Source organism: Telopea speciosissima, chromosome 7 (genome assembly GCF_018873765.1).
Source record: "Telopea speciosissima isolate NSW1024214 ecotype Mountain lineage chromosome 7, Tspe_v1, whole genome shotgun sequence".
NCBI classification, from domain to species: domain Eukaryota; kingdom Viridiplantae; phylum Streptophyta; class Magnoliopsida; order Proteales; family Proteaceae; genus Telopea; species Telopea speciosissima.
In genome coordinates this window covers 16358978-16431066 of record NC_057922.1, presented here as the reverse complement: position 1 = coordinate 16431066, position 72089 = coordinate 16358978, and the positions used below count along the sequence as shown (strand labels likewise).

Sequence of the window (72089 nt, the reverse complement as noted above, 5' to 3'; positions counted from 1 at the left end):
TAGGCTCTAAACCAAGGGGAAAAACACCTCTCCTTCAAATTTCTTCTTCTTTCTTTCAATTGTTGGATGGAATGCACTGTTTGGAGTTAGATTGAAGTGCCAAAGTGAAGATTCAAGTGCCAATTTGGAGCATCATCACCTATTTGCAAGATTTCAAAGGTGTTTTCTATTTCTTCCCCAAATCTATTTTTTCCAAAAAAAAAATTTGTAATCCTTGTTAGATTCATGTGGTTTTAATATATGTTGAACATCTTTGCCCGATCTATCACTTCATGGAGTCGGATTTTTTTTTCAGTTAATAAATTATTTATTATAATTTCTGGAAAAATAAATGATTTATTTGAAAAAAGAAAATGAAAAAAATAGGATGAATAGTGATTGTTTGAAAATGATTTTGATATATGTTAAACTACTTGGGATGCTCTACAGCCCCATGGATTAATTTTTTATTTTCACCCATTAAAAAAATTATTTTATTTTTCAGATTTAATAAGTATATTATAAAAATTAAAAATATATATATATAATATTAAGGAAAAATACTTATTGCTTATGGAAAATTATGTACAACATATGTACATAATATTCAACTACAAATGGTGTCAAATTCATCATTACATTATATTTTTCTTATACTTTAAGGTATAAATAGTTTTTAAAAAAATTCAAAATATTATTTTTAATTAACAAATAAATACTAGGGTTAGGGGATAAATAAGAGATAGTTATTTCATAGTTCTAGTAGCTTGACATTATGTTTAAGAGTTATGAATAGCATACTTTAAGTCTTGAATACCTTACTTTAAGTGATCCATGGTTATTAATACATGCTTTTTTATGTAACAGTGTAAAACATAAGACATTTTGTATACAATGTCTGATATAGCATGGCAACATGGAGTTCCCATGTCCGCAGACAAAAAGAAGTCCAAATGCAATTATTGTGGGAAGTTGCTATCCGGAGGAGCCACCAGGTTAAAGCAACACTTGTCCGTACAGGCAAGGATGTTTCATCATGCCCAAATGTTCCTATCCAAGTGAAAGTGGCAATGACACAACATTTTAAAGGAGGAAGATTAAAAAAATCTGAGAGGGAAAGAATGCAACAAGAGTTTAATGAGGCAATACTAGAGAGGGCTGGTGTAGAGGTTTGTGGCGAAGATGATACTGACATTGGGCCTCCACCTGGTGAGTTTCAATCAAAGGCTGAATGGAGAATTTACCAGCAGACTTTAGCTGAGAGTAGACAAAGTTTTCATTTTGATAATATAAGAGCATATGAGCAAGCAAGAGGAGCTGGTGGATCTGGCTCAGCTGCACCAGTGCAAGAAGATGAGAGGAGGAGAAGCACTGGGACAAGAAATATACCACGACCCCAAACCCGACCATGAGTACAAGGTCCAAAACCCATTTTTGAGCAAGATCCCAGTGGGTGAGGGATCGTGGTAGACCTGATATGGATCAATCTGGGGGTAGGCCCGACCCCACCATTGCGTCTGTAACCGGCACTGATGTTGATGAATATATGTCGACGCAAGAGGGGCGTGCACATGCAGAATCACCGAAACCTTTTGAGCCTACTGTAGGAAGTCCTGCTGATGATGATGATGGTGGTGGTGATGACACTGGTGATGCTAGTGATGGTGATGGTGATGGTGATGGTGATGGTGGTGAAGCTGCTGCTGCTAGTGGCATGCAGAGTGGCGGTTATTATGATGATCGTCATGAGGGGATGCGTGAGCAGTACGAGCAAGAAGTTGGAACGCAGGAGGACCCTGTGCGTTTCACCGGTGAGTCTCAGTTTACGCATGCCACTCAAGATCAAGACCATGGTGGCTACCCTAAAACATACAACGAGAAAGAAGGGTCGCAAACACTCACATCGCATATGCTCGGGAGGAGGACAACGGAGATGAACACCATGCTTACAAGTTTCGGAAGCATGAGTATAGATACTACTAGTGAGCATCGATCATGGCAATCATCTCAAGATCATCATGGCTATGACTATGGCCAGCAGAGCACCGGTTCGATTATAGTGCCTATGGTCGGTATGGGCAGTCAGCAGCTAAGTATGACAGTCAAAGCTCTAGGTTAGGTGTTGGGTATACATTCCTAGTCCCAAACCAGTCATACATGCCTCAAACTCAATATGACAGTAGCAGTGGATCTTACACCTCATACCAACAGCCTCCCATGTACCCTAAGATAGGGAGATTGGTATATGTTGATCAGAAGACTTATATGGAAGCTGTGTCACACTATTTGCAACACTATAGCAATTCCATGACATGGGAATGCTATGTGGATCGATATAGGGATGAATTTCTTGTTCAATCTCATTTTATGTAACAAATTAAGTGAACATTGATGTAATGTACATTTTATTTGAATGTTTTGATTGATGTGTGCTAATTAGAATGTTTTGATTGCTAATTTGCTATGTTTTACTAAATTATATATAGATTATGTTGTTTTAGTACGACTCGTCGCCTACCAACCTATGGTCCAAAGTGAAACTCATATTTGGACTTGTTTTTTGGCAAATCTGGGTATGCCATTGTGTTTAAATGGCCTAAAATAGGCTGGATACCAAGTTTCAGACCCAAAATATGTGTACAACCCACCGAGTTGGGGGTCCGAGTCCAAAAAAAAAAAAATTCATCAACTCGCCGAGATCTCGGCTCGACTCGGTTTCTGGCCCGGCCGAGATGCCACCGAGACCCGAGTTCTCGAACCTTGGTCTCAGATTCTTGGAGGAGTTACAGTTCCATCTCTTATAGACACTTTCTCTCAGGTTCTTCATGTATCTCGTGATACTACTCGAGTTTCTTTTGGTGATAGTACTGCTCTTGTGAGTAGTGGCCGCAATGGGGGTCGTCAGCCTGCCAAACCCCCCCCCAGTTGCACCTTCTTTTAGTACTCATGACTCATCTGAGAAGTCTGAGAGATCTGGTCCTTCGAGAACTTGTCATCATTGTGGAAAACCTGGCCACATTCAGCGTTTCTGTTGGAAATTGCACGGCAAACCTTTACAGCCCAAGGTTGCCAACACTGCCATTTCTGATCCTACAGTCCCATTTACACCTATGGAGGACCACCGTGTCACTTTAACTATGACAGAGGAGGAATATACTCGCTACAGCCAGACAAAGGCTTCTCAAAACATTTCTTCCACTGCTACTTTTGTTCAGACAGGTAATGCCACTGCGTGTCTCTCCACTTCTAGGCCTTGGATTATCGATTCAGGGGCCTCAGACCATATGCCTGGAATCTCGGGTATCTTTTCCTCCTTACGACCTTCTCATTCTAGTATTACATAAGCTGATGGTTCTTGCGCTACAGTCAGGGGCACAGGTACTATTCAGCCCACTTCTTCCTTGTCCCTATCATCTATATTGTATTTGCCTAAGTTTCCCTTTAATCTCTCGTTTGTTAGCCAACTTACCAATGCCTACAACTGCCAATAACCTTTTTTCCTGATTCTTGTGTATTTCAGGATTTGCAGCTGAAGAGGACGATTGGTAGAGGCAGGGTATATGGGGGACTATATCTTCTTAAGGACTCATCTTTAGTTGCTTGTTCAAGCACAGCTTCCCCACATCAACTTCACTCTCGGCTTAGTCATCCGTCCTCACAAAATTTGGAAAAACTGTTTCCTAATTTGCGTTCTCTTTCAGTTTTAAATTGTGAGTCGTGTCAGTTTGGCAAACTCCACCTTGTGAGTTATCCTCCTCATGTCAACAAACGGGCCTTACATCCCTTTTCTTCGGTTCACTCTGATGTATGGGGTCCCTGTCGTGTGTCTTCAAAGTTGGGTTTTACATATTTTGTTACTTTTATTGATGACTACTCTCGTGTTACTTGGTTGTACTTAATGAAATGTCATTCTGAATTGTTCTCTATCTTTTTTTCATTTGTTGCTGAAATTAAGAATCAATTTGGATCTTACATCAAAGTTTTGCGTAGTGATAATGCACGGGAGTACTTCTCTGCACATTTTTTTAATTTTATGACTACTTGTGGAACCATTAATCAGTCTTCTTGTTCCAACACACCCCCAACAAAATGGTGTGGTAGAACGGAAGAATCGTCACTTGATGGAAGTGAATCAGTCCGTTCTCTTTGAAATGAGAGTAGACAAGTCTTTCTGGGCTGATGCAGTGTTAACTGCCTGTTATCTTATCAATCGGATGCCCTCCTCTGTCCTTGGTGGTGGCATTCCTCATGCTTTACTCTTTCCTTTTGAGCCCTTATTCCCTTTGCCACCGCGTGTCTTTAGGTGTGTCTGTTTTATTCGAGACCATACTCCAGGGTTATCGAAGTTAGACCCCAAAGCCATCAAATGCATTTTTGTGGGATACTCTAGTGTTCAGAAGGGGTATCGATGTTATTCTCCTGTTCTTCGCAAGTATTTCATTACTGTTGACGTTTCATTCTTTAAGTCTTAATCTTATGTGCATGAGTCTGTTGTGGATACTTCCATGGATGAGGATCTTCCTCTTTATATTATTCAGCCTTCTTTGCAAACACCTGTTGCGCCACCTCCTATGAAACCTCCGGTTATTCATGTTTATCACCATCATCCACGGAAAGAAGCTGTTGTCCCCAGTGCTGATCCGCCTGCTGCCACGCCTTTGCCGTCTGCGGATCCTATTCCTGATCCTATAGTTTCTGACTTGGATATGCCTATTGCTCGTCGGAAAGGTACCCGTCAGTGTGTTAAACACCCAATCTCTTTTCATGTTTCTTATTCTGGTTTATCATCTACCTTTCACACTTGCCTTTCCACTGTTGCATCTCATCCTATTCTTAAGACCATTGCAGAGGCACTATCTATTTCTGATTGGAGGACAGCTATGGAAGAAGAATTACAGGCTTTGGAGCATAACCACACTTGGGATCTTGTTCCTCTGCCACCTGGAAAGTCTGCTATTGGTTGTTGTTGGGTTTATGTGGACAAAGTTAATGTTGATGGCTCTCTTGCTTGCCTGAAAGCTCGATTGGTGGCCAAGGGCTATGCCCAGGTGTATGGTGTCGATTACTTGGATACCTTTTCTCCGGTTGCCAAACTCTCTTCTGTTCGTGTCTTGATCTCCCTTGTTGCCTCACATCACTAGCCTATGCATCAGCTCGATGTCAAGAATGTTTTCCTCCATGGAGATCTTCATGAGGAGGTGTATATGGAGCAACCTCCAGGGTTTATTGCTCAGGGGGAGTCTGGTCTGGTTTGTAGATTGAAGAAGTCTTTGTATGGATTGAAACAGTCTCCAAGGGCCTGGTTTGGCTGATTTACAGAGGTGGTTCTTGAGTTTGGCCTGTCATGATGCAATAATGACTCTTCTCTTTTCTATCATCAAACAAGTGCTGGAAGAATCTTTCTGATTGTATATGTTGACGACATTGTGATTACTGGTGATGACTCTACAGACATTGATAGTTTGAAAACTCATCTACAACAGAGAATTCAAACTAAAGATTTGGGAAAGTTGAATTACTTCCTAGGAGTAGAAGTGACTCAATCTCGGAAGGGAATCTCTCTCACAGCAAAAGTATACTCTCGACTTGCTTACGGAGACTGGGTGATGCAGATCCTAGCCTCCTCAAATTGAAGAAGCCACCCTAAGCTTAGGGTTTTTTTTAGTAGGAGCCATAGTTTAGTTTATTTAAGTTCTATACTTAGTTTTATTTTTATATTGTTAATTGAACCGGTTTAAATTGGTTGCATCCAATTGGTTCAATTGGTCTAATTTAAGTGAAGTGCTCCTATTGGCTAATAGGTTCTTAAATCCTATTGGCTAGTAGGGAATCTTCTTTTAAATCAGTCTCTTAAGTTAGATTTCTTTTATTTTAAGTTACTAAGGGTAGATAGGTCTTTTATATCTTTTAATTGTTTTAAGTTACTTAATTGTACCTCTCCACGATTTTGGATGAGAGATTAGGGTTGTAATAGTTTTAGGAATAAGGCCCTTGGCCTATTATTTAATAGAAAATGTGGGAGAGGCTCCCCCACCAGCTTTTTGTTTGAAAATTTCGTTGTTTGCTACCATTGTGTGCTGCTGCTATTCTCTCCTATGAGATCCAGTCTTGTGAGTCATATCAACCCCCCCTTGTATCAAGGATTGAAGGACCGGAATCCCCAGTGACTCCCTGCATCTTGTAGATCGGGAGGTCCTCTCTTAGCTCTTTAATCTGCTACTGTTGGAGATCAGTGTTATTCAAGTAAGTAGTTTATTTAATTCTGCAATTACTTTCTTCTTCTAATCCTCCAACCCTAACCTTCACAATCTGCCCAGCATTCCCTTCATTAGACCACATCCAAACCCCCCTCCATCCATCAAACCCTAGCCTCCATTAAACCTGCAACTTCCCCCATTCAAGCCATAGCTTGAAATTCAAGCAACCACCTTCCAGCCATCAGATCTGTCCCAAGCTTTCAGCAGACATCCCTCCCTCTCCCTCCTACACTCGATCCAACTTTGAACCCAATCTGACCTAAACCCTAATTCCCCTCATCTCCCATAAAACCCAAAAACCCTAAAAATATTCTAAATTCTGTCCAGACCTATTTAACCATCAGAACACCTCTAAATTCTGATCAAACCATTCCCCCACTGCCAGCTACACTCGACCAGAAACCCAGCCCCAAAACCTCACTCCAAACCCTAGTTTACAGCCCAAAACCTAAAACCAAAACCCAAACCCTAACCCTAGATTTGCAGAATTTATAAACCTATCCGAATCCTATTTTCTTTATACCATAATAACCCCTAAACCTAACCCTAGTTTTACCCTAAACAGCCCCAAATCTGCCTCATTAGTAAACAGTTTCAGAACTCTTATCTTACCTGGCTCCTATTAGGCCTTGCCTATATAGGACTACATTACTAGGATGCTAGGGTGTAAACTGCTTGATAACCCAATGGATCCAAATATTAAGCTTGTTGCAGATGAGGGAGATGCCCTTGATGATCCGGAAAGATATAGAAGGTTGGTTGGAAAGCTGAATTACTTGACATTTACTCAACCTGATATTTCATTTCTGGTGAGTGTTGTGAGTCAATTCATGTCATCTCCCAGGACATCTCATTGGGATACTGTCATTCGGATTTTGAGGTATCTCAAGAAGGCTCCTGGACGAGGGTTAGCATACACTGATCATGGTCATACCCGAGTTGAGGGATTTTCTGATGCAAATTGGGCTGGATCACCAATTGATCGAAGGTCAACTACCAGCTACTGTACATTTTTTGGAGGGAATCTTGTCTCATGGAAGAGCAAGAAACAGAGTGTAGTGGCTAGATCAAGTGCAGAATCAGAGTACTGAGCCATTGCACATGCTACTTGTGAGTTGGTTTGATTGAAGATGTTATTGACTGAACTAGGGTTTGAGAGTTCTACACCCATGCAATTGTGGTGTGACAACCAAGCAGCAATTCATATTGCCTCGAACCGCATGTTCCTTGAGAGAACTAAACACATTGAGGTGGATTGTCACTTTGTAAGAGAAAAACTCCAACAAGGTGTAATCTCTACAAAGTATGTCAAGACTGGAGAACAACTTGTTGATATTTTCACTAAGTCTCTAGCTAGTGGGAGGGTCGACTATATTTGTAACAAGCTGGGCATGATTGATATATGCTCCAGCTTGACGGGGAGTGTTAGAAGTACATAAATGAAGGGCATATTGGGAAAGAATCCCTCTCGGGATTAGCATCAGCAATATGGCGCTAAAACCAAGAGGACCTCCCATCCTCTCTTTTGGTTCCCATTTTACCCCTGCAAAAGTTGCTTCTATATATTGAGATTGCTGGCCTCTCCCTCTCAGATTAGAGAACCAGCCTTTCCCTCACTTTCTTCTCCTCTTTTCTTCTTCTTTCCCTTTTCTCTTCTTCTTCACTGCTATTTACATTAATCATTTTTCACAATCACAGCCCACCATTGGAGTTGCCTCAGTAATTAAGAGACAGTTCAGCATTCATTGGTCCAACGATGCTTCGAAATGTGGGATCCTATTCAACCATTCATTACAAATGGCTACATTAATGCTAGAAGGGTTTGGCTATTGTGCACCAAGGCTATCTGTTGGCCATTATGGCATGAAAGGAATGATAAAGATCTTTGAAAACCATCCAAAGGGCATCCATATTGTGGCAACAAAGGAGAAGGATTTGCTCATTTTTTAGCTGCTCAATGTAAAGAGTTCAAAGAAGCATAGTTATCAAGGCGGCAAGGCGTTGGAGAGGGTCCAAAAGCAAGGTAACATCAACAAGGCGGCAAGACGGCCAAGGCATTGGAGAGGGTCCAAAATCAAGGCAACACCAACAAGGAGGCAAGGCACCCGCCTAGGCACCCAAGGAGCCTAGACACCTAGGGGATGCCTTGATAACTATGATTGGTGCAGTACTGGCCCAGGTTAAGAAGATTTTCTGGTAAATCAAGGGATGATTGCCTGGTAGCCATATATATTACAGCAGCTTACAGATGAAATAAGAAAAAAATATAAAGAAGAGACTATAGGAGAGACTAGTTAGGAAGAAGAGTGAATCAATGGAGAGAGAGATGAGGGAGAGGAGAGAGAAACACGACTGTCCACAAGGGAAATAGACAGCCACCACTGTAAGAGAGATTGATCAGACTTGCGGGAAGGGGATAAACGTAGCCTTCACTCAGCCAATCTTCCACTGACACAAAAACTCTTCTTTCGATCCAACTCAATTTTAGGGGCGGGGGTATTACATGTATTTATAAACCTCGAAGATAAATAGAATTTCCTAGAAAGAAATAACAAACTCTAGGAATCTAGAAAAATTAAAACTTCCTAACAAAGAGAATAATAAAATTTCCTAAACTAAATTACTTAGGCTCTGTATGGTAATGCTCTTTTTATGTGTTTTTTCGTTTTTTTGGAACAGAAACACGCTAAAAACTGTATGGCAAGTCTGGTTCGTTTTTTTTTTTTTTTTTTAAACGAACCGGGCACTTGGCACACTTTTAGCACACATTTGCAAAACACCAAATTGGTGTTTCTCACTTGGTAGAAACACTTCTACCAATTTTTGGAGAAACAGCAGTCCAACTTAAGTTAATGAGGGTAATATTGGAATTTGGCAGAAAAAATAACATTTGGTGAAACTAACCCTAAAATCGCAAAACATACTCATTCTCACTTTTAGCACACATTTGCAACACACACACACTCTATCTCTCTCTCGCGCCCTCTCCATCTTCTCTCTCGCTCACAACCCTTGCTGCACTTCGAGCATGACCTCTGCTGCACTTCGAGACTCTGGATCTTCCGTGAAGACTCTGCTCCTCATCCCAAGGTATGAATTAGAAGGGTCAATTTGTGAAGATTTTGAAATAGTAGGGTTGTACTTATTATCACAGCATATGTTGGTTATTAGGATGATACAATTTTGAGCTTTTTGGGAGATTGGAATCTAGTCATTATTAGATTTATGAACATTTTGAAGGACTAGGGAAGTTTTTGGTGTTTGGTAGTGCCTTGCTACCAAGTATCAACAGATTAGAACCAAGGATCAGTATCAGTTTTTGGTGTTTGGGTTCTCTGCGTGAATCATTTATCTACCAGTGGTGTTATTGTCCATGAAATGCTCAAGTCATGGTTAGTCGGCATTGGGTTGGGGCAAAGTTCTCTCTTGTTATTCTTGATTTATCCACCAGTGGTGTGATTGTCCATGAAGTGCTCAAGTCATGGTTAGTAGGCATTGGTTTGGGGAAAAGTTCTCTCTTGTTATTCTTGTACTTTGTAGGACATAGGAATCAATTTAATTGTGTTTCATGACAGAGAATCGATCCGGTTTAGATTTTATTGGACAACAGACTGCCTCTCTCTGTAAGTTTTTTTTGCCTTTGTTGTTTTTGGTGTTTTTCTAATTAAATGCCACAGCGTAGGAATATGGAGTCCAATTATTTATGGACCATTTCAGAGCACCACCTCAAGCAATTTCTAGCAAGTGAAAAAGGGATGGGTGATGTGAACCATTGATCCAACACTGCCACTCTACAGACTGAATAAACAAATTTATGAAACCTAGTTTATTGGGATGGTAAGATTTTCAGTTCACCATGATCCAACACTGCCACACAACAGGTTAAATAGAAAAATGTACATAACCTGATTGTATTTTCATGAATAGATAGTGTATTATAATACAGCTGTTGATAACTGTGTTTAATAATTTGTATAAATCTCATTCTTTTCCTCTAGAAACTTGTCTTGTAAATATTACCAAAACTTGTTTCCTTTCTATCCTAGTGATCTTATAGATTTTCAAATGAGATCTTAAGCATCAGTTACAGGATGGTTAATAATGTGAGTTCTAGTCAGACCTTATGTTTGTTTTATTTGAGGTAAAAAAATTAGGATTTTCTACTCTAATTCAGGAGATTGGACCAGCTTGTCATTTTTCACATCCTTCTAACTTAGAGTGGAACTTTCATTCCAAGGTGAGTGAGTTTATGTATGACTGTACATGAAATGAAATTTGCACTGTAAACTGATTTCAGAATAGATGGCTTGAATTCTTATTAACAGTAGCAGATCAGTTTTTTTTTTTTTTTAATTATTCAGAACTATATTTTCTCTAAGAAGTATAGTTTAGTAGAGGTCACTGTAATTTTCTTGTTTGCCAATGGTGTGAAACCAAAGACATTTTTGTAACTTCTGGTTTAGAATGTTCAATCAATAAATCCATATCCTCGTCAATGGTCCAAGTTTGTCAAATAGAATTTGATTTCCAACAAGTTCTCAAAGCATTATATTGATTGGTAGCAATTTAAGTCGAATTAGACTCAAAATTAACCTATAGCTCCATTATGATGTGGACATGTCCACTTAGTTTGAGTGCTACCCAAAATAACATGTGCCGGATAATAGCTGATGTGCTGGAATAGCTTCCAACAAGATTGGTACATGTGAGTTATGAAGCATAAGTTATCTGAGCAAGTAATTTTTTCTAACATGATTGCATTTTCATGAAACAGGTAAGCTATTGGACCAACTGTCAACTGAACAATAACCCTGTTTTTGCAGCCATATTAGACCATGAATGGGAGGGTATAAAACAGAAACGATTCTGTTAAATGTGACCCATACAGATTTCTGTTTCTTTTAAATTTCTGAAACGTTTTTTTTTTTCAGGGTTACCATACAGCATTTCAGGACCCAGAAACTGCTCAAAAAACACAGAAACACATAAAAGTGTGCCGGACCCAAAAACACTGAAAAAAAAACAGAAGCGTTACCATACAGAACCTTAGCCTCCATGACTACCAAAGGATGTATCTAGAAGAGCATCCCGCACACCATAGTTGTCACGTCATCACGGCGATCCAAGTCGGTGGAGGGGTGTCATTTCGATATATCGACATGTCGCCCGCCATGGCGATCATATCGACCATGTTTTATTTTTTATTTTCTCTATTTTTAATGTCATTTAGTATGCTATAATATATACCCTATAACATCAAAAATTAACATGAAAGCGTACTACTAGTCTACTATGGTTTAATTCATGAAAGTGTTATATCCATTAGTGTATATGAAATCATGGATTATCAAATAATTGATAACAATAGTCTGCTGATAATAAAGTTGAAAAATCATGAGAGTTGAGATATGATTCATATGAAAGTGACTACAAAAGTAACAAAACAAAAAAAACAATTACAAGAACGTAATTTATATTGAGTGAATAAAGCTAATAAACAACCCATCTAAATAAATAAAAAATTGCTGATGTGAATATGTGATTGTGTATTATTAGTCAATAGTGTATTACTGATTTCTGTTTGATGTTTTTTTAATTTTTTTTATGTTAAGGAAAAAGCATTAACATAAAAAATGGTTAAAAAAATTATTGTTAAAAAATTAAGTTTTATAATTTAAAACAACCATGTCGCCCGATATGGCCATATGTCGTGGTATGGCGTCCGTGGCGGCGCCATGGCGACGACATGGAGGCCATATCGGTCGATATTCTTACATCATCCATATCGGTAGTCGATATGCCCACTTCTCCAGCGATATGACGCCATGGCGACGCCATGACAACTATGCCGCACACTAAAATACTAATTTTCGTGTATTCCTTGGACCCTAGTTTTGGGATTTATAATTCAGCCTGTAATGCTTAAAATCATAAAGACAGAGGCCCAAATCCTGCTAAAAAATAGCCATTGTTTTTTTACTTGTGTTTACATTAACGATCCCCTACCATTGATTCTGATAGCATCATATCGGAATATTCCCTTTTTAACTTTTATCTATATTAACGATATCCCACCATTGATTTTGATAGCATCTTATCTGAATAGCCATTACTTTTTATTTGTGGGCCTGGGACATCTTCGGATTGTGCTCAAAGTGCTAGTGCAAGCTTGGGTAACGAGACCCAGTGCTATGAACTGATTTATAGAGTCTGGCTCAATGTAAACTTCTCAGATCCATTGCTTTACACCAAGGATATCTGGTACCGACTGTGGCAGTCCACTTGAATACGTCACATTGATGTTTGACTATTTTAGATATATCCTTCCGGTCTTAAGTGGGGCCACTTTGATCCTACTGGGGTTTGATATACCCCTACATTTCTTAAACATGGCTAAATAAAATCAATAAATTGCAAATTGAAAGGCTTGTTGGGGAAGGCGTATATAATGTAAGATTAGAACCTGAATAGGTCTAATCTTAGGCAGGATCAAATACAAAACCCTCCAATAAATAAGAAGTCATATGTAACACCCCGCAAGCAGGTCATGAATGTATTGCAATTTAATACACTCAGGTATATTTATATCTACTATGGTTTTTTTTTTTTAATGGAAAGTATATGTACTATGGTAGGTACTATATGATTGTAAGATGTATTAACATGATAGTTTGGCTTGATATTTTAGGACTTGAGACACTTAGATGCTAAGATAAACAGATTGAATCTGCGAATCATTGTAACAAGCAGGGTGAGGGATCATATACTAGTATTGCTATATGTTGAGTATTTGAAATGTATGAACATGATTGTGTCTTAAGTTGTGTATTGTAGTGTATGAGCATGATATAGATTACTGAATGGATGATTGTATGCATGATTAACGAATGTGCGAGAATTGTATATGTATTGCTAAATGAGGTGTAATGAACTATTTGACACAACGCATTTTGAATGATCTGATTATGGGATGAATGAAATGATGCAAAGTATATGTTGAGATGTTATATAACAAGTTGTTTGAGTATATGTTTGTGTACAAGAAGTGTGAGTATGTGAATGAGAAATATGACTACATGTACGAGATATGTGAACAAGAGTATGAGTTATGAGAACAAGTGAACGAGATATGTGAACAAGTGTATGAATCTGGTAGTAGTAACATTATGAGAACATAACCACGTGAATGCCGTCCCTTTCCAGTAGGGGGTTAGGTATTGGATGAGGTTTCTTACGAGCTATCCTTCAGGACTACAAGCTATCTTTCGGGACTACGAGCTATCCTATTGGAACTACGAGCTATCCTTCCAGACTACGAGCTATCCTTCTGGACTACGAGAACATGAGTATGACTATGAGCCATGTCACTCTTCTCCCACGCTGTAGTACTGGGATAAAGAGTTGAATAGATGATATGAAGCCAAGCTAACCTCAACTATTATGTGCATAATCAGTATTTCACAAATATTGACTGAGACCCCTAACAGTAAAATGGTGTGTATATCTATATACTGTTAATGAAGCACACGAGCAGTTGATTATATTGTAATATGTTTTCTCACTGAGTTGTTGGCTCATCCCTGTTATAAATATTCTTTTCAAATGATGAGTTCAGAGGAGAGGTGTGTGTAGCTCCAGACTCTATAGGCTGTGAGTGCACGTGGTGCACTAACCTTAGAGACAGGTCATAAGAACTTATGATGTTTGGATAAACAAGGTGATAATACAAACTTTTGATGTAATATAACTTTTGATAACTATGTTGAACTTTAGTATTTGCCACCAGTATATGTATATACAATGTTTAAACCTTAAATCTAACTCCAACTATTCTTAAATCTTCCGTTGTGTGTATATGTGATATACGGGAGTTGGGTTATTATACAAATATGAATGGTGGTTCCTGGCCAATGCCTGTGAGGGCAGTACCTTATACTCTGTCCTAGTTTGGGGTCGTTACATCATACGAGGGAACCAAGAGAACAATGAGAACTAAAATCATACGAGGGAACCAAGAGAACAATGGGAACTAAAATCATATGAGGGAACCAAGAGAACATAGGAACTCAAATGAGGGAACAATTTTCTTGGTTGAAGCAACAAATAAAACCCACAAATTTGTAACCTGTTGAACCAGCAATGATCTTGATGTAATAATCTTAAAGAAATCGTAACAATCTATTGAAAAGAAATCCCAAAAGCTTGCAGCACTCTTGAACTCGATTTGACTGAAACTAGGGTTTAGAATCAAGAACCAATGGAAGGGGATGGGGGAAGGTGGGGTTAGCTATCTCAGCCTGGGCATCTCACCCATCCTATCTCAAGATTTTCACAAAAGTTAAAGCCAATATTTCATTAATCAAATTCGTGTATAATGCTGGCCTCCCCTACAAACTTATATAGAAGACTCAAAAATAGGCTTAGACACTAAAAAGGAAAGGCCTAACCCCATCCTTAACTAATAAGGTAACCTAAATTGACTAGGAAAGTGAAATAATAAAGAAAACAGACTCCAAATAGGACTCTATCTAAACTAATGAAGCAAATCTCGTGTTTCTACTATCTACCCATATTTTAGGCTCATTAAATTGGCCAATTACAAGGTAAACCCATGAGATCAAAGTCCCAATACATATATGCCCAACCCAAAGCTTGTTTTTTCAATAAAATAAACCTTTTAGGTGACTTATCTACATCAGTATAAATATGGGTTTTTGTAGTGATTCTATCACCTTAGGGTATGGTTCCATTTCCAACACTTTGTATTTCGTGGCAGGGAAAGGATGGCTGTCAACAGCTGGGATTGGTGAATTGCAGATGTTTGTTACTTGTAGCAATGTGGATGGTGAAAAGCCTCTGTTGGAAGAGGCATAATTGTAATAGGATTAAGCTCCTAATCCAAGTAGACCTCTTGGTAGTAATCCTAATCGCGTTAGGAATCTAATAAAGGTCTCCTGATCATACTAGGGGAGCCACCAATCAAAACCTCGAATCCAATGCTTTGGTCGCTGCATCAATCATCCACATATGTCAGATACTGAGTGAGATATTTCACTACAATGGGCGGGTAAGACCATCTTTCCATTAAAAGTTCTCCCCCTTCCCCTCAAAATCCATAACACACCAGTGGAAACACCCCCACTGGCAGCTGGTGGTGGTGATTCAGTTGTGGGACAATGTCATCTCCCAACTCCCCTTAGTCCTTGCACCAAAAGAAAAGGAAAAATTGGCATTCTCATAGGGCAGCTAATTTCAGAAACTTTAAGTTTCAAAGTATTTGACACGAATTTGTATTCATCACAACCTAATCATCAATTTTACAGTGTAAATGTTACATCTCAAACATTGCTTATAATTTCTCTAAAATCCACAAATGTTATGCCAGACATGCACTCATGTACACCTTCAAATATCACATGGTCATTATGTGGCTTATCTAAACCTAATATGATTCTTTAACATGTTCCAACTTCAAAGATTCTTTCTGACGCTTATATTTTACTTTTAGAATATTTATTTCCTTTGGACTTACTGATGCAGGACAATTGCTGAACCGGGTTGACCCTTCTGGCAATCTCAACCGAGGCGAACCGGGTTCAATCGGATTGCTTTGGATTCAATAGGAAATTTAAAATTTAAGCATTTTAGAAGGTTTTTTTTTTTATTCGGAAAGGTATTATGTAATCTTTTATTTTAAGGTAATTATTAGACACGTATGGAAATTTCCAATTTGAGTTTTATTGGGTTTCTATTTTAGTTAGCCTGGTTTTAGTAAGTAATTAGGAGTCTCTTTTTCTTTTTTTGTGGGTTTTATAAATAGATGTGTAACCAACGTATTGAGATTATGCAAGAATGAATTGAAAAACAAGTGAGTTTGTGCATGTGCACACACAACCCCCCTTTCTTCTTCTTCTCACGGCTTCTTCTTCCCCCCCCCCCCCTCTGATTTCTTCTCAGATTTCCCCTCTCCTATTCTGTCCCCCATTATCTGGTATCAGAGCCCAAACGTGGGTGAATCTCTTCCCCTCTCTCTCTCTGATTCTTCATCCTCTCAGTCTCTCTTCCCTGCTATGTCCTCAGTCTCACTTTTCCCCATTCTATTCTTCGTCCTTCCCTTTTCTATTTCCTCTTCGATGCCGTTGTGACCGAACTTCAACAGCAACCATACCACCAAGTCCAACCCCAATCTCATCCCTTCCCCACAACAACTTCCGCTGAATCCCCAACCCATCCTTTCGTTTCCCATCTATGACCGACAAAAAAACAAAAAAAAAGGGAGTCGTCTTTGTGGAAACAGAGGTCAAATCGAAAACCCAGACCCCAATCCCATCCCTTTCAATTCCCTGAGCATAATCCCCAACCCACCATCACCCACCTTCTTGATTCCACCAAAACCAGAGAAAAAACAAAGAAGCAAGCAAGAAGAGAAGAAGAAACAGAAAAAAAAAGAATAGAGAAGAGAAGCAGAGAATCGAAGCAAAAAAAAAAAGGGCATATACCCGGTTCGAAGTCCTCCTTCCACAATTCAACTCCCCGCAGTCGATCAGCTCCCTCGCACTGACGTCATCCATCGAAGTCATGAAGCCTCTCCTTCCTCGCAGCGCCTTCCTCCATTCTTCTTCTCTGGTTCGACAGATCAGACTCCAAGTAGGAGACGTTAACCCCACCCACGATCCCCATTTTTTTCTCTATTTATTTTTTTAGTTCCTAAACTGCCCCTCGGTCTTTTATTAATTCTGTTTTATCCTTTTATTCACCCACTTCCCAGTTTGCCCTTCACCTTATACGTGAGATTCCATTCCCTTTTGTGTTAGTTGTTGCACTTGCCATAATTACAATTCTGCCACCGTCCTTATAAACTTCATTGTATTTACAATTGCGCTATCAATGTTCTCCAAACCACAACCCAACCAAATTCTTTTGGTTACAATCCACCAGCTGCTCTGTCCTATAACTGTGAAAGTGTTGCATCAAGTGTTTTCTCCTCATGGATTTGTTGAAAAGATCAAGATATTTCATTAGTCTGCTATTGTTTGTCAAGCTTTTGTCCAGTATCAGTCACTCCTGAGTGCCGTTTCAGCAAGGAATATTCGTCAAGGCTGTAATATTTATGATCAATGTTGTACACTGAACATCCAATTTTCATGCCTAAGTGAGGTACAATTGAACTACAAATGGTCAACGGGTTTCACGAACACATCTGTGCCTTCAGAACAGAAAAACATGAAAACTATGATTGAAGCATCACCAACTAAATCACTTCCAGGAGATTCTATTGCGCTGACAGACAACTCTACTAAAGATGTCTCTGATAAAGAGATTCAAGTCGACAAAGTTGAAGCGCCAAAAGACGAGTCGAATGGATTAACACAAGCGGAAGAACAAATTGAAACTTGACGTAATGATCGGGATGAACTGAACGGTCCGATCAAGGTTGCAACCAAAGAGCCGATCAATGGTCCGATTGCAGTGGTAAAACCCTGCAATCGGATTCCAATCAAAATCATATCGTTTGTTGACGACCATCAAGGGATCGTAATGGCTGATCGGGAGATGTGTAGGATCATCGTCCCAACTAAGCTTTTGATCGTGGATGTTGATTGAGTGGTGTTGATCTTTTCCTTCTTTAAAACTAGTGGACGAGTTTTTCTCAACATCGGGCGAGTTGATGCAGGACAATTTCTGAACCGGGTTGACCCTTCTGGCCATGGTTTAAAGTATCGACCGATACGATACGATACGGACCGATACGATACATACTGATGTCTCCTTTTTTTTTAAATGAACTGTCTCAAATTGTATTGAAATGTATCGACCGATACGGGCCGATACGATACGTATCGATACCATCGATACGTCCAGTAAAGGGTTCAGTGGGTGGTATAATACGTATCGATACGTATCAGCCGATACGTACCGATACATACCGATACGCACTGATACATACCAATACATACCGATACCATTGATACATTCCATATAAAAAATCCATTTTCACTCACAGACTCGATACAATTCCTAATTTAACGAAAAAATGAAGGAAAACTCTCAACCAAGAGTCTAAAATCTTGCATTTAATCTTGGTTTTTCACACTTCTAAACTAAAAAACGAATCAAGGAGTGCTACAATATCATCCTTTGTATTATCGAATACTCTTCATGGCTATAGACGATTCCAACATGTGAAAAACTTCATCCTTTATAACAATTTCAATTTAATGCACTTGTTTGGTTATACATTATTCACCATTTTAGGTTTTATGCATGATACTTATTATATATTGCTTATTTATATTGTTTTTTGTTCCAAAAGTGTATTTCCATATGTATCTTGACCATTTCTATACGTATTTGTATTGTTCGATACGTATCTCCGAAACGATACAATACAATACGATACGTCTCTTGAAATCACCCGACCGATACGATACCTGATACCGATACTTTAAACCTTGCTTCTGGAAATCTCGACCGAGGCGAAACGGGTTCAATCGAATTGCTTTGGATTCAATAAAAAATTTAGAAGTTAAGCATTTTAGGAATTTTTATTTTATTTTATTTGGGAAGGTATTATGTAATCTTTTATTTTAAGGTAATTATTAGACATGTAGGAAAATTTCCAATTTGAGTTTTATTAGGTTTCAATTTTAGTTAGCCTGGCTTAGTAAGCAATTAGGAGTCTTTATTTTTATTTTTTTTTAGGGTTTTATAAAAAGATGTGAAACCAACGCATTGAGATTTTGCAAGAATGAAATGAAAAAAAGTGAGCTTGTGCGTGTGCACACACAACCCTCCCTTTCTGCTTCTTCTCACGGCTTCTTCTTCCCCCCCCCCCCTCTCTGATTTCTTCTCAGATTTCCCCTCTCCTATTCTGTCAGTTGAGTTTTAGATTAGGTAAACAAGTAATAGAAGAGGAAGAAGATGAAGGAAGAAGAAGAGAGAAGGAGAAGTTTGGAGACAAGAGGAAGAGAAGGAGAATGATCCGGTTGTAATGTGTTGTGTGTGAGAGAGATCTCTCCACACCTATATTGCTTCACTAATAGAAATAATAGAATTACATACACCTCCCTAAGGAGGTAAAGAGTAAAAAGGTAAAAAGACAAAAATTACTTATTAGGGCAACAAGTCAACAGGCTAGTTCCTAAACTACCCTTAGAACATAACTTCTAGTAACTCTAACACTCCCCCTCAAGCTGGAGAATATATATCATGCATTCCCAACTTGCTTAAGAGAGTATTAAACTGAGGAAAAGCAAGAGCCTTGGTGAAGATGTCTGCCAGCTGATCACCAGTCTGCACAAAAGGAGTACAAATATAGCCAGAGTCTATCTTCTCCTTTATGAAGTGCCTATCAATCTCAATGTGCTTAGTTCGGTCATGTTGGACTGGATTGTGGGCAATACTGATGGCAGCCTTGTTGTCATAGTAGAGTCTCATAGGGCCTTCAGTATCAAATCCCAGTTCCTGAACAAGTCTTTTCAACCATATGAGTTCACAAACACCATGAGCCATAGCTCGAAATTCTGCCTCTGCACTGGATCTGGCTACAACATGTTGTTTTTTGCTTCTCCATGTAACCAAATTACCTCCCACAAAGGTACAATAGTCGAAGGTAGATCTCTTATCTGTAATGGAGCCAGCCCAATCAGCATCAGTGAAGCCTTCCACTCTCAAGTGATTGTGTCTGGCATACAATAGTCCTTTCCCTAGAGAACACTTCAAATACCTAAGAATGCAATACACAGCATCCAAGTGGCCACTCTTGGGAGCATGCATGAATTGGCTCACCACTCCCACTGCATAGGAGATATCTGGGCGTGTCATAGCAAGATAGATAAGCTTCCCCACTAGCCTTTGGTACTTTCCTGCATCAACCAAAGGAGAACCACAATCTTCTCCCAGTTTATGATTCTGCTCAATGGAAGAATTTGTTGGTTTGCAGCCTAACATCCCTGTCTCTGTCAACAAATCAAGCACAAACTTCCGTTGACATATGTTGATTCCTTTCTTGGTCCTTGATACTTCAATTCCTAAGAAGTACCTCAAGGGGCCCAGATCTTTGATCTCAAACTGCTGTTCCAAGTAGCTTTTCAGTTTACCTATCTCAGTTATATCATCCCCTGCGACCATAATATCATCAACATAGACAATGAGGGCTGTGATGGTACCATTGCCCCGCTTGGTAAAGAGAGTGTGATCAGCTTGACTCTGGGAATACCCATTCTTCAGAATAGCCTGTCGATAGCGCTCAAACCATGCCTTTGGTAACTGTTTGAGACCATATAGTGCCTTCTTGAGGAGGCACACTTTCCCTTCAGCTGAAGGCATTTTGAAGCCTAGAGGGGTTTGCATGTACACTTCTTCTTCCAAGTCACCATAAAGAAAATCATTCTTCACATCTAACTGATATAATGGCCAATCATTATTGGCAGCCAAAGATAAGAGGACTCTTATAGAATTGTGCTTACCACAGGAGCAAATGTCTCTTGATAGTCAATCCCATAGACTTGACTATACCCCTTGGCAACCAACCTTGCTTTGTATCTTTCAACACTGCTATCAGATTTATACTTGATTGTATAGACCCATCTGCATCCAACTGGGGCACGTCCCTTGGGACGGTCCACCAATTGCCAAGTACCATTCCTCTCAAGGGCCATCATTTCCTCAGACATAGCTTGTCTCCACTTTGGATCAGACATAGCATCAGTAACAATCCTAGGAATAGAAGCTGTAGAGAGAGCAGTAATATTACCATGATATGGATAAGAAGAACGGCAATGTTTGGCAAACATACACGGTTCACATTGAAAAACATGAGAAGAAGCAACAGAAGAAAATAAGTGAGGTAATTGTTTCCTCATTACAACAAAAGATGGATGGCCAAGACGACGATGCCATAACATAACAGACTCCACAAAACTACTATCAGTACTTCCATACACATAAGACAGCTGTGGGCAAATAAGGGTCAAAAAGATAAAGGCCTCGCTCTTCACGTCCACTACCAATAATCTTCTTCGTCACCAAATCCTGAAAAAGACGGTGAGAAGGGAAAAATGTGACACAGCAGTTCAGAGATTTAGTCAGGTGACTCACAGATAAAAGATTAACTGCAAGATTAGGGACATGAAGAACTGAAGTAAGAAAAATAGAAGACGTAACAGGAATGCTACCCTTACCAGATATGGAGGATAGGGAGCCATCAGCTATCCTAACCTTATCCTTACCAGAGCAAATGGTATAGGTATCATAATTATGGGACGTACCAGTCATGTGGTCAGTGGCACCAGAGTCAATGACCCAAGACTGGGCTATAGTAAGGGCTGAGGATGATGAGGAGCTGGCTGCAGTGGGGTGTAGGAGATGTGTTAGGCTGTGACATGACCTGCGGACCACTGTATCCATAAAGGTGGAGTCATCTGTGTAGTATCTGCCTCGGTCAACACGAATGAGCTCGAGCTCCCCCTCTACGGCCACCACGACCACGTGTGCCAGGAGGACGGCCATGAAGAGACCAACACCTATCCTTCGTATGTCCAGTTCTCCCACAATGATCACATTTAAACCTGTCCCTACCAACTCCACTGGCACCAACTGTCTCCACTGTGTTGGCTGCCTCACGGTTAGGCCATGGGCCTCTACCACCTACATGGGTGTCTCTGGAAGAACTAGAGTTGAGAGCTGACCTCTCAAGAGAGGATACTAGAGCTGGTTCCATAGCAACACGCCGAGTCTCCTCACTCTGTAAGTAACTACACACTTCACTAAGAGATGGAAAGGGAGACCGGCCTAAGATCTGAAGCCTGATGGGCTCATAGTCAGAGTTCAGACCACCAAGCAGAGTGAACACACGCTCCTTTTCAAGAGTCTAGTATACCATAGCTTCATCCTCTAAATCCTTAAAGTGGAGATCCCTGTACTGGTCATATTCTTCCAATAGGGTAAGAAAGGAATTGTAGTACTCAGAACTGGTCCTGTCACCCTGTCTCATGGAGTTAATCTTCTGGTGAAGCTGATAGACCTTGGCAGAGTCACCCACTCTATCAAAAGTCTGGGAGACACTGTCCCAAATTGCCTTGGCAGTTTCCTTTCTGACAAACCTTCGTCCAATCTCAGGAGTCATTGAGAAGATTAACCATGTCATGACTGTAGAATTGTCTGTCTCCCATTGATCATAAGTAGGTGAACCAGGCTCTAGAGCTATAATGGTGCCTGTAATGTATCCCAGTTTTCTTTTACTCTTGAGTGACAGCCTCACAGAGTGTGACCAGTCCAAGTAATTGGTACCATCAAGCTTCACAAAGAAGATCTGTGTAGGTATGCTCTCATAAACAACTAGAGCAGCTGTGGGAAGGGGCTGTGAACCAGCCAAACCAAGCTCAGATGTGGCTGTATCAACCATATTATATGGGAAAGAGCACTTGACCATAAAACAGATAACAAACAGCAGTTGGGGAGTACACACTCAACCCAAATAGAAGAGTCCAATACCAAACAGAAATTCCAGCAAGGAAGAACACAGATATAGGCAAGTCCTTAACACTTTCCAATAGGTAATACAAACTTTAAAAAGCTCCAAGATCTCAAACAAGATGGCCATTATCATTCTTGAACCAACAAAGATTCCATAAAAAACTGAAAAAGTTCCAATAGATCCTTCAAGCTGCAAGAAGGGACTTAAGGGGGTTGATAAGCACCCTTGGGCGATTCCAAAGAGCCATTCCAAGGCTGAAACCCATCTGAAATGAGAGAGAAACAAGGACTGCAACTTCTGGCTGGCGGAAATTTCTGTAGTGGCTGTAAGACCTACAAAACCATAAGGGAGCTGCAACAGAGTTCAAACAGCAGCTTCAACCACACAAATAGGTCAAATTGAACCTATTCCATGCTCTTTCAGCAGTCTTTTTACATAGGGATCTTCTCCTTGAACCCCTTTGTATCCTAGGGTTTCAAAGAGAAGAAAAAGAATAGGAGAAAGGGGCTAAAACACGACTCTCAAACCTGCTCTGATACCAAGTTGAGTTTTAGATTAGGTAAACAAGTAATAGAAGAGGAAGAAGATGGAGAAGGAAGAAGAAGAGAGAAGGAGAAGTTTGGAGACAAGAGGAAGAGAAGGAGAATGATTTGGTTGTAATGTGTTGTGTGAGAGAGATCTCTCCACACCTATATTGCTTCACTAATAGAAATAATAGAATTACATACACCTCCCTAAGGAGGTAAAGAGTAAAAAGGTAAAAAGATAGAAATTACATATTAAGGCAACTAGTCAACAAGCTAGTTCCCAAATTACCCTTAGAACATAACTTCTAGTAACTCTAACACTGTCCCCCATTACTTACTTTACAAGCATACACCTAATTAAATGTATGTATGAGCTGCCTCAGTTTGACTTACCATTCACATCCTATTAGCCTAGACTAATAATATAAGAAGGAAAGAAGACAGAACAGTTTTCCATAATCAAAGCATCAGACATCCCAAAATTCATACTCATGACTCCTTTCAGTTTTGAATATGAACCTTAGTCAAGCCCCAACCAATCCTAGAACCAGTTTGGGGGGTGAGTTGTGGGTAACCAGTTCAACAGATATATTTAAATGGGGAGACTACCATGACACCATATATGAGTCTCAGAAAAACCTGTAATAGCTTTGGCCAATTCAAAAAATAAGATCAAGTGGTCAGACAAAACCATGCATCAGAAACAAGTATTTTGGCTCATTTTTACAAATATCGGTTCCAAATGATCCAATAACCCAATCTGTTAGAGAGGCCAGTTAACCAGTAGAGCTGGGTCCGCTAAGTCAGCCCACTAAACACTTCAAAGAAAACTACTAAAATCATTTAAATTGAACCACTAGTTGAACCGGATCAATTTATAAACAAAACACCAAAATAAAACTAAGTATGGAACTCAAACAACTAATCCCTATGCAACCCAATTACCCATATTTTTGGCCCATAAAAGTGGCCTATTACCCAAGCCTTCCTCATTCATCGCAATATCCTCCCCCCTCTTGTAACCTTTGTTGGATCGGCCGTGAAGATATTCATCACCTGCCCCTTCACCTCCACCATTTGGAAAAAGGCCCTATCCTTGATCTGGCCGCGCAGCAGAAGGATCCTGATATTTGACCGTGAATGCCTCTGGCTGCTCAAGACTTTTCCTGGAAACTCCATTTGTGACACTATTGGGAAGCTTGTTTTTGGCGCTGCTATACACCATATCTGGATGGAAAGGAACCTCAGGAGATGGACTTCCAACTCTAGATCTTTCGATGTGATTTGGAAAGCCATCTCTTTCGATGTGTTCACCAAGCTCAGCTGCATCCGTCAGAGACACTCTTTGGACACCCCTAGGAACAGGTATATTTTGATTTCTTGGGGCCTTAATGTTACCCTTTTGCGGGCTTCCTCCTCTGCGTAGGCTCGGTTGGTCGCCTCCCCCCCCTCCTCCTCCCCCTTTCTTTTCTTCTTTTCTCTTCCTTCTTGTATATTGGCTCCCTTTTCCCTGCCCCCCCTGGGGTTCGGTAATATACTTATTTACCCAAAAAAAAGTGGCCTATGACATAGAAAACCCATGAGAACAAAGGCCCAACATGTATATAACCCAACTCAAGGCTTATTTCCAATAAAATAAACCATCTAGATAACTTATCTGCATCAATTCTCCCCTGCATTGGAAAAAAAAAAAAAAAAACTAGTCCACAAGTTTGGTAGAGATGTCGAAACAGAATTGCACAATCATCATTCAATGGAAAGTAGAATTCAGCAACCTTTGACTCCATCTCTCGTCCCTCCATAGCTCTGATACCTCTTAATGTAGTTCTAGATTGGTAGGAGACCAACTAGAAGCTAGAAAACCAAGATCTATTATGAACACTAAATCGGCTAGGCTAAAATAGGTGTTTTGGGTGAAATTAGGTTTAGGGTTTGGTTAGGGTTTGGGTTTGATATGTGGGTTATGTCAAGTTGAGGTAGGGGAGTCTATCAGTGAAGGTCCTGAGATGTTTTGATGGAGGGAAGTATGTAAACTTGAATGGGCAGAAGGTAAGGGTTAGGGTTTTGGGTTTTTGAAAAGAGGAAAAGATGGATTTTTAGAGTTTATGATGGTCAGATGAGGGAGCAACTTGGATCGAGTTTTCCCTAGTATGAGAGGAGAATTCGATCAAAGTTTGGTGTGATTTGGCTGGCTGGTTTGGTCTGGGCAGAATTTAGGTATTGGGAAAATTGAAAACAAAAGAGGGAATCTTAGGGTTTCGACTGTGAGAGGATTAAAAGAAGAATTGTATGGGATGGGGATGATTCAAACTCACTTTTAATTGTATGGGATGGGGATGATTCAAACTCACTGTTGTTGTAGAATTTCCTTGGCAGCAGCTTGTTTGATTGTAGATCTTGAATAAAAATCAAAACTTGAATTAAACTTGAAAGTAGGACTGCAAAAGAACAAAGAGAGCTTGAACAAACCACCCGGGATTCATACCGCAAGGTGTCGATTGGATCAAACACCAATCCCATCAGCCCTGATCAATGGAGAAGAAGAGCAGCAAAAAGCTTTCATTAATATCAACATTCGTGCTTCATACTTGCCCCCTTAAAACCTTATATAAAATACTCAAAAACAAACTCCTACAATAAAAAAGAGAGGCCTAACCCAATCCTTAACCTATTAGGTAACTTAAACTGACTAGAAAACTGAAAATAGACTCAGACCATAGTCCTAATCCAGTCCCACTAAACACTTAAAAGAAAACTACTAAAATCACTTAAATTGAACCATTGGTTGAACCGGTTCAATTTATAAACAAAGCATCAAAATAAACTAAGTATGGAACTAAAACAACTATTCCCATATGCAACCTAATGACCCATATTTTAGGCCCATAAAAGTGGCCTATTAAATAGAAAACCCATGGGATCAAAGCCCAACATTATCTAACCCAACTCAAGGCTTATTTCCAATCAAATAAACCCTCTAGGTAACTTATCTGCATCATCAAGACTATGACTAGTACTCAAATGTTCTACTTTGGAGCCATTTACAAATATAGCCATCTCACAGTTTCCAGATTTGATGTGTTGCTCTATCCAGGACCACTGTCCACCGATCATAGATATAAAGAATTGATGAATGTTGATGATTTTCTCCAAGGCACCGATTGCCTCCCTAGAGTCTATCTTGCTTTATCTCCAGCACTTCAAAGAGCTCTCGGGTCTCCGTATCAACCCCTCCAAGTCCCTCATCTTCTTTGCTGGAGTTTCAGAGATTGACAAAGCAGCCTTCCTAGCCATATCGGGGTTTCTTGAAGGTCAGTTGCTAGTCAAATACTTGGGGCTCCCCTTGATCCCGGCTAGACTTTCAGCCCACCATTGCACTCCCATGTTGGATCTGATCCGGAAGAGACTTCAGCTTTGGAAAAGCAAGCTTCTATCTTATGCAGGCGGGCTGGTCCTTATTAAATCAGTCCTGGAAGGTTCCTATATCTACTGGTCGGGTACTTATGGGCTTCCTCAAGCTACTATTAAGTCCATCGAAGCTCTTATGGCTTCTTTTCTTTGGAAGGGTTCTGACTCCTTGAGGTTCCTTCATCCCTTGAGTTGGGTTGCAGTGTGTCTTCCCAAGAAGGAAGGAGGGTTAGGCATTAGAAGAATCAAAGAGGTGAACACAGCTGGTATCATCAAGCTTCTTTGGAAAATTGCCTCGAAAAAAAAGAGCATTCGGGTTGATTGGATTTATTCGGGTCCCCTGCGCCATGACTCCATTTGGACTGCCTCCTCTTCTTCCGATATCTCTTGGGTCTGGAGGAAGATCCTAGGTAGCCGTCACTTGGTCCTTCAGGTCATTCGCTCCAGCATTGGTGATGGTCGTTCTACATACCTCTGGCTGGACAACTGGCACCCTATGGGAATTCTCCTGCATCAGATTACCCCTAGAACCATTTACTCCTCTGGCTTTCATAGGCTTTCCTTGGTTGCTGATGTTCTAGATCACAATGGTTGGGCTCCTCCCCCCCTCAGGCCCTACTCTCACTCCTATCTGGAATGAGCTCCACTCTGCCACTAGAAGGCCTGCTTCAAGAGGTGGTTGTGTTACTTGGTCATCAAACAGCTCTTGCTCCTTCTCTTCCAAGGCTGCTTGGAATTTTGTCCATCTGAAAGGCCCTTTGATTCCTTGGCGAAGATTTCTTTGGTTCAAGCATCACATTCCAAGGCACTACTTCACAGCCTGGAGGGTCTTCAACAACTGTCTCCCAACTCAAGCTTTTCTGCGCAGCCCCCAGATCTCAGTCTCCCGTGCTAGCTGCCTCTGCTGGAACAATGATGAAGATTTGAACCATCTTTTCTTTGAGTGACCTACTGCAGCTGCAATCTGGTCGGGTGTTCTCCTCAAATGCTGGCCTGCTCGCAAAAGAATCCTTCCCTTCTCCAGAGAATGGATTTGGATTGACATGACTTTTGGTGGCTCCTCTACTTGTGACGCGGTTGGGAAGTTGGCATCTGTGCTACTCTCAACCATATTTGGATGGAGCGCAATTTGAGAAAATGGACCTCCAACTCTCGGACTTACCAGAAGATTTGGGATTCCATTTCCTTTGAAATTAAAGCAAAGTTATCGTTAGCTCCCCCCTCTTCTTATATTGACACCCCCAGGAACAGAACCATTGTTCAATCCTGGGGTCTCTCTAATATTTATTTGCTAGCTCCGGCCTCATCTTCTAATGTTTAGGCTGGCTGGTTTGGTTCTTTCTCCTCTCTTTTGGTAATGAAATTCTTATTCACCCAAAAAAAAAAAAAAACAACAAAAGAATTGATGAATGTCAAAGAAACTGAATATCAAATGTACATTGTTGAAAATAAGTCCGACAGAATCATGGGAAGAAAGAGCAAAGCGCCAGAGATGAGCATAGTTATATGTACCTTGAATGATAAAATAATCCCAGGTTCCAGAACAGCCCCTGACTTAATTACCACCCCATCACAAACAATTGCATGCCTTAGTTTACAATCATCCTCAATCGTGACATTGTTCCAAATATAGGAACCTTCAATTGAAACATTTGATCCAATAGTGCAACCTTCCCCAATTACTGAATTGGAGAGTCTAGAGTTGTCCCCGATTTTAGTGCCCTTTCCAACCAATGTAAAAGGACCAATTTGTGCAGAACGTGATTGTGATATCTCTGAGGAATATCAGTTTATCAAAGCCCAGTTAACATGAAACGCTAAAAAAGAAATGAATTCAACAACGTAATGACAAACTAGTATAGAAATTTTATTTAAAAGCATGCTTGTAATCATGAAAATAGATGATAATGAAACATATAACCTAACATGAAATGTTCTTCAGACAACAAAATTAAATAAAAGACAGTCCCAACCTTACCAATGCATCAATAGCAATAACTACCTGGCCTATGTTGAATTTCAATCCTAAACTCTTGTTTTGTGGAGTTGATTCCTGATGGCATCTCGTAGGCTGACAGGAAGGAAATGAAAAGACGTGTTTTTTATGTCAATGTTTGTAATTGGACTCATATGATATCTGTAATGAGAAGACTTGTCATTAAGTAACCTGAAGCTATAAAGGAATTTTATGATGTGGAAGGTTCTACAGAGGGCTTTCAATGTCTACAAATCATTCTAGCAAGATCTTCGGGAGAAATAAGTCCTTTTTTTGTGGATATGTATGGCAGACAACCCGATCTTGAACTTAAGACTATGCATGCTCAATCTAGCAATCTTGGACAATTGTTTTGAATATTTTGATGAGCTGTCACGCAGTGCTTTCCATGAAAATATACCGCTGTAACTGTACAGTTCTCCTCTCTTTATTAAATAAAATTTCCTTTCCCTGTAAAAGGGGAAAAAAGAAAAAAGTCTCAATCCATCAATTGATGGAGATCTAATCCATATCAACATTCAACCAATATAAATTACTAGAGCTGGATTTGGAATATATTCTTATTGAGTAAGACCCTGGAAAATTGGGCAGTTCCATGTTGAATGAAAAAACTCAACTCTTGCTCTGCCGTGATGCAAGTTAAAAAAAGATTAAGGCTCTAACTGCATTACAAAATTACACTGGTTAAATTAACATGCTTATTATCATACATTGCATGTAGGGGCATAATAAAATATAAGTAACCATATCTTCCCTTACTACCTTGACCCACATTCTTCTCGGCCTCCACCTTGTCCTTGAATCGCAAATCCGAGACACAAAACATAGGGTTTAAACTAGGCTGAAATTATTCAACTGGTATCAACCCAGATCTTGACACGATAGGATTAGCCAACCAAATTCCTGCGCAAAGGAACGGGTCGGCATGTTGGGTAAAGAATAGTCACCCTTAGGTGTAAGAACTTTCTAAATTCGGATAAAGAAGTTTCTCACAAAACCACATAGTGGGCAAAAGAAAATTTTATCTCAAAGAGCCTCAAATCTCTTTGGCATTTGGACATAAAATCCAAATATGGACAAGATAATAATGCATGGGGACACTTTGATTGCTAATGGCCACACTTAGGAGTCCTCAAAAAAAATATATTATTTGAATAACCAATCTTTTTCATAGATGGGTGGGATATTGTTAGAAGAATATTGTAAGGGTAGAATAGTCAATGTAATGGGAATAAGCACATATATGCATGTTATGTTGTATAAAGGCATTGATTTAATTTCTCCATTTAAGTCAATGTTAGTGAATATAGGGGAGGGAGAGGGATCGATAGTCCTCTCCCAACACTTACCGCAACTCTTCTCTTCTTCCTCTTTTTCTTCTTCTTCATCCTTTCCCTCTTCTCTCCTTACCTTCCATTGTTATTGCACTACTTACAGGTATCGGACTGATATGACCTAGGCAAGAAAGAGAGGAGGCAAAATCTAGGAGGATACATGGTGGCAGAGAATGCCTTCTATGAACTTGTTCCCTAGACTATTCGTTATCCACGCCCATAGTCAGTCTTGTGGTTTCTTGTACTAAGTTTCAGGGTGACATTAGCTGGGATCTCTCTTTTAGGAGGGGTTTTAAAGGGGGGTTGAATTGGGAATGGCCTAAAATTTAACTGAATTGCTTCAAAAAAGGTGTTACGAATCTTTATTTATTAACTGTGGAATATTCCCTATCCTGATGACTTGGAAAATCCAAGATATCCTTTCCTAATTAGGTACTTTGGAAATCCAAAGTACCTCCACAATGCAGAACTTCAGCCAGGAAATAGGTCATAAATGAGTGCTAACTGGTGATTTGCATCAAAAGAAATGATCAAGATGACTTCTTTCATCTAATGTCTATTTGATGGGCAAAGAGGATGGTGAATCAGGTGACCATTTGTTTCTTGTTTTGTCCCTTTGCAAAAGAGTTTAATGCCATTTATTGATTATCTTCCAGATGACTCGAGCATTCTCTAAGAATGTTATGGAACTCGGTTGGTTTTTGCATGCAGCTCCAATTATCCAGGGGGGAACAATTGAAAACAGTTTTTTGTGTTCTATTATGATTCTTATAAGAGGAAAGAAATGCAAGATTGTATGACAATCAATCAAGTGAAGATTAAGTGCTAACTACTAAAATCATATCTAAGATGACCCACTGGTACAAACTTATTAAGAGGCATGTCGGAGTGTTTATGTATAGAGTTCAGATCTCTTTGATTTCTTCTACAGCAGCGAGAATGGACGTAGTTCTTTTCTGGCAACCTTCACTAAGGATGTTCATTGGGAAATCCAGGTCCATTGGGGCATTAGCGGAATATTTAAAGTTCAGGGTGAGAAATTGTTGGTGCTTACTCACTGGAGTAAAAGTGTTCTCTCTTCTAGTAGGGCAACTTTCCTTGGAGAGGGGCTACGATCACGTATTCTGGAAGGGATTTCAGCCAATGCTATTAATTGGATGAGGTGTGAGGGCCAAGGAGATTTCACATGAGATTGAATTCATTTGAATTCTTCTTGTAACCCAGCAAAATTGCTCAGTGACTCAGTCACTTGGATGCCAAGATTAGTGGTTCAAGAAACTGATGATTCGGTTACATAATGGGTGGTTAGAAGGTTACACCTATATCGTGTTTTCAGAATAGCCACCTGCTGTAGGTTGTAACATTATCAGCATTAATGTTTGATAGTCACCATTCCCCTATTCTTTGGGTATATCACTACTTCTTTTCATATCAATAAAAAAATTGGCACTCAATTAAAAATAAATGTAATATAATTTATGATAAACAGAGCATCAATTTGGTTTAAGTTAATTACATCAAGGGGAAATTCGATTAAGAATACAAAAAGAATAATGATATCTGCTCATGTTTCATGGATAAAATTTTATGCTTCACCAATGAACACTAATCTACAATTTCCTGGTTAGAAAAGTCAGCTGGAAAAGCATTTTGAGTAAATTTGGTCAGCGTGGCAGAATTTACCAAAATTAACATTCAAAAGTATAAGTATAAATATGGAATGAAAGAAACAGAAGGTTAGTTGAAGAGTAATCAAGATCTTCTCCATGAATTTGGGCTAACATTGGAACGTATTTGGTGGACTGGGCTTTAGCTGAAAAGGAATTTAGAGGTGTTAGCAGATCATCACTTGACTGCGGCTGGTTTTCTTTACTTTAGAAATAATGAGTCTTTTCATTTTATAGCTTTTTACCATAAAAGTGCAAATGAAACATCCAGGTACAGCCACATTGTCTCATTTCAATTTGAATGTACTTGTCAAACATATACTTTTGGAAATGAAAGGAAATTTTTGTTGCCAAGGCTTTGTTTGCTTCCAAGTAAACTGTGCAAAAAGAAAACTTTCAAGTAAAAATCCTAAATTTCTGTACTGACTTTAAAAGCAAATTTTCCTTTTACACGACTTGAATGTAAGCTAATCAAAAAATAAATGAATTGTTTTAATATGGGCTATAAGGGTAGAATTGTCCTAGGTGTTTTATGTTGTATTGCCCTAGGGGTATTTCTGTCCTTGCATTCTCACTATTTCTCAGTACATTTATTATAAATAGACGTGATTGTGTCTAATTGACACAAGTCACAATTCCAAAAGATATCACGGTATCAAAGCGGGAATCGACCTAGGGTTTCCCATCGCTGCCGCCATCTCTCTTTCTCTCCTCCTTTCTCCTTTTTTCTTTCTCTAACACCACCACCACCTCTCTCTCCTTCTCGCCTCTCATCGCAACCACCTACCGCCGCCGTCATCTCTCTATTTTTGTGGGTTATTCTCCTACCCAAAAGGGCTACTGATGCTACCATCCCCCTTCCCGTAGGATGTTTGTCACCATGGATGTTATTTTTAATGAAGTTGTTCTGTTTTATGATTTGGCATCTCGTCAAGGGGGTGAGCTGGTTAGTGCCGAAATGCCTGATGCCTGAATTATCTCTTCCCATACCTTTGGTTCAGGGGGAGTCTTTGGCTTAGGGGGAGTCTTCCATTCCAAAGGAAACTCCACCTATTGTTATTCCACCACCTGTTATTCAAACTTACACCCGCCAACGCTCTCGTCGTGAGTTGCAACCTGACACCACTCCAGCTGCTCTAGATCCAACGGCTACTCCTGCACCAGATTCATCATCTCCAGGTAATATTTCTGATCCATCACCGCTTCCCATTGTTTCATATCCTTCCTTGGACTTGCCCATTGCACATCGCAAAGGGATTAGAACTTGTACACAACACCCTATTTCTCAGGTTGTATCATATGAGTCTCTTTCCCCTGTGTGTCGTACATTGGTGACTTCCTTATCCTCTGTTTCTATTCCTAAGAACTGGCAGGAGGCTCTTCAAGACCCTAAATGGAAGGCAGCTATGATGGAGGAAATGCATGCCTTCGCAAAAAATGGCACTTGGGATTTAGTACCACTTCCTTCCCAGAAAAAAATAGTCAGTTGCAAGTAGGTGTTCACAGTCAAACACAACTCTGATGGCACAGTGGAAAGATACAAAGCTAGATTGGTTGCTAGGGGGTTTACCCAAACTTATGGTCTAGACTATCAGGAAACCTTTGCCCCAGTTGCCAAGATGAACACCATCCGAGTAATATTGCCATGTGCTGTCAATCTTGGTTAGGAGCTGCAACAGTTGGATGTGAAGAATGCATTTCTTCATGGGGAGTCAGAGGAAGAAGTTTACCTAGATGTTCCTCCAGGATTTGCTATTAGGGAAACTCATGGGAAGGTATGCAAGCTCTCTATGGCTTAAAGCAATCACCTAGAGAGCTTGGTTTGGCAGATTCCACAGTGCTATGGTGAAGTTTGGATATACCCAGAGTAATGTTGATCACACCATCTTCATCAAGAAGTCAGGAACTAAAATTACCATCCTCATTGCGTATGTGGATGATATAATTGTCACAAGCAGCGATTTGAAGGAAATTGAGAGCTAGAAACGACTTCTTGGGAAGGAATTTGAGATAAAGGATTTGGGGCCCCTGCGATATTTTCTGGGCATTGAGGTTGCCCGTTCTACCAAAGGGATATTTCTCTCTCAGAGGAAATACACCCTAGATTTATTATCAGAGACTGGAATGCTAGGGTGCAAGCCAGCCGATACCCCTTTTGAAGCTAATGTTCGTCTCTCCAGTAAAACAGGTGACCCACTAGACAAAGAGAAATATCAGAGATTGGTTGGGAAGCTGATCTATCTTTCCAATACCGGACCGGATATTGCATTTGCAGTTAGCATAGTGAGCCAGTACATGCATGACCCTTATTCTACTCATTGGGACGCAGTACTCTGTATCCTTAGGCAATTAAAAGCTGCCCCAGGAAAGGGTATTTTATTCTCTCCTAATGATCATTTGCGGGTAGAAGCTTATACAGACACTGATTGGGCTAGTTCTCCTGATGACCGCCGGTCCACTTCTGGCTATTGTACTCTCGTTGGAAGTAATTTGGTGACTTGGCGAAGTAAGAGGCAAACTGATGTTGCCCGCTCTAGTGCTGAGGCTGAATTTTGTCCCATGTCCCATGGCATATGTGAGTTAATGTGGCTTCAGGGACTACTAACTGATAGGACTATTCCTACTTCACTGCCCATGATGTTGTATTGTGACAACAAGTCTGCTATTTTTTTTTTGGATGAATAAAAATTTAATTACGAAGAAAAGGGGAAGAGGGATATACAAGCCCGAAGGCCAACAAGCCCAAAACTAGGAAGGACTAGGAAGGGCGCAAAATAGTAGAAGAGAGACCCCAGGAGACAACAATACCTGTTCCTTGGGGAATCTATGACACTAGTAGGGGAGGGAGTTAGCTTTAGATGAGACATCAAAGAAGATGGCCTTCCAAATCACGTCTAAAGAGCGGAGTTGGGCGTCCATCTTCTAAGGTTACGCTCCATCCGGATGTGAGAAATAGTAGCACAAAAGCAAGCTTTCCAACAGTGTCACAGATCGACTTTCCACCAAAAGTCATATGAATCCAAATCCATTCCCGGAGCAGGGAAGAGGCCTTCTACGAGCAGGCCAGCAATGACGAAGAACCCTATTCCGATGGAGGCAAAGAAAGGGGCGGTGAAGAAGAGATGGTCGATGTCTTCGTATCCATTCCAACAGAGGCAGCAAGTAGGGAAGACTTGCATGTGCTGTGGATGAGGAAGGCCTGAGTTGGGAGGCAATTTGCAAGGGCGCGCAAGCGTGAAGCTCGCCTAGGGATGTGGCCTTTGTACCAAACCACTTTGTGCCAGGGACAGAGGGTCCCTCTATGTCGACCGTGTCCCAAGCGAGAGAGGGAGTTGAAAGTGCCAGTGGGGAGGGAAGCCATAAGATGGTGTCCCCTCGCCTCTGTGACCCGGAGGAATAAGGGGGAGGGAACTCCAGAGATCAGCCCAGGGGGAGGGAAGAGGGGGGTCAAGAGCCATCGTGATGATGGATGCTACAGGGACAGCCTGTCCAAGCCGGACTCGTAGATGGTGCGGGGCTGACTAAGGAGGCCAAGACACCCGAAGGGTGTCGTGTCTAGCCAAAGATAGGTCGGCTGCCCGTCATCAATCCTGCAAGATAAACCCTTTGCATGTGTCTCACTTGAAGAATTCTCGCCAAATCCGGGAAGAGTCGTGCTAGGGTGACAGTCCAAATTAGTCTCTACGGAGAGGCCCCGCATACACCCAGGAGGTCCAAATGCTAGATTTGTTGGAGAGGAGTTTCCAAAGCAGCTTGATGGAGCTGCGAGATTAATCTTTGATCCTTCTAAGCCCCGGACCTCCTTGAATTTGGGGAGGCAAATGGTAGACCAGCTCTTGGGGTGAAGGAACACAGCGAGTCCAAACCTTTCCAAAGAAAAGCACACATGATGGATCCGGCAGCCTTGATAGTAGCCTTGGGAAGGCCAAAAACACCGCTCCATAAATGTAGCAGACCGGAGAACCGATCTCGATGAGCTCGAGGCGGCCAGCATAGGATAGAAGTTTGGCTTTCCGAGTGCAGCTCTTGCGGAGAGGTCTAGGATGGAGTTGCGGTGATGGGCTGAAAGTCTGGCTGATATTAGGGGAGGCCAAGGTAGCGGACAGGAAGGGTGGCGATGGGGAAGCTGTGATGTTGGATAGGGTAGTTTTGGTGAGTCAAGAACCCAGAAGGAAGATTTGGGATTTTAGGAGGTTGATGCGAAGTCCGGAGAGGCCCTGAAAAGGTGTAGGGAGGACATAATATGCTCAATGGAGGAGGGAATGGCCTTGGAGAAGATCATAAGATCGTCCGCAAAAGCTAGGTGGGTCAGGTTGGTGGGTTTACACTTGGGGATGGAGGAGATGAGGTGAAGGTCGGTTTTGGGTGAAGGTGCGGGGAGAGAACCTCAAGAGAAAGACAGAAGAGGAAGGGGAGAGGGGACATCCCTGGCGGATGCCAGCAGAGGAAGGGAAGAAACCCGCAGGGCTGCCGTTGAGGAGGACGGAGAAACGAGGGGTAGGGGTAGAGATACGATGGATCCAGTGACAAAGGAGGGGGCGAAAGACATCTTAAGAAGGACTTGGGTGATGAAGTCCCAACGAGCAGTCGAAAGCCTTGTGAATGTCGATCTTGAAGGGTAAGGGGAAGTGGTGTTCCGTGGAAGCCTCGGACAATTTCATGACGAGAGGATGATATTGTCCGAGATACTTCGCCCGAGATGAAGGCGGACTGGTTGGGGCTAACAAGGAGTCAATGACAAGTTGAGGCGATTTGCGAAGGATTTTGGCAATGAACTTATAAAGGAGGTTGCGAGAGGGAGATGGAGTCCGAAATCAGCCATAGAGGAGGCACCGAGGATTTAGGAATGAGGCGAGAAAGGTATGGTTGATGTTCGAATCTGATGGGGGTTGAAGAAGAAGCTCTTAATGGCACCCATAAGCTCGGTTCCGATGATGTCCCGCAGCGGAGAAGAATCCCATCTTGAAACCATCGGGCCGGAGCTTTCGGCCTTATGGGAATGGACAGCGAAATGATTTCGGAGTCGAGAGGGATGGAGCGAGGGGAGTTGAAGAGGTTGGGAGGAACAAATTTGTTGATGAGGCCCTCGGGGATGGTGGGAAGGGGGAGGGAGGGGACAAAGATACCGAGAAGTAGGAAACGGCCTGGATTTGATGGCATCGGCGAGGAAGAGAGAACCGAACCATCGGAGGAGGTTAGAGAGGATGGAGTTAGAGTTGGTTCCGGCTTTCAGGAGCGGTGGAAGAAAGCGAGTTAGAGTCGCCAAGGTCGAGCCATTTGATTCAAGATTTTTACTTGAGGAAGCTCTCCTCCCGAGAGAGAACGGAGGCGAGCTCGAGAGGCGAGAGGACTCCTCCTCGGCGAGAGAGGGGTTAAGGGGATCTACCAAGGCGGAGCTGGATGGAGGAAAGGGTGGCACGACAAGAGGAAACACGGGAAGAGATATTACCGAAGGTGGAGGAGTTCCAGGATTTGAGGGCAGCTTTGACATTTTTAAGCTTCTTAGAAAAGGCAAAGAGAGGGGAGGAGAAGGAGCTGGCTGGAATATCCCAGCGGCCTGAACTAAAGGAAGGAAGTCCATGGGAGGACCACATGTCGAAGTATTTAAAGGGCTTGGGGCGAAAGGAGAGATAAGGAAGGACGAAGAGGGAGGTGGGGGAGTGGTCGGAGAGACCAGGGAGATCAAAACGGCGTAGGAGGAAGGAAGGGAAGAGAGCCAGGAGTCATTAACGAGAACACGGTCAAGCTTACAAGCTACTTTGTCGACGCCAGAGCGCTTATTGTGCCAAGAAAACTCAGCACTCGACCAACGAAGGTCGTTGAGACCAAGGATTTAAGTACCAGTATCGGGAATCGTATCGGTTAGGCGATTTTAAGAGACGTATCATATCGTATCGTATCGTATAGGAGATACGTATCGATCGGTGCAGAAACGCATGAAAATGATCAAAATACACATGAAAATACACTTTTGGACACAAAAAACAATATAAACAAGCAATTTGTGTCATATATAATGCATATATACTAAGAATTGTGAATAATCAATAACCAGACAAGTGCGGCACTTTGAAATTGTTATAAAAGATTAAAAGATGAAATTCCTTACATGTAGAGTCACTCTATTGCCATGAAGAATGTCGGGGTGGATCAAAGTCATGTCTGTAAGGGTCTTGACAATAGGAGCGACTAGGATGATGTTGTGTCTTGTCCGAACATAAGCACAATCATCGAGCCCGGTCAAAATACCGATGGTAGTGAGTCTCCCACTCATAGTAGAATCGTGTTTTGCTCTGGAGTGGCTAATGTCACGACAGCACTACGTTGTGCTTGTGCTTGATTCTCTCCGTATCCATAACTTCCATACCCTACAGAAGCCCCATGTCCATAGCCTTGAAGAAGAACTCGATGCATAATGCCCATGGCACGATGAAGCACCAAGCATAATCGAACTAATGCTAAGTGACTCCATGCCACTCATAAGCACATCACTATCATATGGATTGTGGGAGCCCTTGGCAGACTTGCCTTTATGCGGCTTCCGCGAGTAAGTCTTATGGCCAGCAAGCTCAGGACCATGATCCATATCTTGGGTAGTATGTGTGTATCCTGCCTCACATGTGAACTGAACCCCAGCACGATGTTGTGAAGCCTCATGGCCACCACCACTACCTCCAGCACCATGGCCACCACCACCACCACCACCATCACCATCACCATCACCATCACCATCACCATCATCATCACCATCCTCATCATCAACATGTTGTTGAGTTCCTCCATACGGATGACCCGACCTCCTCCTCCTGACTAAACCTTCTTCAGAGCTACTTTCATTTTCTTCAACATTAGGACAAGGATCTTGTGATGGTGGCTGTGTTGCATCCTCATCCATCTGTTGAATGATGCTCTCTATCACTGGATCAGGTTTGGTTGTTTGGCGATCCTCACTTAATTGATCCATCACCAATACCTTATCGGTATCCTCTATCCATGCTCTAACTGGATCTTCATCGTCAAGTAGGTGGTTGATGTCGATTGGGTTGACATCTACATCATCTCCTTCTCTTTCCAGCTTTAAATATTTAAGCTTCAGCTTCATATTGTAATGGACATACACTAGCTTCTCCAACTTTGAATAACTGAGACGATTCCGGGGTTTGGTGTGTATCAACCCGAATGTACTCCAGTTACGTTCACAGCCACTAGAGGATGCCATCAGGGATAACACTCGAATTGCAATTCGGGTTAAGTGTGGAGCACTAGTACCCCCATAATTGAGCCACCAATCAGCTGCACAATAATAAATGAAATATTAAAAGACAAAACCTTAAAACAAATTTTAAATGACATAATAAATTAGGTAAACCTAACTTACCTGGGCGTTGTGTGCTCCTAGCATGGATAGCCATTCTATCAACAAAACCACGAGTGGCCTCCGGAAAATACTTAGCCTAGAGAGGTATTAAAAAAAATAAAATATTAGTTCCACTTCCACCAATCACTCTATTCTTGGTTTCAATCATTTATACAACTAATTTAGCTCTAATCTCATCCATGGAAAGGGTGGCCTTCGCTACATCTGGCTCCATTCTATTCACAACATTCCTTAGGGCACGCAATAGATCCGGTCTACACCCTATATCATTGGAGTATTGGATATCCGGATTCAAATAATATGCTGCACATGGTTTGTAATGGATGGTTAGACCTAGAAATTCTAATAATAAATAAATAAATAGTAACTTACTAACTACTAAATGTTTAAAATGAAAACAAAGTCATATACTTATAAGATTACCTGCCCAATGAACAGCTTGAACCAACATATTTTCCCATCGATCGGATATAATCTTCAAATACTTCTTGTTTGATGTTGGGTTATTCTCATGTATTTTTCTTTTCAAACATCCCATGGCCTCTACCATCTTACCCATGGTCTGCTCTTTATCCCCATCAACCTCTCGAAGCAAACAAAAGAGTGGCATTATAACATTATAAAGTCGGCCCATCGCAGCCCAAAACTTTGAGGAGGTGACAAGATCTTGAACAAATCTCCCAATTTCAGACCTTGCATAATTGCTAGTCAACCACTCAGTAGAGGTGAACATCTGTAGCAGCCCATGCTTTCAGGAAATGAGGCTATCAATTGCAATGTAATTTGTTGCAAATCTTGTTGTTGCAGGCCTCACTAAATTCCCTTGTGTGTAACTCCTCATCAATGCCAAAACCCAACTATGGTTGTAAATAAAGTTGGTGATTTTCCTTGCATTACCAACCAACTTTTGGACCTTTGGCAATTCTCCTATGTCCTTGAACATCAAATCTATGCAATGAGCTACACATAGTGTCCAAAATAGATGTTGCCTCTTTAACATAAGCAACTGACCAGCCTTCTTGAAATTTGTTGCATTGTCAGTTACTACTTGGACAACATTTTCTTCTCCTATGTCCTCCACAACTTCATCCACTAACTTGTACAAGTAATTGGCATCTTTAATTTCACTAGATGCATTGACCGACTTGTGAAAGATCGTCCTTCCATCACAGTAGATAAGAAAATTGATGGTGGATAATCTTGTTGGTCCACTCCATCCATCACACATGATGGTCACTCCATATAGTGGCTACTTCTCCTTGAACCTCTCCACATATTCATGCACCTCTTGGACAATATCATCCAAGTAAGGCCCAGCAATCTCATGAGGTGTGGGTGGCTTAACATTTGTCCCACACCGCTGAATCTCCTTTACTATGGCCTTGAAGTGGGGATCTTTGGCCTTATGTGGTGGAATCATAGAACTGGGGAACCATCTGGAGATTGCTCTGCCCATCCTTTTACTAAGTGTTTTGGGTTGAAAGCTTTCTTCAATCCTCTATTGGCTAGCATCCCTTCGTCTACAGACATTAGGATCCATGTCTCTGATATCTGGGCTCTTCTTTCTCTTACCCTTACCACTCTTTGTAAACCGGTCAAACATCCCCTTCACACTGGTTGCTCTACAGGCCAACAAGCTGCTTACCCTTACTTAGAGATGGACGACAAGAGGAGCCAACACCAATATCTACAGGGCCCTGGCTAGGTCGAGCTGATTGACTTCTAATCAATTGCTCGACTCTCCATTCTTTGCTCTTTTGCTTCATGTCTTGATTGTTTCATTGCGATGCCAACTTTGGGTCCTCCTCTGCTTCCATATCCGATCCTTCATAATCTTCAAAATCTTCCATCAAATTTTCCACCAATGCATCAACATCATCATGTGCTTGCTTGGATTTTTTTTTGGAATCTCTAAGGTGTTTTTGCATTGCCCTGCTTAACTCTACAGGGAACTTTGTACACTTGGAAATATTTCCATATCCTCCTGCCATGTGCTCTTTTTGCCGAGTTACCCCACCTCCAAGATGTTGGGTGTCACAGAAGTTGCATTGTGTATGCAATCTATTATTGTTTATTTTGGTACAATAAGACCACCCAATGTCTTGTTGTCGCGGCATCGTCCTAAATACCAAACAAAAGTAGATAACTATATAAGATATATATTAAACAATATTCAAATCCACACATCAATAATTTATTATTTATATAAGTATAGACAGACATTATGATGCATGACATGCATTGCATCATTTCATGTATTTACTACCTAGCAAAGTTGCCCTAAACAATATCTAAACATTTTTACATTTTCTACAACTAGTTACACATTATTTAATTTTTTAAATAATGAAAAAAATGACATAATGTACTACATATATGAATCTAAGTCTTTGATTCTATTTCAGCCAATTATACATTTTATCAAACTATAATGAAAGAGTATAGATGGAAAAATCAGATTTTTTACATTTTTTTAAGTATTTTATAAATTCAGAAAATACCCAAAAAATACAGATTTTAGGGTAAATGTATAATCTTCTTGGGATGTCACACATCTATACATAATGTAGTCCATATATTATAAACATTACCATTTGTTTTAAAGTTAAGAAGAAAAAAAAAATTTCATTTTAAAGAAGGAATTTTCGGTTTTGGGTAAAAATGGTCAAAGAAACATGGATTTGAAACCAAATCTTTGTAAATGCATACAAAGAATGCAATTTCTATGTTTGTTTAACATATTCTCTTTGATTCATACTAAAAAACATACCAATAATCAAAGATTAAAGCAAAAGATTCAAGTTTTTTTCAAAAAACTTACCTAACCCTTCAAGAACAGCTTTTGAATTTGAATGTGGGCTGTTAGATCCACCAAATGAAGTGATTTCAGCTCCTCTAAGTACATTTTTGGCAAAGAATTGAAAGCCCTCAAGAAATCTTACCCAAAAAGCAAGGTTAAATGTGTTTTTGGAAGGGTTTCTCAAAGCTGGGAAGAGCTTTTTTCCGCCAGGATTGCTAGAAATTGAGTTTCAGGTGACAAGAATGAAATGGCCATGTGTTTTTTAAGTTAACGATACGTATCGAGACGTATCGAGTCGTCTTGATATGTATCGACCGATACATACTGATACATATCGAGACGACTCGATACGTCTCAATACGTATCGTTTTTTAAATATAATAAAATAATATTTTTAAAAACTCTCGGCTGTATCGATCGTATCGTATCGTATCGGTACATCTCGGTCGATACGTCTCGATACAGTCAAGACATTTGCATTTTTTTAAAAAAAAGATACGTCTCAACCTGTATCGTATCGACCAAAACCGATACCGAGACGTATCGGCCGAGACGATAATACGGTCTGAGACTTAAATCCTTGGTTGAGACCAACATCCTCAAGGCAGGAATTGAAGGCATCAACCGCTTGATGGTCGATGGGGGAACCACCAAGCTTTTCATGGCTAAAGCGGACGACATTGAAGTCGCCACCCATGCCCCAGGGGGCGGAACCAACGGAAAGAGAGATGGAGTGGATGTCGTCCCAGAGCGAGAGCCGATCCGAAGGACGGTTGAAAGCATAAACCATAGTGAAGAAGAGAAGATGATTGTGCTGGTGATCGGAGATACTGAGATGGAGATATTGGGGGGAGGCAGAGGAAGCCGACAAGTGGAATTTGGAGGGGTCCCAAAGAACCCAGATCCGGCCATTTGGAGAGTGGGAATAGTTGGAGAGGAAGGACCAGGAGGGAGCTATGGAGTGAATAATGCGAGAGGAGTTGGTTTCAAGAACCTTAGTTTCCAGGAGGCAGCAAAGGGAGGATTTAGAGGATTTGATGTGGGCACGAATTTCAGCCTGTTTAGCCGGGGCGTTGAGGCCACGGACATTCCAAATGGTCCAAGGAATCATGAGCAAGGGGGGAGGGGGCAACCAACCAGCTGTGGGGCTAACCCGAGAGCCCGGGGGGACACTGCGGGGCCTCGAACGGTACTCACGCAAGGGAGGATAGCGAACCAAGGTGGGGGGAGGAGGCAAAGGGGGGGGCGAACCAAAGGGGGGGTGACCAGCCGCAACAACTAGACCGGGTGTGGAAAGGTTCGGTTCAGGTTCAGGGAGAATATTTAACGTGGGCTGGGTATGGTGGGCTGGGTATATGGTGGGTATGGGTAGAGATAGGTGGTTATCAGGGTTGGGTTGGTGGGTCGGGTTAGGAGGGGTATTCTTGTTAGTGGGGGCGAAAGGGGGAATATGGAGAATAAGAGGGGTTAAAGGGAAGTGGTCACGTGGGGGGGGGGGGCTTGGTGAAAAGTTGATTCTGGTTGGGGTTAGAGGGTTTGGTGAAAAGTTGAGTCTGGGTGGGGTCAGGAGGTTTGGTGAAGTTTTGTGAAAAGCGAAGTGTGACAGGGGATAAAGGCGAATATAAGTTGCCAAAAGAAGGGGGATCAGGGAAAGGAGGGGGATCAGGGAAAGTCTGCACATCGGACTCGTAAAGCTCAGGAGGAGCAATGAGGGCTGCAACGTCACCATCAACATCCGCTTCCAGGGACAGGAGGGCTGCGAACCTATTGTGGTCAGGCTGGCAAGCATCGGGAACCTCTCTGTTGTTGGGATTCTTGCCAAGGTTCACTGCTGGTTCAGGGCTTCTTCTCCGGCGACGATTCCTGGTCTTCTTCCGACCTCAAGAAGGTTGCAGAGGTCGCTCAGTCACCTGATCTAGCTTCGCCAGAGAGTAAAGCGTGGCCAGGGACAAGGTGACAACCTCTTCTTCAGATATGGCAGCATTTGGGTCTTCATTGACTTCATCCGAACAGACTTTCGGCGCCTCTACTGCAAGCGGAGAACCATAAGAAGGATGACTCTTAAGTTCAGGCCTGGGAGAGCTGCACCTGTGATCATCTTGTTCGTTGGGGGGGCCTGCAGTCGAAGGCGAAGAAGATGGAGCATGGGTGCATTGCTTCGATGGATGACCAAAGGATTTGCACACAGAGCAGTAGTGGGGGGGCCATTCATAAGCAACTCTCTGAGTGAAAACATGACCATTTTCTTCTTGGATGGTGACAAATTCCGGTGGAGTGACATCGGCAGAGACTTCAACACAAATGCGTGCGAAGGAGAGGCGGTCCATTTTTTTCGTTCGTTCATCAGAGAAGAGGGGGTTGCCGATAATCGAACCCACAATGCTGAGGCTTGAGGCACAATAGTAATGTAGTGGGAGTCCAGGCAGGTTTACCCAAACAGGGACGGATTTGAGGTCGATCTTGTAGAGAGAGGAGTGGTGATCCCATTGCCGGAGAAAAATCGGTTTCTTGCCAATCAACCAGGGACCACCCTCCAAGGCTCGAGATCTGTCGACATCATCAGAGAATCTGAAAATGAAGATGCCACTGTAGAGGAGATAGGTGAAGACTGCTCCGGCTGAGCGCCATTGCTTAAGCAAAGACGCTTTCACGACATGGAAAGGAGGTCGTGCGCCGAGGAAGTGCCCCACAAGACAATTTTGCCATTTGCTGATTTCGTCGTCAAGCAGGCCCTTCGGACAGAAGCCTACCTTAGAATCATCAACGATGGAGGGGGGGACATAGTGTAGGGAGTGCCTGTCGATGGGGATGTTGTTGGATAAAAGAGAACTCCAGGAAGCGGGGTTCGAAGCAGCGTTTGTGGTTGTTACAGTAGGTGAAGTAGAGGTGGGAGCGACAGGGATGGGTGAACTTCGGTGAGTAGGGGAAGGTTCAGAGTGCTCAAGGAAGGTGGGAGTAACAGGGCAAGCAGTGTGAGGGGAGGCGGCAGGCAGGGCTGCCGGAGGGGGGGCCGACATGTTCACCAATGATTCAATTGGTTGTTTCTTACTTCTCCATGTAACAAGATTACCACCCACAAGGGTACAGTAACCGGATGTAGATTGAACATGTCCACGGACAAGTCTGCTATTAGTATTGCTCATAATCCGGTCCAGCATGATCACACCAAGCATGTGTGATGCAACACCAAGTAGGAAGAAGACGAAGAAGAAGAAGTCCTAACATTAAGGCTTACGTAGGGAGCCGTAAATTAGGATTGCTTTGTTAGCATTTTCCATACTTAGTTTATTTTCTGTTTTTAAATTGAGCCGGTTCAAAATTGGTTGCATCCAATTGGTTCAATTGGGCAATTTAAGTTATTTAGCTAAGTGTCTTTTAATTTAAGTTATTAGGGGTAGATAGGTCAATTTACTGTTTTAAGTTATTAGCTTTAGTTTTAATTCCTTCCCTTCCACGATTTATCAAGGAAGAGGTTAATTAGTAGTAGGATTTGGCCTAAGGGGCCATATTTTAAATAATAGAATATCGTGGAGGCTCCCCCACAGTTTATTGAATAAAAAAATCGTGTTAGCTTGGCTGCCATTGCTGCTGCTCCTTTGCTCCTTGTGAGTGTGCATCCTTCTGGATTTCAAGGTGGAATCCAATTGACTCCTTACGCCGTGACAGCTGGGAGGATCTTCTTCAGCTGGAAGGTGGTTCTATCCTTCTATCACATAGCTGCTGCCTCCATTGAAGACTTGCTGCAACTACAAGTAAGTTTGAAATCCCATCCCCATTCATCTTCTCCTATTCCTCTAATCTCCCCCCCCCCCCAATCAATCCCCTTAATTTTATTTGAATTCCCACAAACCCTAATTAGTCTTAAACCTGTCCAGCCTTCATCCTTCATCAGTTTTCATCCAAAATTTAGCCACAGTCCTTTCTCCTCACCCCTCGCACTCGACCTTAAGTTCTGCCCCTAATTATCATTCAAACCCTAGATTCCCCATCATTCATTAATTCCCCAAAACCCTAAAATTTTAGAATCAGTACTTCCAGCCATCAAAAACCTCCCATATTTGGATCGAACCTTCCCCTGCCTACCTGGAAAATTCGATCCCAACCCCAGCCCTAAACTCCCATTAAAAACCCTGATTATGACCTAGATTCTAAAACCCAAAACCCGAAACCCAAACCCTAATTTTCTGAAATTCATTTTTTTAGTTAAACATCATCCAAACCTACATTAATAGCTTCTCCTAGACCTGCCCATCAATACACTATAAGATTCATCTCCATATTCTTATACCTAACCCTAGATTTGACCTAAAACTGCAATTCTGTCCTACTGAGACTGCAGAACCAGCAGCGCTTTGATTCCTTTGTTATTAGATCCTTGATAATTGGCCTCTAGTAGGATCTCTCCCTATCTAGAGCTACATCAATGTGGAGATAGATCGTCACTTCACAAAGAGAAACTCAAGTAAGGACTGATCTGTATTCCCTTTGTTAAGTCTGGCAACCAGTTAGCTGATATCTTCACTAAGGGGCTGAGTAGTAAAGTTTTTTGTCCTCTTGTATGCAAGTTGGGCATGTGTGATATCCATGCTCCAACTTGAGGGGGAGTGTTGTAATATGGGATATAAGGGTAGAATTGTCCTAGGTGTTTTATGTTGTGTTGCCCTAGGGGTATTTCTGTCCTTGTATTCTCAGTACATTTATTATAAATAGACATGTGATTGTGTCTAATTGACACAAGTCACAATTCCCAAAGTTATCATAAATATACCCACCTACTTTGCTGACTATAATTTTGACAAACACCAAAAGTCCATGACAACTGGATAAATAATAAAAGCAATGTTTCATCTTTACCAGATGCTCTGTACATCCCCCGTCTTTCTAATTTAGTTGGGTGATTTCCAGCAAAATGAACATCTGGCACCAAAGGGTACGTCCACCTCTGGATTATATCCTTACTGATGGTGCCATAGCTTCTGAAATTGTCTACTCTAGCTGCATAGCTTGATTTGATTTCATGAGTAAAGATTTTGTAACCCATTATCTGAAACAATGAACCAAAAACAAAACAAGATTTCCAAATAACATTAACAGGAAACACATTCACAACAAACCTAAAAAATATGCTAAGGAATATTAAGACCAGACAGAATAAAATTTGAGTTCTGTAAAGTAAGGGGTAAAATAGGCATTTTAGAGAACACCAAAACATAAGAATAAATATCTCTGTATCTGTTTATGTATATGAGTATCAAGAAAATGACTGACTACCCATTAACATCAAAAAACTATATAATGTTTTTACGGGAAAACATACAAATTGCAACTGCTGGTTATGCAGCTGTATAAGCTTAGTTGTACATTGAGGATTAGCAACTCGAGAAAGCTCCAGAAAAAATTAAAAGCTTCAAGGCCAGTAGGCTTGTTCAAGCCAGTTACATCAAAGGCCTAAAATTCTAATAGAATTCTTGAAATTTAGGGATTCTGTTAAGCATTTGAGAGTGACAGGACAAATAGGGAAAGAGATAGAGAAGAAAAAGAAAGAGACACATCCACACTAGTTTTGAGAAGATTAGGAAAGAGGTAGAGGATGAATCCTTAATTAGGGAAGTTGAGAACAAAGTACTGAAAATATAGGAAGAGAGTGGAAAGACAAACTAGAAATTTAGTAGGCAAGAAATCTGAAAATCTTTACAAAATCCCTTTGTTTGCAATATAAACATTAAACTATAAAAGAAGAGAGGGAGGGGGGAACTTTAATGCCTTCCTACGGCTTTCCACTTATCAAAACATGCAAAATGACAAAAGCACCCTAAAAGACCTCAAAAATACCATTACTATAAATAGCTGTCATTCACAACCTCAGAAAAATCAAAAAGTTAGAAGAAGGATAAAAGGCTTCCATGGTCTTATTAATACATATCAAAATGGTTATTACATTAAAATACAAATAATTGAAATTAAATTAAAATTTTTGACTATATAATTGCTAACAGATTAAAGCAAAATGATAATTATGTGCATCGTGTACTAACGTGCAGACACTTTTTTATGAAAGAACTTTAAAGCAGAAAACATAAAAACCCTACATCATCAACAAGAAGTCCTTTGACAAAATGACGCCGAAGATGTTGATAGTCGAAATTGTCGGTGAAAAGACTAAGAACTTCCGGGGAGCAGATATCAATGTAGCAATCCTGTAAAAAGTATATTTAACCAGTCCTTAATAATTATTCAGTATCATTCAAACCATTGACATAAAAACCACAAGGTTGAAAAGAAAATAAAATCCAGTATTGCAAATAATTAAACCAGTCAGAACTCAAGCCGTAACTGGGTCAATTCTACCCCATAATACATTGATATTGGGCATTTTTTAGCAGGAATTTTTTGATTCAAGGTTCAGGAAGGATTTTCTATGTAACTTATTCATAAGAGAAGCAACAGTTACCAAAAAATTATTCAATGTGCTGCCAAAGAAAGTAATTCCATCTAATCACACAGTAATGAAATCAATGCAGGTCAGGTTGGGATTTAGGATTTTCAATATATAGAGTATAAGGAGCCGTCGCTTAGTGCATTGGTAAGCTTGGACAACCAGCACCAAGATGTTGGTTCGAGTTTTAGGGCAGATGGTTAGGACTTAGGACCGACCCCACTCTGCCTGTCCCAGGATCCAGCAAAAGCAGGACTTGAATGTTATTAATTTTCTCTTGAAATCAATTCAGTATTTCACTGCAGTTCTGGATATTTCTGGATTTCTGAAACCAATCATCTAAGGCTTCTAGGAACCCATCAGTAAGCCAATCCAACACCCAGGATGAATGAATTTCATTTTCTAGCATGACAAGAACAGTCCTCAAAGCATCTCAAGAACCAAAGGGCTATGTCCTCCATATGGTGTGTCTAGATGATACTTTGTGTTCATATGCAACTTTTTGGTTGTAATAGTGCATGTATTGTTTTCCTTCTGTATAAAATCTTTTTCTGCTTTGCCTATCCATAAAGGGGGGAGAGGAAAGGGAATAGTCCTCAAGATTAAAGCCCACTATAAGTGGAAGAAGCTTATCCATGTACCATTTTCTAGATTTCCCATGGACATAAGGTCTGTGGATATTTTCTTACAACTTAAAATGCCCAGCTAACTATTTTGCCCTCTCATGGTTCTCTATAGAATCTTCAACGCTAAGATCCCTCCAAACCCTCATTTTTCGTCATCCCACATCAATGCAATGAATTTTGGAACAAGTCCAAATGGAAATCATAGTTGTCATGGCGTCGCCATAGCGCCGCCATGGCGTCCTAGCGCTGGAGAGGGCTGCATGGCGTCCCACTTTGATTTCTTCTTCCTATCTCTCTTTCCCGCTTCGATTTCTTCTTCCTGTCTTCGATTTCTTCTTCCCTCTTCGATTTCTTCTTTCCCTCTTCAATTTCTTTCGATTTCTTCTTTCCCTCTTCTATTTCTTCTTCCTGTCTTCTTTCCCTCTTCGATTTCTTCTTCGATTTCTTCTTTCCCTCTTCGATTTCTTCTTCGATTTCTGAATTTTCTTCTTAAAACTTGAGAAACAATAGAGAAAAAATAAAACATGGCTTGAGTATACATCTATTAAAACATTAAAAATAAAGAAAATAAAAAATAAAACATGGTCGACATGCTCGCCATGGCGGGCGACATGTCGATATATCGACGTGACACCCCTCCACCGACTTGGATCGCCGTGACGCCATGACAACTATGATGGAAATGTTACCTTTTGAAAATTACACAATTTCTTCCTTTGGGAAAATTTTAAAACCTCAAAACACACACAATGGCCAAATTTTTATGAAAAGATGTACTTAATATTTATAAAAAGGGGAAGGGATAAGGAGCATGTTAGGCCGTGATTCTTGTTGGGCTTAGCTAGGTGGTTCCTTTGGCATTACAGTAGGGCATTGGCATGTCTCTCTAATTTCTCATATTGTACTCCTTCCATATTTTATATCATTGTCCCAAAAGGTTTTAAAATAAAATTTAAAAAAAAAAAGGAGACATAAATCAGAAATAACATTTTTTCATCACAAAATATAAAAACAGAGCATATAACATTATCTTCTCTATTCGTTCCTTACTGACAGTTGTATCAAGTATCAATAGTAAAAGAAAACAACTGATTTGAGGAACTAGTCACTATTCTTGAACATCAACATTCAGAAAATCATATATGGATGGAGCGAAATATCAGGAAATGGACCTCCAATTCTTGTTCCTTCCAAAAATGTGGGAGGGGTATCAAGCCTGTTCTCATCATTAAGTGTGGGAGGGCCAGAATTAAACTATTATCCTTGGCTTTATTAGTTCTTCAACAAAGATGTATTTGTTCTCATTTCTGCAGGTGCCCACGTTCTCGTACCCACGTTTTCTACAATTGCTTCAATTTAGTTGCTACAGCAAATTTTTTATTTCTGGGTCCCATGTCCCTGCTTGAAGCTCGCCTGAGTTCTTGCCGGCCTGAATGCCTCTCCTTCCTGCTGCCTCTCTCGTTGGGATGCCGTCTACATCTCACAACTCTGCTTCTCCTCCTCCCTCCCCTCGTCCCTCCTCCCCTGATCCCCAACCCATCTCACCTGCTCCTTGGACTTCCCTCTTCAACCCTGACTTTGCTTCCTCTTCTGATGGACTTCCCCTCCATTTTGTTGTCCCTGCTTTGGATGGCTTGACCAAGGTGGCCCTCTGCCAGTCTGATGTTTTGGAATTTGAAGCTAAGCTTTGGGAAAACAGTTTGGTTGGTAACTTTCTGGGGTCCCGTCCGCCATTCCCTATTGTCAAAGCATCTCTCTCCAAGCAGTGCAGACCTCAGGGAACTTTGGATGTATCACTCATGGATAACGGCTTCTTTTTATTCAAGTTCTCCGCCGCAAACAAGGTACGTGCTTTAGAAGGTGGTCCTTGGCTAGTTGGTAAGAAACCAATATTTCTCCGGCAATGGCATCGTCACCTGCAGCTCTGGCAATTGGACCTTTCCTTGATCCCTCTCTGGATTACCCTACCTGGCCTGCCTCTCCATTACTGGTGTACGGATGGTCTGAGCTCCTTGGGCTCTGTCTTGGGCAAGCCCCTGTTCACCGATGTAAGGACTCGGCGCAAGGATAGGCTGGCTTTTGCTAGGCTCTGTGTAGAAGTATCTGCGCAAGATGCTCTTCCCACCTTCATCACGGTCAAAGAAGGAGATGATTATTCCTTCGAGCAAGAAATCCATTACGACTGGAAACCACCACACTGCTCAGTCTGCAAAACCTTTGGGCACAACTCCAAGCTCTGTTCCCCCTCGGCCGAGACCCCTGCAATTGGTGTGACGACGTCTGACGCTGCTCCTCCTTCGACCGCCGGTGAGAAGCTTCTGCCTCATCCAAACCCTTCTCGTCACAGGCCTAGGTCCCGTGGTAGGAGAAGAACCAGATCTAGCAACCGGAATCTTCTCAGTGCTCTAGCATTGCCAGCGGATGGCAGCAAGGACTCGAATAGGGCTTCCAGGCAACTTTCTCTGACTCAGAACAGGTTCAGCCTTTTGACTGACGTTGAGGATACGGAGACCTTCGCTTGCCCCGAAAAGCTTCAATTTGATGTCTTGCCTCGTAGTAGGTCCCGGATGTTGGAAGATCTAGCATCTGAAGTTCCCATTTCAAGCTCTTGCGATGGTACAACCTCGGCAACTGCTCCTCTGTCATCGCTGATCCCTTTGGGAAACCTCCCTTTGCCTTCGGTTGCTGCTGCGACTCTTTCTCGGGCTTCGTCTCTTCAAGGTATTTTGGAGTTAAACTCCTCGTCAGGCTTTCTAGACAAGTCTCCATTGGGACCTACACCCTATGACGGTCCTCCCAATCACATTTTGGTTCTCTCGGGTGTAGCCTCTTCAGGCCTGGACCATACTAACTTGGGCCTATCGGTTCCTGGGCCGAACGACTCTACAACTAATGCTTCCTTCGGGTCGGGTCCTCATCCAAACCCTGTCTCGCCCCTAAACCCAGATGACCCTTCTCCTTCACCCGACACTCCTGCTTCTCTGGGCCATCGTGTTTCCTGCAAGCAATCTCTGGGTTCATCTCCCCACTACTCCTACAAGCGTCGACACCGGAGTGAAACCAAATCCCAGTCTGTTATGACTCGACTCTTGGAGTCCCCAATGCCCCTTCTCCCTCTTTCTCAATGATCCAAGGCTTCCTTTGGAATACCCAAGGCTTAAATTTTGCCTCGAAGCAAGCATCAGTTCGCTCCAGGCTTCGTTCTTCTCGCTCTGCTTTCTGCTATCTCCTTGAAACTCACACCAAGGAGCAAAACTCTGATAAAATCCTTAAGTCTATTGCCCCTGGCTGGTCTCTGCTTTCTAACTATTCCTCCCACCCAAATGGGCGTATTTGGATCCTCTGGGACCCTCGCAAAATCTCCATCTCCCTCCTTTGCACTTCCTCCCAATTCATCCACCTCTGTTTTTCTGACTGCCTTGGCCAAGCTTCCTTTTTCTTCTCTGTTATCTATGCTCACAACTGTTCCATTCAAAGGACCCTTCTTTGGGCTGATTTGCGCTCCATAGCCAGCAGCATTGGATCTCTTCCTTGGGTATTGGGAGGTGACTTCAATGTCATCAGATTCAGTTCTGAAAAACAGGGTGGTAATCAGCTTGATTTGGTGGCTATGGGCAATTTTAATGATTGTATTGGTGACATTGGGGTTAATGACCTTCGATGGACGGGATTCCCTCTTACTTGGAGCAACAAAAGGGCTGGCAGCCATCGCATCTGTTGCAAGCTTGACAGAGTTTTAGTCAATGAAGCTTGGCTTACTTCCTTTCCCTCCTCCCATGCCACCTTTGATAACCCAGACATATCTGACCATTTCCCAATAGCCCTTACCATTCAGCCTTACTTCCTTTGGCCCCAAACCCTTCAAGTTCTTCGACATGTGGCCCTCTCACCCCTCCTTCTTGCCCACGGTCTTGGAAGCTTGGACCAAACCTGTGTTTGCCTTCACAACTCCCCTTATTGCTTTCTCTAGGAAGCTCCGCAATGTCAAGGAAGCCCTCAAGATTTGGAATAAGAACATCTTTGGTGACATCTCTCTTCAAGTTACTGAATGCAAAGAGAGACTTGCCTCTATTCAGATTCAGCTGCAGGCTGACATCCTCAATACCACTCTTGCTGAAGCCGAGAAAGATATTACTGTTGAGCTCTCCTCCTTGCTCTCTCGGGAAGAGAGCTTCCTCAAGCAAAAATCTACAATCAAATGGCTCGACTTGGGTGATTCCAATTCTGCTTACTTCCACCGTTCAGTTAAGGCCAATGTCAATGCAAACTCCATCACTCAGCTCACTTCCAATGATGGCTCTCTTGCCACTACTGTTAAGGACATAAAGGACTTGGTTGTTCAGCACTTTAAAGGTATTTTCAATGCTCCCATGGAGGGAAATGTTCCTCTACAAAGCCACTTGCTCAACAAGTTCATTCCTTCAAATCACATTGATGTCTTGAGCTCTATCCCCAAAGAAGATGAGATTTTGGAAGCTATTCACTCCCAGGTGTCTGGTGCTCCAGGGCCGGATGGGTTCAGCATGGGCTTCTTTCTTGCTACCTGGGATATCATCAAAGTGGATCTCATTGCTGCCATTGAAAGCTTCTTCTTCAATCCCATCCAGATCAAAGAAGTCAACCATACTTTTCTTTGCCTTGTCCCTAAAAAGGAAGGTGCTTCAGCAATGAATGACTTCAGGCCCATAGCCTTATGCAATATTCTCTACAAGTTTATTGCTAAGATCCTAGCCAGAAGACTCAAGAGTGTTGTGGATTTTTTGGTCAGTGACAACCAATCAGCTTTTATACCAGGCAAGAACATCTCTGACAATATTCTTCTTTGCAATGATATAGTCAGAGGATTTGACAGGAAGAATCATACCCCGTCTATTCTTTTGAAGATCGACATTCACAAGGCTTTTGATTCTCTAAGATGGGACTATATATCCCAAGTTATGCTCAAGATGGGATTCCCTATGCCTTTTGTTCACTGGATTAGCTATTGCATCTCCTCCCCAAAGTTCTCAGTCTTAATTAATGGCAGTCCTGTGGGCTATTTTGGAGCCACTGTGGGGATTCGTCAGGGATGCCCTCTATCCCCTTATTTGTTCACCTTGGCGGTGGAAGTCCTCACTAGGCAAATTCAGATCTATATTGATCAGCAGCTCATTGCTCCTATGCCCAAGTGCAAAGCTTTAAAGCTTACCCATCTTGCTTTCGCTGATGACTTGATGATTTTTTCAAAGGCCTCCATCGCCTCCCTTGAGTGCATCTTGCTTTGTCTGCAGCAATTTCATGAGCTATCGGTCTTCGCATCAACCCTTCCAAGTCCCTTATCTTCTTTGCTGGTCTTCCAGAGCTAGACAAAGTACAGTTCCTTGTGACATCTGGCTTCCAAGAGGGGCATCTACCTGTCAAGTACCGGGGGCTTCCTTTGATTCCGGCCAGGCTTTCTGCTCATCATTGCACTCCCATGTTGGACCTTTTAAGGAAAAGACTCCAGTTGTGGAAAGGCAAGCTTCTCTCTTACGCAGGCAGGTTGGTGCTTATTAGATCTGTCTTAGAGGCTTCTTATATCTCCTGGTCTAGTGTCTACGGGCTCCCGCAAGCAACCATCAAGTCCTTGGAATCTCTGTTAGCCTCTTTTGTTTGGAAGGGAGCTGAATCCTCAAGATTCCTCCATCCCATTAGATGGGCTTCAGTGTGCCTTCCAAAAAAGGAGGGTGGTCTAGGCATTAAAAGAATCAAGGATGTCAACATGGCCGGTATTATCAAGCTGATCTGGAAGATAGCCTCAAGAAAGAAGAGTATATGGGTCGAATGGGTTTATTCGGGTCTTCTCCGTCAAGACTCCATTTGGATTGCTTCTGTCTCTACTGATGCTTCTTGGGTTTGGCATAAGAACCTTGAGTCCCGCCACCTTGTTCTCCATTCCATCCACTCCCACATTGGTGATGGCCTCTCCACTTCCCTTTGGTTGGATCACTGGCACCCTAAGGGAATATTATTACATCTTGTCACCCCAAGGGCGATCTATACTTCAGGTCTTCATAGGCTGGCTCTTGTTGCGGACATTCTCCATCAGGATGATTGGGCCCCCCTACCTCTTCCCTGCCTCTCTCTCTTATTTGGAATGATCTTCAGTCCATCCAAAGAAGACTGCCTAGGGGCGATTGTGTCTCTTGGACAGCAAACAGATTGCTGAAATTCTCTTCCAAGGCAGCTTGGAACCTTATCCGGTTCAAAGGCTCGACGGCTGTTTGGAGGAACCTCCTCTGGTTCAAGCATCACATTCCTCACCATTGCTTCACTGCCTGGAGAGTCTTCACCAACTGTCTTCCTACACAAGCTTTCCTCTGTAGACGTCAGATCCAGGTTTCCAATGTCTGCTGTCTTTGTTAGAGCAATATGGAAGACTCAGCTCACCTATTCTTTGAGTGCCCTACCTCTAGAGCCATCTGGCAAGGTATTCTGTCCAAGTGCTGGCCTGACCAAAGAAGAATTCCCCCTTTCTCTAGAGAATGAATTTGGGTTGATATAACCTTCTGTGGTTCCTCTATCTGCGACACTGTGGGAAAGATGGCTTTTTGTGCTACCCTCAACCATATATGGATGGAGCGAAATATCAGGAAATGGACCTCCAATTCTCGTTCCTTTCAACAGACTTGGGATTCCATTTCCTTTGAAATCTCCTCCAAATTATTGTCAGCCCCTCCCTCTTTTTGTACTGACACCCCAAGGAACAAACTTATTGTTGTATCCTGGGGTCTCCCTAATGTTTCTTTTTCTGCTCCAGCTCCCTCTAGCTGAAGCTTTGCTTAGCCGTGGGCTTTGTAATTCCCCCCTTGGGGGCCCTTTGTTTTCCTTTCTTTCGTTGGTAATGAATTCTTTTATTCACCCAAAAAAAAAAAACATTCAGAAAAGGAATATGCATTTTCGTCATGTGCCCATTAGTATACAGTTAAGAATTAGTTATTAACAGAACACAAACATAAAAGAGATAATTGCAAGCTAGTGCACATATAAAATATAGATAAGAGAAAACCTGTCTGTCATTGTGCAGAGAAACCGCAGGATTATCAACTAACATCATCTTATCCAGAGAAATGGTTCCCTTCCAGTGGTCTGCCTTATCCTCATAATACAGAAGCTGCTTTGTAACGGGATCAATTGCCATAAACAGCTCATCATTACCAAGTTGAGTTTGTTGAGTCAACGGAGAAGGCTTTGATTGTTTGATGACCATGGTCATTACAGAATTAGTATCTTTTTTCCTTCTTTCCTTATGTTCTTGAAGTGCCTGGGTAAGGGACATGTTGCTCACAGTATCCCCACTTATAAGTATGAAATCCCCATGTATCTACAGAGGCAAAACAGGAGAGGATCAGATAGTCACATACAATACAGAAAGTTCTCTGAGTTTTAGAAGCATAATAAAATTCATTTTCTTGAAGTGTCTCCAACGTTAAAAAGGTTTTAAGAAATCCATCCTTCTCAGAAGGCCCTTTCAATTCTTTGCCAAAGTTCCAAAATATGTCAAAAAATACATTTCAACCAAATGTACATTATGTTTGTATCTCCCAAGAAGAAATATGACATGTACGATGCATGCACTTTGAAAAGCTTATATATCATCATCCTCATCTAAACCTGCTGAGCCAACCGCCAGAAGGTTAAAATGAGATTGATTGGTCATCTGACAGGCGTTATCCCTGACCATGCAATGAATGGCTTGTTTTGCAACCAGTGGCTAGTGGACAGAGCAGTTAACAATAACGTGCAGCTACCATCTAGGCAGGTAAAGATGCAGTTATTGAAAGGTTAACACACCCTAAATGTGAATGTCACTAAAAACAAAATGTATTCTATGCAAAGTGAAGGTAGGAAAACAGAACTGATACTTTTTAAATTTAGTTCATAACAAAACATATTGTGAGCAAAAGCCCAGAAATGAGGTAAAGAGAGGTACACTCAAATGAATTAAAAGCCTAAAAGCATGAAGTATTAAACTACCCCTGGAGGATCAAATTGAAATCTTAAGAAACAAAATACTATGAGACATGCAACAGAAAATGATAGCATACCACATTCCGCTCATAAATCAACCGCAGCGCATCTCCAGCACTAATAGAATCATGGGACTCTATTGTTGTGACTGAAAATTTTGGTTGGTTAAGCCACTGTGAATTCTTCAAGTAATCAATCACTTGCTTGGAATGTGCACAACAGAAGACGTAAACTTCTTCCACCCCGGCAGACTCAAGCCATGCTAAGGAGTACTCAATCATGGGAACATTGACCAGTGGTAAGAGAACCTGCAACAATCAAAACACAAATCTGAGAATTTGCAAGAAGTTTACATTTTTTTCAAATGTCAAATTCCAACCAATACATTGCACAGTTTCGAATATCAATAATATATATATATATATATATCAGCATAACTAAATTCACACATAAAATTACAAGGCAGTATCAATATTGCAGTGAAAAATAAATCAGTAATGGAATATACCTTAGGACGCTCAAGTGTAATTGGGCGGAACTTTTGAGCAAAGCTATCAGCCAAGAGGACAGCCTGCAATGGAATATGGGCCAGCTCCTCGGCATCTTCTGAAACCCTAGCAGCCCCTTTCTTCTGTACCATTTTCTTCTGATGTGTTTCTAAAGCATAAAAAGACTCTATTTATAAAAAAAAAATAGTTAAGAACACAAAGTTTGATGGAGGTACTCCAAGACATTCTGTTTTGCTTGCATCCAGTGAGAAAGAGAGTGGGAGACAGCCATGCAATTTAAATGGGAATCATAGGATAAAGGTCCGACACGATAGATATATATATATATATATATATATATATTAGAAAACTTGCCATTTGTTAGGGTGTGGAGACTAAAGCTACGTATAGGAACATTTGTGTTCTGCATAACTGTTTTCGAGTCAATTTTTTTTTTGGAGGGGGGGGGAGGAGTGGGAGTACTTCTGTAGGGAAGAAACACATTTGGCAACGCTGAGTAAAAAAGATTTTTTTTTTTTTTAAAAAAAAAGGTGATTGGGAGGGCATAATAAAAGACATACTTCTGGCACTTCTACAAAATACTGTTAAACCAACCATGCTGTCCATGTGTGATCTAAGTAGGATATCCGAAGTGCATTGCAAAATTTGTCACGGCATCTATACTGGCCATGTGGCAAGTTCATAAAATTTGATAATTATAAAAATGCCATCCATAACCAATACTTATTTTTCTCATACATAAACTAACTATGTTGCTGTCCACGTGATCTAAGTAGGATTTTAAGTGCACCACAAAATTCTGTTAAGCCAACTAACATGGTAAGAAAATCCTATTTTACAAGACAATTTACTTTTTCAATATTTTTTCATGGAAACAGATAGACACACCAAATGGTGCACAATAATGTTAATTTCACTGCATCAGATAGACTTTCAACGCATTCCACAATACATCATTCCTTAGATCACTAAAACGTAAAGATATTAAAGTCCACAAAGATGAACTTCGAAAGTTGCAATCCCCACTTTGATCGATAGTAAGAAAAGCAAAAAGTTTCAAAGATGTTCCGCTCAAAGACAATGTCAAAAAGATATTCCCTTTTTCCAAGTTACAGTGGAAAATTAAGATTTCCTCTTGAATCAATGCTGCGGCTCAAGTGATTAGCTAAGATTTGGAATGCTTGGACTTCTTGCTTGGTGATTCTAAACACAATCAATTAATTGATCAGTTCAGGAATCAGGAATTTTCAATCTAAATATGAGAAAATAATAATAATAATAATAATAATAAACGGGTACGTCTGAGGGTTGGCTTGCCAAACCTACCTAGGAAATGATTCAATTGTTCTTAATGCAGATCACATCCCTTGGAAAGAGAATTTTCGGATTTGGGTTTGGTACAGTTTTTTGGGTCAAGTTGAACCCGCGGTTCAAGAAGTTAGGCACAAATTTAAGTCCCCAATGGGTTATTTGGGTCATGGGCTATGTAATTTTGAGTTCTCTATTGTAACGGGCCCATTCTATTAGCCCAAATATTAGGGATTTAAGGCCTATACGGGATTAAGTAGTTAGTTTCTATTTTCTTAGTTCCTAATTCCATGTGATGAGTTACTTAGTGATCCAGCGAAGATAGATATTAAGAAGAAATTTCTACTTTTGTTACTTTCTATTTTGCATGCAATAGCAATTTATCCTCAAGAAGGACCCCATCCTAGAAGATATCAGTTTTCCTCAAACCTTGGGCCAGCGCTGTCTCACCTCACGCTTCCTACCCAGGAATCGTTTCGGCTCTCCGCGCTCTACCAGTGCACTCCTTTCTCTAATTCTACAAGGTTTGCCCTCCCGGCTCGCATTAAGGCCCATACGGGATTAAGTAGTTAGTTTCTATTTTCTTAGTTCCTAATTCCATGTAATGAGTTACTTAGTGGTAAGATAGATATTACGTAGAAATCTCTAACTTTGCCTGCAATAGCAATTTATCCTCAAAAAGGATTCCATCCTAATTTCTATTGTATTTGCTTTTATTTTCCTTATAATGGCTAAGGATCCTTTCGAGAAGGATTCCTTTTTAGTGTTTCCTTGGCAGTCAAGTAGCAAGGAGAGTTTCTATTCTTGTAATCAGTTCATTGGTTATTATAATCTAACCCACAGATTTTATGTTTGAAAAAGCTATGCTCTATGTGAGTGTGTGCACTGTGGTCAATAGGTGGAGAAACCTATTGGCCATATCTTCTTCTTCTTTTCTTCCTATTCTCTTTTATTTTTCTTTGTCATTCATTGTTCCAACAATATTTCAGCAGCTAGAATTCTTCTCGGGGCCATCTTCCAAGTGATTTCTAATATTCTTCTTTGTGTTTATTTGTGTCCTAACACTGTTATTAAGTTCCCTTATATTCTCTTATTTTTTTCCAGCAGTGTTTTGTGTCTGTAACCTACTGTTGGACAGCAACATAGTCTAACCTTCATTCAACAGATTCTAACAATTTGATCATCGGTTTAGGAGGAGATTAAACTATAGCCCTCCACCCCTACTCCATTCGACCTAAACATGGTGTTCACCAGATGGCTGGTTCATGAGTTATGTTAGTTTTTCTAACCATACTTGTCAAGGCTCTAGGCGACACAAGGCGTTGGAGGGCCTTTCTAAGTGCTTAGGCAATAAGGCAGCGCCTAGGCAACCAAGGCATTCTAGTATTCTTTTTTTATGTATCCATTATATTTATTAATACTGAGGGCAAACCTAGGCGTAACGGTAAGGTTGCCCCATTTGCGACCTAGTGGTCGGGGGTTCGAGTAGGGAAACAGACTCTCTGCAAAACGGGGGTAAGGCTGCGTACATTATGATCCTCCCCAGACCCCGCAGTGGCGGGAGCCTGGTGCACTGGGTGCATCCCTTATATTGATTACTACTACTATAAGAAATAGCCAAAGGCCCAAATAGCATATTAGAAATTATAAAGTTCTACTGATATGCTACATAAAGAATCATATCAATGCAATAAGGAATAATCACCCTAGCAATTAGCAATGACATAATCTGCGAAAACCAACACATAATGAACAAATTATATAGGATATAAAGAAGCAATGAACCATATTGTTATATTTATCAGAAAAACAAGTCAATAACCTAATAGCATATAATCACGAAACAGAATTATAAATAACAAAAAAAAAGGGGACTGTTAAATTGAACATAGAGCACACTCTCTCGTCACTGTTCAGTGTTCATGTTGCAGGCTTGTAATACACCATTAACCCTTTATGCTCAAGCCACAAACACTTAAGCTTGAATATCAGAACAGAAATACAGTACACAGTACACACCATTAACCAACAAAAATACATAACAGAAACACACCATTAACCAAGAGAAATACACCATCAACAATTTAACAGAAATGCAGTACCAATAACCAGAAAAAATAAACCAACACCATTAACCATTAAGTCTGAATATGAGAACAGAAACACAGTAGTCCAGTACACACCATTAACCATTTGCATTTAGGCTTTGCTTGGTAAAAGAAGAAGAAGCAAAGTAATTAAAGAAAACACCCCTTACTCAGTTACATATGAATGGCAAAAAAAAAAGGAGGGGGAAACAGTGAAGTCACGGGAAGAACCGAAGAAGAAAAATACATAAGACTAAGGAGGAGAAGAGAGAGAGAGAGTCAGAGAAAAAAATCTATACCCGATTAATCAGGTAAAAAAACGACTGTGCGACGGGGAAAAAGAAGGAAGAGGAGGAGACCGAAGAAATCGATTGATCAGGTTGGGGGTTGGGGAAAAAAGAGACTGCGATTAGGAAGAAGGAAACCGAATGAGAGGGGGAGGGAGAAACCAAAAGCAAAAGGCGACAACTAGAAGAAGAACTGCGAAAAAACACACACACAAACTTACCTGTCAAAGCCGGAGATGCAGTCGCTGCCTTCGTCTCATCGTCCCCTTGAAGTCGAAGCTCGAAGTGTCGAACACACGTGTTGCAAGGTTTGGGTTTCAATGTGAGAGAGACAGTGAGTTTGGGTTTCAATGTGCGAGAGACGGTTTTTTTGGTAGAATCAGAGATACAGTTGTGATTTTACCAAAATTATAAAAAGGGTTTTTTTCACGTGCCCCTGAGGTTTGACGTAATTATGAAAATATGTCTCAGTTTGAAAAAATTCTACGTGCCCTTTGAGGTTCTTAACCGTTAACAGATACCCTTATTCCGTTAGTGTAGGTTTAACAGTGTTAAAATTAAGAGGTGAACTGACAAAAATGCCCTTATAAAAAAATTAAAAATAAAACCTGCAACTCAAGGGGTGAACACCATCGGGCTCTTGAGGTTTTGGGCTTCCAACAATTTTGCAAGGAACAAAGAAATTTGGAGAGGCTTTCTTCCCTCTCTCTCGGTTCTTCTCCTTCCCACCATTGGAGAGCTAGATTCAGAGGTCTAGATTTTACCAAAAAAAAAAAAAAAGATTCAGAGGTCTAGAAGGGAAAACCGAGGATTTTTGGGTCTTGCCGTCTTTGATTACCGGTGTCTGTGCTCTTCCACTTCCTCTTCCTCTTCATGGATCTCCTTTCCATTACAGTAACCAACTGAAAGAGATCCAGGCAGAGATAGACACACAAGAATCATCAAAGGAGGAAGTGATGAAGCGAAAGCTTGACATTGACGAAGATCTGGCGGTGGATGCGGAGAAGACGAAGAAGAGGAAGGGAGACTTGGAAGAGGAGCAGCGTCAGGAGACGGGGTTTGAAAGATCAAGGGATTTGTGTGTCAATCGGTTATTTTTCGTGAACCCTAGTAATTTTTTACTGGATATCATCCATGTATCAATCTCAAATCGAAATAAAAAATCAACAAGACTGAGATTTCCTTCCAAACCCTATCCGATTCTCGTTTTGTTTTTTGGTTATTAGCAAGTGTTTTCAGTTTCAGAAGTAGATTAAGAAATGGAGAGTGGCAAAACCACAAAGGGAGCAGGGGGGAGACGAGGTGGTGACAGGAAGAAGGCAGTTTCGGTGGGGTTACCATTGCTAGCGGTGGTGTTCTTCCAAATATCCACACTGTTTTGTTGCCCAAGGAAGACTGAGAAGACCGAAAAGACTGAGAAGGCTTCTCAATCCAAATCTCCCAAGATTAGAACTTAGAAAATTTAAGCCAGCATAGCTTAGATATTACGCTATGTAATCAGAAATGTTTTCATTTAGTTAATGGGAAATTAGATCTTTTGCCAGTTTCAAATTTTGTCATTTTGGTTTGAAGTCTCTTCTCCCATTAGTTTCTGATTTTGTTTTAACTTCTTCCATTAGTTTCTGATTTTGTTTTCGTTGCAAAATTGTTGGAGGGAGACGAGGTGGTGAGAGGAAGAAGGTAGTTTTGGTGGGGTTACCATTGCTAGCGGGGGGGTGTTCTTCCAAATATCCACACAGTTTTGTTGCCCTAAAAGACTGAGAAGGCTTCTCAATCCAAATCTCCCAAGAAAGATCGTTGCTTAGAACTTAGAAAATTTAAGCCAGCATAGCTTAGATATTACGATCTGTGATCATAAATGTTTTTATTTAGTTAATCGAGTTAATCGAAAATTAGATCTTTTGCTAGTTTCAAATTTTGTCAATTTGGTTTGAAGTCTCCTCTCCCATTAGTTTCTGATTTTGTTTTACCTTCTCCCATTAGTTTATGATTTTGTTTTCCTTGCAAAATTGTTTGAATCTAGGCCCAAAACTTCAAGAACCCAATGGTGTTCATAGTTGCAACTCATCTTCCATTTGGGGAAGATGAGTTGCAGGTTTTTTTTATTTTTCTTGTAAGGGCATTTTTGTCAATTCACCCTTAATTTTAACACTGTTTAGACATAAACTAACAGAATGGGAGTATCTATTAATGGTTTAGAACCTCAGGGGGCACGCATAATTTTTCAAAACTAAAGGATGTTTTTAGGGGGGTACGTGAAAAAAACCCTTATAAAAAAAGAAGAAGACACACAGATGGGAGAGAATTTATACGAAGGGAATTGTGGGAGTTGGTTATGGTTTATGTGAGACATGCGGTTGAGGAGCTCCGATCCACACGCCAACACACATCCCGACGTGCTACTCCCCAGCCGCATGATGTGTGGTGCACACCGTGCAGCGGTGCACAAGTGCGTTGGAGATGAGCAGAGTCCCTATAGACCTAGGTGAGGATCTCTTTCCCAAAAAAAATATATTCACTATGGAAAGGAAAGTCAATCTCGTAGCCCTGCTCTAACGGGGTACTCTTTGGTGGTAGTACAAGGGCAATTGTAGTAATCTTCTTCCAATAATTATTTGATTCTATTCTTAATGTTTTAATTTGTTTGTGTACATGAGTAAATACCTGGCCCTACAGGATCAGAGACCATATATTAGGGGTGTCAATAATGCCCAGCTGGCCCGAACCCGCCCTGAGCCCGGCCCGGACCCGACCCTGATTTCCCAACCCGAAGGGCGGGTTAGGGTTGAGTTTTTGGCTGACCCTGGCAGGGTCGGGTCGGGTCAGGGTTAAGACCCCGGGCTTAGCCCGGCCCGACCCGGACCTGACCCTGATTTAATTATAAACATTTATATATATGAAAATACCAAAATGCCCACAAAATACCCTAATCCCATATTCCCTATTTCCCTTTTCGTTTTCACTTTTCACCCTTCATTCCTCATCCACGAGAAAGTGAGAAACTGAGAAAGCCGCCGCTCAACTAGCCTTCTTCTTCCTCGGTTTCTCCTTCCCAGATTTGCATCAAGGTAGTTTAGGGAGTACTCACTCAGTAGTTGAACTTTGCATCACTCATAAAATTTTCGATTCTCATAAGCATCTTTATTTTGTTTTGTTTTGTTTTGTTTTATGTAGGCTGAGAAAATCACAAAACTTGCAGAAACTGAATCGCCTAATCTAAAACTCATACTTCTTCAAGCTCCGAACCTCGATTAGCATTCTTCTTCACTCACAGAGGTACATTCGTTCCCTCCCCTTCTCTATCTCAGTTCATCCTTCTGTGCAATAATTAAACAACTGCAGAAGAAGGGTTCATAAGCTACTGTAATTAAAATTTAGGGCTTTCTCTCTCTCTCTCTCTCTCTCTCTGTGTGTCGCTCACCCCACATAGACACAAAGAAAGTTGGAAAAAAAAAATTAATACAGAGAAGGGGAATTGAAGTGTGAAATGGGGCTAGACCTTGAAATCCTTTTAGGGCTCTGCCGACCTTCCGAGCACAAGCCTCACAATACATATCAACTTTGAGAACGATCTCCTGAGGCTCTTCAGCTTTCTTCTCCTCTTCTTTCTTTTCTTCTTCTTTCTTCTTCTTCTCTTCTTTTTTTCCTCTTCTTTTTTTCCTTCTTCTTTGTTCTCCTGCCATAATGTTAGAGTCAAAAATACATTCTAGATCAGCCCTTCAATTCTCTAATTACCAACTAAATTCAAAACCCAAACAAAAATTATATTCCAGATATCAATAGTGACAAGAAATTTCTGCTCAGAAACTAGTGTAATATACTTATTTCACCCATCTGTTCCCGGATAGGGAGCCCAAATAAGACTCTCTCAATAATTTCTTTGGTGCAACGCAAAAGTTGCAAGCACCACTTAGAAATGCAAAAACCAAAAAAACCCTTCTTAGATGAGTTGGATTAATCAGGGCCAACCCGACCCTATCAGGGCCGGGTCAGAGAAAACCCTGGCAGGGTCAGGTCAGGGTTGAGGGTTTCTTGACCCTGCCAGGGTTGGGTCAGGGTCAGGGTTTAGGTTAAGACCTCTAGGGTCAGGGTCAGGGTTTAGGCAAGCCCGGCCCAACCCGACCCATTGACACCCCTACCATATATCTCAAAAACCATAAACAACTCTCACAATTCCCTTCGTAAAAAATTCTCTCACAATTGTGTCTTTCTTATTTGGGAAATTTACATCTACCTCCCCTGGGGTTTCAAACCACTGTTAGCAAAAACGCGTTTAAAACTTCATTTTAAACATGTTTTGTCGTATGTTACCCAAACATACAGTAAAAAACGGCAAATGGCAAGCATTCCCGTTTTAAACACATTCCCATTTTTTTGGCCTTTTTTAAGACCTTGGACTTAACTGACCATATCTTTATCTCCTGAACTTTGATAGGCCTGATTCTTTCACCGACGTAAAGATGATTCGAAGTGTGAAATCCGCAATAAATTTAAACTTTTTAGAACTTGTGTGATTTCAGGTTCCAGCTCTGAATCTATGGTGGCATTGATGCTATGGGCTGCATCGGTTGAGGATACAGACGAATCTCTCGACACTCCTATGGAGGATTCCAGGGATTCTTCCCAACTTGCCCTTCTGGAGTCTGAGGACCCCTATGGAACCCCGCATCGAAGTTACCTGTGTTGGATCTGTTGCCTAGAGGCTATGCAGAACCTCTCCCTTAATTAAACTCGATGTAAGTATAATTTAAATGTATTTTTATAGTGTTATGTACGACCAATTAGAGTTATAGGGGTATTTTGGTCAAATTGCCTCTGTGGGACCCACGTCCCCAGTGGAGAATCCTATTCCTAACATTTATCCGTATTCGGATTACCCCTGATGTCGTATGACATCATTCTATGGTTAGAATAGAATAATAAGTACAAAATTCTGGTTAAAATCAATTTTAGGAATTAGTTTTAAAAACTGATTTTTACTTTAATAGACCAAACAGCCCTTAATAATTAAACCACTATATATACAATTCCCATTTCACTATTTCCATATCTAACCAAAAGAGGGAATCGAACCAGCCTTAGGAAATAGAGAAAAGAAAGGAGAAAGAGAAGAAAAGAAGGGAGAAGGAGAACTTACCCTGGGAAATTCGATCATGGCTTTGATTTGGAAGCTTGGAAACCTCCATTAGAGATCTTGGAGCAGAAATTCAAAGTTGCATCTTCTATCTCTGCTGTTGCACGTATAGGTAGGCCTCAATCCTTGCTGCTCCCATCTACTTCTTCCCTAATCTCTTCTCTAAATTCTCTCTAATTGTAGCCTAAGCTACTGGCTGCCATTAATGCTTGCAAACCAAGCTTGGATGATCAAATATGGACCTAATTAATTACTGTTTTGAGCCAAACTATGGTTTAGCCATGGCTGCAACCCATAGAGACCCCCAATTCCTAGCTGAATTAGTTAATTTAGAGCCCTAATTTGATTAATTTTGGGGTTAATTGTTCAAATCCCTAATTTAAATTAGACTCTAAAATTAAACCTTGAAATTAACAATTAAATAAGCTGACCCACCTTAAAATTAGGTCAAATTATGAAATTCAGCTCATGCATGTGAAGATCCATGCAAGGAGAACAAAACCCCCAATTTTGGAGTTTGAATCGGATGTAGAACCAGGCCCTAAAACCAATCAACCGGTTCAGCCTGGGCCTGAATCCGATTCACCTATTTGATGCCCAATTTGCCCTCCAATGGTTGGGTACTGACCTGGACTTATTCCAGACCCTAATGCTTGCTATTTTTCTACTGTTCTAGGATTGTCTCTGCTGTTTTTCTTCTGTTGTTGTCTGGTCTGCTGGGAATCTTATTGCCTAGACTAGCCTAACACTATAGGTAAGGGAATTTGACTTTAATTTCGGTTTGTTTATGACCTTAATTTGTTGTTGTTCTGAATGTCATGTCATGCATCATCAAAACTACTCAGATGCATATAGTTTCTTAACTTGTATTTATTGCACTAGAATCTGCATGTGAACTAGGCTGCATTGACATCTTGCATTGTATTGATATTTATTGATGGTGAAGTACTGTATTTTTATAATTCAGCTATCCATACATGTGCCATCATGAATAGATAGCACTGGGCTAGGTTGTATATCATTACCCAATACTACGTCCCTTACCAACAAGGGAAGAGGTGTTGGACAACCTGTGGTACAGCCGAAGGGTATGTCGGGGTACCATTCACTGTCCCATGTTAGCGTGTGTACTCCGTTGTGGGAATAAACAGTAGGGTTGGTCTTTGGGGGTCTGCTAGTGGCTGCTTGGTGTCATGCCTGAACTGGCGGGTCCTCACCATAGTAGAATGATTTCGCTCGGGTGATCGACGTCTGGTTATGTGTTTCCGAGACCGAGGTTAGCATCTACTACAGTAGTACTTATACCTCATTTGACTTAGATTCCATGTTAGGAGCATGCTAGATTAGGACATTCATCATGAATTATTGTGTTGTGTTTTGCATGCATTTTCTTACTGGGCTCAGTTGAGAGCTCACCCCTGTGGTATACCTTATTTTTCAGATGAGACTACTCTCGGTGTTTCTGGTACTTCTGTGGGGACTCCTTCTGCTCAGGATCCTCCTACTGCTCATGGAGTTGATACTCCTCTACTGGTGGAGCACGAAGCTTCGTGCTCATGTGACGACTGCGCCTTCTCCTGATCTTCCTGATTGATCAGGTTATCTCTACCCTTTTTGTTATAGCACTTTTGTAGTAAATACTGCATATAGTCTTTTAGTGGTTGAGTTACTTCTTTTGTAGTCTATCGAAGGAACTCAGATGTACTTAAATGTTCACAGATATATATATTAAAGTTATCACTAGTTCTTCCTTTATTGTCTTATTACTTTATTTAATTGCTTCCGCTGCATTTAGATTCTGATTATTATGAATAAAATTACGAATAGAGTACTGCACTTGCGATCCTGGTGGGTTGATTGGATGTGAGACACATCCAGTCACACTTGACCCTTAAAAATCGGGCCGGGGTGTGACATTTAAGTGGTATCAGAGCAACACGCTCTTTGACTCATTGACCTGAAGGTGAGTCCAGTCTAGGGTTAATTAAAAACCTTAATTAAAAGACATTAAGTAAAAAAGAACTTGTTTGTAGACTGCAAATGTAAAGGTTAAAAATTTGTATTTCATATATATATACGAGTCTTTACAAAATTTCAACTCTTAAGCTGATTTGGTTACATACGTTAGCTTGTTGTCATAAGCTGGGAGACATAGTCCGCATGATCAGGTAGGGCAGGCAAATCTCATAACCATAGTAGAGGCTGTAAGTGGCGATGATCTGCATCGAGGACAGCTTGGTGCGATGGCCCGACTTATGAGCTACGCAGTGGCCGCAGATCCTGAATAATAATCGTGCTGAAGGGATGAAGTGCAATTCCAAAAGTACTCTATCATAAGACACTCCGTTGGTGAGCACGGAGAAAAGCCATCGGATCTCAGACCGTGCTAGGAACTCGATAGTCTCGGTCCTTGGAGGGCAATACCTCCACTCTCCTCTGTTAGAAATCCCTAGAATCTCGGCCAGTTGCCCTACGTTGAAGGAGATCTCCCTCCCCTTCACATAGCTGATAATGTAGAAATCGTTGCCTTCGTGCCGATGAGATAGGTTACTGTAGAATAACTGGATAAGCCTGGGGTAGCAGCGGTGCTCTGGCTGAATCATGGGCAACCACCCTATTGCTTCAAACCTCTCTCGGACCTTGAAGGTCCGTAGATCATCGAGGACTACTCCTCACTCTATCTCGATATTCCTCTCCATAAAATGCTCTATAAAACGAATTTCTTCTTGGGCATTTCGAAAATATAGAGGCTCAAACTCATCATTAGGATCGATTGCCAATCTCCCTCTCCCTCTTCCTCTACCACCCCTACCTCGCCCTTGAGCTGCTGCCATTAAAGATCAAAGGCTGCAAATCATATAAAATATATGATAAGTAATCAAGCTAAAAATATATATACTACTTAATGTATGCTTACATATAGGACAGCAGCCCATATGTAAGCGCACATTGACAAAAAAGAAATACAGCAAGGACATAGGCTAAATCAAAGGAAGAAGTGAGTGGTTAAGCCAAGTATAAAAGAAAGAGTGTACATTGGTGTGTATGTATACATGTCGGTACGCAAAAACTCATTAAAGGTCTAACAAATATAATAAAGTAGGTTAGATTAAATAAACAAACAAATTTAGGCAAAAAGTGTCATAGGGACATTTAGTCAAACATCTCACATGCACATATAGACATAGATTTTTTTTTTTAAAAAAGAAGCTAATAAGTACCCAAATTTTGGTAAAAGATAGGGTATTTAGGGACAAATCACCAGAAAACATCTATTTATAAACTAATGAAGCTTAAAACAATAAAAAAGAACAAAAAATAGCTTAGAAAGATCATTTGGGCATTTCTTCAAACACTTGTTGTGCACAAAACTGTGCACAGTGAATGTTTGAATAGGAAATATATAGTAAAGGGAAGAAATAGGGTGAGACAAGTAAAGAGATGATACATTGTCCTAAAATAACCAAAAAGAGAAGAAAAATGTAAAGAAAAAGCTAAAAGAAGTATTCCATTAAAAAACATGGCCAAAGTGTAGAAAGACCTAACAAAAAATCAAAAGAACAAGAGAAAAGAAAAGAGAAGAAGTAAGATTTGAACACTCACATTAAGGTTAGAGTTTAGGATCTTGTGTTAGGATCCCTTCCTTAGCTTAGAAATGCTCCTTTGTAGCCTCCCTTGAGAGTTCTCAGGCTTAGAGAAAGGAATAGGAGAAGCAGGAACCGAATGGGGTTGAAAATAGAACAGTTCAGGATTTTCACGTTTTTAAACAAATTGTGTCACTGCCGAGTGAATCGGTCGACCGGTTCGACCCGACAGTGAATCCAATTCACTCTGAGGTGTGAATCCGGTTGGGCTTTTAACTCTTAATATAATTTTAAAATTTTGTTTTATAAATACCTAAATAAATATAGAATATATATACTATAATATGTCATATAAAATAGAAATTATATTTATATAAAATAATAATAATAAATAAATAAAATAATAATAATATTGTAAGTACCGTGGTCCTCGGGATGAGGGTTACTCAGCCTCTTGGCGACAAGGATTGGCTTCGATGAATAACGGTGTATCGTTTCGATATATCATCATGGGGATTGGGATCATGCTTTATAAAGAAATGGAGTCGCTACCTAGGATTAGGGCCTAGGACCCAATGGGTGTAGCCTCATCCGGGGTTAGCGGAAAGGGCTACGTGATTCCATATGGTCTGGTCAGAGATTCAGGGTAAGTAGTCAGGTTACGATGGTGGGAAGGTGTTTGGCACCCACCTCGCCCGGATAAACCGATCTTTCTACTAGATGTTGGTTTTCAAATATTCTCCCTTAGTAATATATCATATACTAACATGTAAGGCTAAGTTATGATGTACTAATCATGACAAAGAAAGAAAAATCATTTACTATATACACTAAAACGAGTTACTTTAATTGTCTACATTATGCCAAAAATAATAAGAAGGAAAGATACAGATACCTGTCAAGAAATACACGAAATAAACGAAAGCGCACCGAGTGCGAAATATGTGATGTCCCATGGCTCAGGTGGAGACGGACGATCGGCTTATCTCTCTCTTGTCGGACAGAGTAAGGACTATATGAGATGGATTTTGCTACTCAAACTTCGGGCAAAGTAACGGCTATATAAGGGATTCTTGTTATATGTATGCATACAGAGTAACGACTGCAAAAGGGTTTTTATATTATCCATATACTGACCGGATAACCAATTCAAAGAGCAGAATCGCTCTAAATTCGGATTGATAATCGAAGGATCTAACCACGTCGAAGAACTCCACTCACTCACATACTCATGAGGGAAAGACGGAGGAAAAGAATGTGAAAATGAGGTAGAACAAGCCCTGGAGGGTCTCCCTACCCGAGAAAAGCTTGTCTTAGAGGGAAAGGGACCCTCGTATTTATAGGGGAGGGAGGACCCTCACCCTTGGCCAGATAAGTCCTCCACGGCGCCGTGTGTGACGTCAGCAGGCTGATGTCACACCCCTTCATGACACCATAGAAATCAAGTACAGGTCCCCACGATGCCGTAGGAAGGAGCCCCCGGCGTTGTGGGAAGGAGCCCATGGCGCCGTGGGAGCGCAGTACCACTTTTTCCTGACTCTTTAGAAAAAATTTCTACCGTGGTGGGGGAGGGTGAGCAGTACCTCCTTCAGTGTTTAGTAAAGGGTCTTATGAGTCATTTTATGGATGTTAGGGTGATTTGGTTCAGATGTAGGGACAAGAGTCCTTCTTGAGAGAGATACCGATGTCTGTCCGTGTCCTGTTGTCATCATCGCCGAAGGTGGTGACAAAAATTGGAGTCTACAAATATTATTATTATATTCCACATAAATACATACAAAATAAAATAAAATGAAATAAATTAAAATAAAATATATTAAAAATATTTGCATGTTATACGTAATTTATATACGTGTATATGTATGTAAGTATATGTATATTAAGTATAAAAATTAAATAAATAGTACTATATCTATTGATTTTTTATCTATATTATACTTAATGCTACTATATGTATAAGTAATAAATATTATTTAAATATTGCACTTGTACATATTATTTATTGTGCTATACTATGTTATATGATTACGTGTTTTCTTTTTTAGGAATTCGGGTTTTTGGCTTAACACACAACTGCCATTCAAATGAGTTATGTGTTAAGGCCAATCGAGGAGTATACTTACAACCTCTAAAACATCGACGAGTTGAATCGAGTACTCGAGCTACTCACCAATGACCGCTTGTATCTCCAGTTGATTCTCTAGAATGACAGTAAGTCCTTGATGACCAGGGACTTCTATATCATCGATCGAAGGGTAGAATACCTTCAAGCTCATACCACTTGCATCGAATCCATCCTCCACAAA

At 41.0% G+C, this 72089-nt stretch overlaps 2 protein-coding genes across 2 annotated transcripts; one reads left to right on the top strand and one right to left on the bottom strand.

The window, feature by feature from the left end:
- The first annotated feature begins 6922 nt into the window (after window positions 1-6922).
- LOC122668288 (uncharacterized mitochondrial protein AtMg00810-like) lies at window positions 6923-7327 on the top strand. Its single transcript, XM_043864874.1, has one exon. It carries the CDS (start codon window positions 6923-6925, stop codon window positions 7325-7327), a length of 405 nt encoding a protein of 134 aa, XP_043720809.1.
- A 20749-nt stretch (window positions 7328-28076) lies between these two features.
- LOC122668287 (translation initiation factor eIF-2B subunit epsilon-like) lies at window positions 28077-57567 on the bottom strand. The gene is made up of 6 exons (XM_043864873.1): window positions 57383-57567; window positions 56952-57182; window positions 55913-56227; window positions 47913-48020; window positions 46678-46867; window positions 28077-28423 (listed from the first exon to the last, which is right to left on the bottom strand). Exons 1-6 carry the CDS (start codon window positions 57512-57514, stop codon window positions 28077-28079), a joined length of 1323 nt encoding a protein of 440 aa, XP_043720808.1. The 5' UTR covers window positions 57515-57567.
- Between the last annotated feature and the right edge of the window lie 14522 nt (window positions 57568-72089).

What these genes read in the sequence shown, in the direction of transcription:
- LOC122668287 (XM_043864873.1), bottom strand. Translation starts at nt 57,514, where the DNA reads ATGGTACAGAAGAAAGGGGCTGCTAGGGTTTCAGAAGATGCCGAGGAG. An exon ending in TGATTTATGAGCGGAATGTG is followed by an intron (nt 56,228 to 56,951) that starts GTATGCTATCAT and finishes TTGCCTCTGTAG; the next exon opens with ATACATGGGGATTTCATACT. An exon ending in CTCTGCACAATGACAGACAG is followed by an intron (nt 48,021 to 55,912) that starts GTTTTCTCTTAT and finishes TACTTTTTACAG; the next exon opens with GATTGCTACATTGATATCTG.
- LOC122668288 (XM_043864874.1), top strand. Translation starts at nt 6,923, where the DNA reads ATGGATCCAAATATTAAGCTTGTTGCAGATGAGGGAGATGCCCTTGAT.